At 40.7% G+C, this 72,089-nt stretch overlaps 3 protein-coding genes across 6 annotated transcripts; 2 read left to right on the forward strand and 1 right to left on the reverse strand.

The window, feature by feature from the left end:
• Window positions 1-340: 340 nt before the first annotated feature.
• On the reverse strand, window positions 341-18,964 carry zgc:64051 (leukocyte surface antigen CD53). 4 transcript variants are annotated; one of them, XM_054774628.1, is made up of 9 exons: window positions 18,947-18,964; window positions 9,014-9,195; window positions 8,398-8,482; window positions 6,476-6,664; window positions 4,865-4,939; window positions 4,690-4,791; window positions 4,499-4,609; window positions 2,766-2,849; window positions 350-647 (listed from the first exon to the last, which is right to left on the reverse strand). In XM_054774628.1, the coding sequence occupies exons 3-9, from the start codon at window positions 8,458-8,460 to the stop codon at window positions 576-578; spliced, it is 696 nt and encodes a 231-aa protein (XP_054630603.1). In that variant the 5' UTR covers window positions 8,461-8,482; window positions 9,014-9,195; window positions 18,947-18,964; the 3' UTR covers window positions 350-575. The 4 variants fall into 4 exon arrangements, with proteins under 4 accessions (XP_054630604.1, XP_054630603.1, XP_054630601.1 ...); XM_054774626.1 differs by lacking the exon at window positions 18,947-18,964 and adding an exon at window positions 14,571-14,685; XM_054774625.1 differs by lacking the exon at window positions 18,947-18,964 and adding an exon at window positions 9,445-9,591.
• A 154-nt stretch (window positions 18,965-19,118) lies between these two features.
• LOC129180104 (CCN family member 1-like) lies at window positions 19,119-26,217 on the forward strand. Its single transcript, XM_054774192.1, has 5 exons — window positions 19,119-19,282; window positions 19,409-19,622; window positions 22,902-23,261; window positions 24,631-24,827; window positions 25,606-26,217. The coding sequence occupies exons 1-5, from the start codon at window positions 19,175-19,177 to the stop codon at window positions 25,912-25,914; spliced, it is 1,188 nt and encodes a 395-aa protein (XP_054630167.1). The 5' UTR covers window positions 19,119-19,174; the 3' UTR covers window positions 25,915-26,217.
• Window positions 26,218-35,554: 9,337 nt separating this feature from the next.
• On the forward strand, window positions 35,555-47,379 carry LOC129180105 (LIM domain transcription factor LMO4-B-like). The gene is made up of 5 exons (XM_054774193.1): window positions 35,555-35,848; window positions 37,826-38,062; window positions 38,159-38,255; window positions 41,404-41,562; window positions 43,516-47,379. The coding sequence occupies exons 2-5, from the start codon at window positions 37,848-37,850 to the stop codon at window positions 43,522-43,524; spliced, it is 480 nt and encodes a 159-aa protein (XP_054630168.1). The 5' UTR covers window positions 35,555-35,848; window positions 37,826-37,847; the 3' UTR covers window positions 43,525-47,379.
• Window positions 47,380-72,089: the final 24,710 nt, after the last annotated feature.

The raw sequence follows: 72,089 nt of genomic DNA on the forward strand, positions 1-72,089 counted from the left end.
GTTTATACATTTAAAAAAACTACTACAGCACGTGACGTCGCAGAAGCGCTGTCGTAAAAAATAGCTAGAGAAAGAGACGTAGTCCTTGCGGATGCGCGGGACCGACTGCGTTCTAGGTACGTATTGCGGAGTGACAGAAGGTATGGAGCGTCTTCCTCGTCGTAGCCAAGATATCCGCTATTGCGGGTGCGTACATCCGTGTACTGCATTTTGTACCTCCTCAGTGTGAAGGCGAAGAGAAAGTATGGAAGTGCGCGAATTGGAACACAACCGACATTTTTTTTCTGTGTTCACCAAAATGAGTTCCTATTTACTCACGGTATAAAAAGGGGGAAGTCGTTTGAGTGACAACACACTAAATAAGCAATATGAAAAGACACCAAATGGAGGATATTTATTACACGTTGCATACACGTGAATGCATTGTAATTAAACCAGATAACCTTCAAGCTACATGTGACAAACTTTTCCTTAAACTTACTTCCAGTTTCACACAAGATTACAACCTCGGGCATATGGAACACTTGATGTTACACAATGTTAGGACACAGGTGTATAACAATGAACACGTTGCTCTACAACTTGTAGCCCAGTCCAGATCTGCTGATGTGGCAGAAGAGCGTCATGGCGAAGCACATCCCTAACACCTGGCAACAAAACACACGACAACTGTTAGTCTGGACAGACCTCAACATCTCAGGCAAATGGCACACTTGCATACTTAGAACTTTACACTGCAAAATGCGGTACACTGTCGGGACTCGGATACTGCACTCAAAGAGGCCAAAATGGTGAATGTGCAGTGATGGACCCTTACCATCGTCAATAGCTGCCATCTTGGCTACGCAGTGGAAGGGGAGGGACTAACTTGAAATAATGGCAGCTGAGGAGCAAACAGTGCACTGATGGAAGTGTACTGACGCACGTACAGTAATTCCTTGTCACTTCGCCCTTCTAATTTTGCAGCTTCACTCTATCACGGTTTTTCAAAAATATATTAATAAATCATGCTGTTTTGTGGTTGAATATGACCTATTTGTTATTGACACATTAGAAATTATTTAAAAAGCATAAAAATGGCTAAACGAAGTAAAATACAAATATAAGGCATTCAGAAGACTCATTCAAAGACGACGTGATCTCTACACTGGTCACTAGGTGTCCTCTGACGTCTCTTGCTGTCCGCCTCACCCACAGTTCCCCCCGGCACCAGAACACATTTAAAGCCACACACACAAGCGTGAGTCTTATTTGTCTTATTTTCTCTTTGTATGTTGACTATATTGGGTAATAGGAGTGTAAAGGTGACTATAGGGATGTTATTTCATGTCTAGAGGGCTTCAATAATGATAAAAGGTGTGTTTAGGTTTTAAACAGCTTTTCTATGCTTTTAACTACAAAAATATTCAATTTATAAATAAGAGAGCCTACTTCACGTAAATTCACGGGATTCAAGGGATTACTGTATACCATTAGAGACACAGCCTTACATGATCATCGACACTTTAGCTTTTAGTTTCAGTCTTTAGGCTTTTCTTTTTTTTTTATTTGCCTTTCCATTTTTTTACAAGTTGCGTCTGATGAATTTGTGGGCAGTTAAGCTTTGTCATTGTGTTGTGATGTGCTATTTCTTTCCAGTCGCTATATGAGGTAGAAAAACAGGAACGAGAACCAGTCAAGTTTGAAAAACACCAGAGCAGATGTTGCCTTAAGAGAAAACTCATCATGGGAGTGAATGTCTTATCATTTTTGGCCTTGTAACGATGTATTTTATTTATTTTGTAGCTATCGATAAGCTTGTGTGGATATTTGAACCACTCCATTATATTTCCTATATGCCACTTAGGGGAGTTGATGAGTTCAAGTCCAGCACTAAACTGTATAGGACACATTTAAAGTAGGGATGCGCTGATCGATCGGCCACCGATCAAAATCGTCCGATTTCAGTGAAAAAGCACATCATCGATCACCTCTGGCTTGTACTATTGCTGCATGCCTTCCTTTCCTTCACACTGCAAAGGCGTGCCAAACCCAAAACAATCATGTCTGCCGTGTGGGGCTTCCCTGCCGTTTGTGTGAGTCATATACATTTTGGACCCTGCAAAACATGCCACGAAAAATATCTGGCCGGGGTGTCACGTTATAAAGCTTTCATTTAATACGCCGCTTGAAGAACAAACACTTGTCGGAGGATGGTGAGTTTTCCAGGCTCACCACGTGATCAACAGTCAAAAGGCAGTAATGTAGCCAACGCTGGGCACTCGCCCGTGTGTGCTTGGCAGTCACAAGTCTAAAGCAAATAACCCTAAAAAAGAATTGAATTAACTGAACGAGATGACCATCCTTCGTCAGCGGCGGAAGACAACGTGTTCGCCGGCTGCCCTCTCACTTGGAACCCACCTACGTGCTACTGGAAGTCCTGCTAGACCTCCACCAACGCACTCGATCTCACGTCCAAACTCTCATCCTCTGTAAGTTTCACCAGCGATATGTTCTCTTGAAAAAATAAGTCAAATGTTTTTGTCTAAATGAAACTGATTCTATGGTTCCCTTTTTCATATATAACCAATAGAAAAAGTCAAAATTGACACTTTTATGTGATGGTATCAGGCGATTTCACTCGTGGATGACTGCTATTTGCGTCAGCAACATTAAACCCTGATTGGAGCATCCCGAAGTTCAAATCCTCTTGATGCTGGTTATGCTAGCTTTCCTTGTAGCTCTTTTGTGGTGTTCCTTTTGCGTTAAAAACAATGTTACTTTACCTCGATAATGCAAAGGACAATCACAGAAATCCCAGTGCTGAGGAAATTTTCTTCAAACCAGTTTTTCAGCGTGTCCAAACAGCCCTGCAAGCCAAAAGCAAAGTGTGTTTTACACTCGAACTGCTGCCATCCATCAGTACGTTTCCATGCACACAATATTCATGTATTCATCAGAGTGTAGCAAATATTGTGAAAACCTATGAGACTTCTTTTCAGATTGCCAATTCTGAATGAAGGTCCTTTTGCGGTGACCCGTTTATCGTGGTTAATTGGTTCCGTGATAAGCGCATTTCCCAAAAGTAGGATTCCTTATTTATAAATGGAATATTTTAGTAGTTATGCCAAAGAAATCATGTTTACATCCTTCTAAATATGTTTTTTAGCATGATTAGAGCCCTCTAAAGATGACATAACACTTATTGCCGCTTTTACACCCCTATTACCCAGTTTAGTAGACATAAATAAGACTTGTACTCGTGTGTGTGTTGCTATAAATGTGTTCCCTAGGGGAGCTGAGTGGGGGTGGACAGGAAGTGACGTTGGGGGATCAGAGTTAAGTTTTAGCCCAACGTGGGTTACGACCACAGCAGTAGCGCATGTTAGGGATTGTTGTGCCTGTTGTGAGATCATTCAAACCTGCAATAAAAGCCTGTTGTTTTGGCGATCAAGTCTGGTGCTTGTGTGTCTCAGCCAACATTACAGTAACATTACTGACACCTAGTGACCAGTGTAGAATACTACATATACGTATATATTGAGTTCATTTAGCCATTATGCTTGAAATGACCAGTCCAGGGTGTACCCCGCCTGTTGCCCGAAGTCAGCTGGGATAGGCTCCAGCATGCCCCCATGAGGGGAAGCGGTATAGAAGATGGATGGATGGATGGATGGATCCTTAATTGAGGCAAAAATATACATACAATTTGTTTGTGCATCTTTTTTGGCTCCGTATTCAACCGTGAAACAGCATGATTTATTCATTCATATCTTTGTGAAAAAACAAAGAGTGAAGCCACGACATTCGAAGCGCGAAGTGGCGAGGGATTACTGTACTTTCATTTTGACATTAAAATCACCTAAAAAGGGGTCACCATATTTACAATATTCTGCTTCATAGAGGAATATTGTGTGTTTTACTCATTCCATTTGTCAAAAGACAACCCCTTCAGTAGCGGCCATATTGATCATTTTGTTTTTTCAAGGCACACAGAATATTGTGTTCTATGGCTATATAAACATGGAACCTACCAAATGAAAGATAAGACTCGTCTTTCAGCAGGAAAAATTGTTAGTTTCTACCGTTTTCCATTATTTAGTAATCAGCAGTAGAACATATGTAAGTTTCAGTTTGATAACGCCAACAAATATTTACAATTTTCACATTTGCAACTAAACTGCGTGCGTATGTGTTAAAATGTCCCGACGATACGTAACTTTCTGCACGCTACACTCCTCCATGCTCTTCCACTTCCTCCTTGCTGTCGAGTGTGTTTTTACATGCAAACGAGCTTATCAAATGCACTTCTGCCACCTTGTGGCCGTTTTTATGGCTTAAAACTGCCTCTAAAAAGTGACATCTTTTACTGTGCAGTTGCGTGATCACCTCTTTTTGCCTCTCACGCAAAAAAACGCAAAAGACGTATAAATACGTCTTTGGGATCGGGCGTTAGGATTTATAAAAACGTATAAGTACGTCTTTGGTATTGAATGAGTTAAAGGTGGTGAGTGTGTACCTTGAGTCTGTACGTTTGACACTGTGAAGTACTCCGTACTTCGTTGAGGCAGCAGGATTTGGGGACATTGTCTCCCCAGTCTGACGCATTGTGAACCCCGCAGCAATCAAACTAGAAGAAGATTCAGGGAAAGACGTTCATCAGAGACTGCAATGACAAGAAGGGTTTGTTGGGAGTATTTCATGTCCCACCATTTCCTGAACCAGATCCCACTCGCTGAGGAACTCCTTGGGGTCTTCTCCTTTTGCCTTCTCCAAACCTTTGTTCAGGTCATTCTCCACCCACGCCGCGATCTAAACCATGAGGCCGCGTGCGAGTCATGTGCGCGTACGTGTTTGTGCATGTGCGCGCCGGGCGGGGCCTTACCTCGTGCTCATACATCAGAAGTAAGCATGCAGCTGTCAGCTCCACCAGCAGAAGGAAGAAGAGCATCAGGAAGAACTGACAACACACACAAGTTTACTCTTTCAGCTCTGCAGCTTTTAACCGTTTACAAGAAATGATACACCAGCTGCATGTATTGCTGTTATGATACACATGCATGTCACACTGACTCGCTATGATTGCTATCTGCTTGAGGCTAGAGGCCTCTTGCCTCCAAAAACAAGTCCTCCCCATGCTTATCACCTGATGCAAATAGTCTGGCGTCGAGGCATGTGAGTCTGCCCTTCATCGTCTCTGTTCCTCACGGGAGGAGATCTCCCCTCGAATATAGTCACTAATGTGAATTGTCAGGCATTTTCTCCAGAACCCGTCTGTTCAGGTTGTATTGATTTGTCTCCTTGCATGCAAGTTTTATTCAATTGTACCTCTCACTATTCTCAAAGAACTTGTCTCGTCTATTTTGGACTCAGCAGCAGATTTTCCCTTGACAATAGTGCATCATATCCCTGATCTGATTGGATCATTTTGAAGAAACGTAGTGGTTTCCAAACAACTTAAGATATATCAAATTTGATTGTTTTATTTGATGATGTTTGTATTACTGCGATTGGCTGGCGAGCAGTCCAGGGTGTACTCCGCCTCTTGCCCAAATTCAGCTGGGATAGGCTCCAGCATACCCGCGGCCCTAGTGAGGATAAGCGGCATAGAAAATGAATGAATGGATTATTTGTATTATTTTATTTAATATTATTTCTATGATGTCATACTGTATATTGGGCGTGTCCAAATGTTTTCCGGCGAGGGCTACATGGTGAAAAATCAAAGGATGCGAGGGCCACTTTAATATTTTGTAAATATGATGCTTTTTGTTTGTTGCTTTTTTCCCCCCCATTTATTTTCCAAATATTTCTTCTTAAATAATCCTAGTAAATTTTCTTTTCATAATATTATGACTGTGTATAGTTTCACTTTACTCGAATATTCTTCTTTCCACAACCAAATTTTCCAAAAATTCAAACTTCATTTTGATTACGACTTTTAAAAATAACATTTCTTGAATAGTTCAACTCTATGCTACTAAAAATGACATTATTTTTCCTCATAATATTACGTGTATTCTTGCAAAAAAAAAAAAAGTGACTTTCTCGTTGGATTACAATTTTTTTTCTTTTCATATTTTTATTTGATGCTTGTAAAATAGCTGCAATTTTTTTCCCCATTTTTGCTGTTTTTTTTATTTTAAATTTATATTTTTAGAATGTACTGCGGGCCAGTAAGAAAACACTGTATATTGCTGCGGGCTGCAAATAGCCCCCAGTCCGCACTTTGAACACCCCTGCTATATGTTATATGATATTTAAATGTATTTGATATTTAAATGTATTTCATAAACGAGTGCTCTAAAATACATATACGGTATATATTATATAATATAAACACATACTGTATATACATACATATTGGAAACATTTGTACGTTTTGGTTTTCACAAGACGTTTTGGAAAGAGTTACTAAGAAAAAGCAAGGTTCGACTTGACTGTTCACCAATAAAAGAGCATCTCTATGAAGATGTACTTCATATGCGTGCGGTACCGTCAACAACAGGCAGCGGTTTTCCTTCAGAGCGCCCAGGAAGCCCAGGAAGGAAACGCACGTGATGATGATGCCGCTGATCAGCAGCATGTTGGCCAGATTGAAGTTGGCCAGCGAAGGCGTGATAGCTGTCAGTTTGAAGTTTACCATCATGTAGACGCCGAAACCCAACACAGCCACGCCGGATATCTGAAAGGCACATCATGAAATATCAAACTTGTCCCTAAGCGGCGTACAGTCGGATCCCCGCACATTCGTGATTCATCATTCCCTCGCAAATTCTCCAATTTATAGTCCAAAGCTATTTTTTCAGAAAACAAACATGTCTCATTCACCGTGAGTAGTTTATAAAAAAGTGTACATCATACATGTATCACTGTTAAAGACACACATTTGTACATGTTTATGTCTTTATGCAGGCCAAAAGAAATAAATATGTAATGTGGCTGAGTAGTTAGCATGTTGGCCACACAGCCAGGAGATCGGGAAGACATGGGTTCGAATCCCCGTTGGTCATCTGTGTGGAGTTTGCATGTTCTCCCCGTGCATGCGTGGGTTTTCTCCGGGTACTCCCGTTTCCTCCCACATTCCAAAAACATGAATGTTAGGTTAATTCTGAATGTGAGTGTGAAAGGTTGTTTGTCTATATGTGCCCTGCGACCAGTCCAGTGTGTACCCCTCTCAACTGGGATAGGCTCCAGCATACCCTCGCGATGGATGGATGTCTTTATGCTTCTCTGAGAATGTTTTTTCATCAAACGCTGAGCACTTTGAACGCACCGTAGTTGATGTGAGACGCAAAAGAAGTAGAACCTTGGTTAGCGTCATGAACCCGTTGCAGAAGGTCTGACTGAAACCGAAACGTACTCTAAGTGAATACATTTTTCCCATAAGAAATCATGTAAATCCAATTCATCCGTTCTAGAAAGCCAAAAATGTTAACGCAAAACAAGTTTTTACAGTTTAAAATTACAGTTTTACATGCAGGAAACAATTCTAAATCCATATAAATGATGAATGAAAGGGATAAATGAACATTTCAGGTTACTTTTACCTTCATTAAAGACATGATTGTTGCCAAAGACACGATGTGGCAGCGAGATCAACACAGACACCACCTTTTGTGTTTTGTCATGAGTTATTTCTTGAATAGTGTTTCTCACCTCCAGTCTCCAAGTCTCCAGTCTCCTCAATAACCCGCAACAGAGCCAAAGAAAGTTGCAAGTGCCAGCATTTTAATAAAGAAGGAGAGAAACGCTACTGAATTCAAGAAATAACTCATAGCAAAACACCAAGATGGTGTCCGTGTTGATCCCTGTGCCACACCGTGTCTTTGCCAACGATCACATCTTCAATGAAGGTAAAAGCAACCTTAAATATTCATTTACCCTTTCGTTGGTCATTTCTATGCATTTAGAATTGCTTGATGCATGTAAAATTCTAGACTTGTGGCGTAACTGTGAGCAAAGATCTACAGACTCAACCACTGATGACATCATAGACGGGAAACGGTGCTGACTCACACTTCCTGTTTCCATGTATTAGCAAGCTGGTAACAAGGACGCTGGACTCATGCAGTGTATTTTAACACGACAAGACGCGCGTCATATTGTATGCTAACTGGAAAATGTACGGAAACATAGGCAAAATTTTGCCGTACATTTTTGATTTAAACCAAAACAAAAAAACCCGCTAACCGGGGCGTACGCTGACCGAGGTTCCACTGTAGGCATTTTCATGACTGCTTCAATTACTCACAGACTGCCTTACCCCCACGACAAGTTTTGTATCGTGTGTGTGCTACAGGAAATGGTTGAGGATTCTTTTCGGTTAAGGAAGTGAATCAGATATTTAGTAGTACTTCTCTTTACAATGAAGTATGCTTTGTATGTACTGATGAAAGTTGTAGTATTTGTACGTACAAAACAAAGGAAGTTGGCGACACACATGGTGTACTTTAAGCACTTTAGGCAGCCGTTGGTCATGGCGAGACGTTTCCGTGAAAACCTGAAACAAGATGACGACAAAGCAAAAAGAGAACATCGTTGTGACGATACAACGTGAATCGTATGCCACAACAGCTGTGACGATGCAACATTAACAGGCAAGATGCGAGGTCGGGCGTTCTGACTCATTTCCTGTCTGTCCTCCCTAGTTTACAAACAAACTCTTTAAAAATACATGTTTTACACGTCGTATGACCTTTTACTGCTGTTAACATTGCTCGGATGTGGAGATGTTGGAATTTCCACAAGTGTCAAATAAACTTCAAATCAAAACATGAACCTGAGACAAAAAAAATGAAAATCTAGTCTTAACTTTGGCTAATAATAATAATAATAACATACTTAGAGAAGAATCTAAAACATTATAGAGGACAATTTGCACAAGTACACTACTTAGTTGCGCAAATATGTGAAAATACAATGCTATTTTTCTTTAGAAGTCACATATATCATAAATATATCTCATTTATGATGATTAAAAAAACCTATCTATAATTTTTCTTCAAAGACTCCAAACAAAGGGAGACCTTACCCGTCCGTGAAGGAGATATTTATCGCGTTCGGGTGAACTCTGCTGCTGCTGCTGCTTTCCACTTCCCCTTCTTTTTGCCGACTGTGTCGTGCTTCACAGGGCTTTCAGCGTGACTTCCTCTTTCGTTATATCGGGTGTGAGCGAGAAAATAACACAGCAGCGCTTCCAGCTTCAGTGGCACCCTGTACAAAAAAAAACAAAACACAAAACAGCATTGCTGAAGCACTCCACTTAAGAAAGCAGGAGAACAATCAAGGCTAACTATCTACGGCTACATTGATTTCAATGGAGGAAGCCAAAGTACTTTGTTGTCAAAGACATCAAAGAACTGGACAAATATTAAAGATGATATCATCCTGTCCAAACACAAACACACAGAAACAGATGTTACTGCAAATGAATGAGAACAAATCAACGTGTTAGCAAATTACAGTAGCAGATGAACACCAACTTGTACTCCTGGCCAACTAGCAAAAAACCACTGTGCTGGTCCAGACACTCATGGAGTGGCAGCCAATCAAACGTTAGCATGAAAGCGCAGAGCCAATTGATGAGCTCTTAAGGGATACAGGCTTCAGTTTAAGTGTCTGTTTTCGGTGCTCGTGCTTGACCTATCTCCTTTTAATATAGCGCAACATTGTTTTTGGACAGTTAAAAACTGCACGGGACCTTTTGAAAAAGTGCAGAGGGCACGTTTGTCCCCCGCCATCATAAATGGCTCTGGATTCTTATGGGTTAATAGCAGTAGCTCGTTTTGTCCAGAAGAGGGAGGCAGTGACGCGTCACTATTTAGATTAAAATGTCCATCCATCTTCCTCCGCTTATCCAGGTTGTGGGGGCAGCAGCCTAAGCAGAAACAATGATAATACCCCACGACTTTCTACAGCCAGTGTAATGTCTTTAATGTAGGTGTGACATCATCTTGATAATCCCACAATAAAATACAGAGAAATGTCATAATGTATGCGGAGGCGCTTGCAGCGCTCACCTCATCCTAAAGAGGTGGGAGCACGTGTGAGCTGGAAGGTGCTCGTAAATCTGCCATCCTTCCTTTTTTTGTATGTTTTGACAGCAGCAGCACCAGCTGGAGAGACTTTTACACAAAGATAGGGTGCATGTACAGTCATCTCTTGCCGTTTTGTGCTTCCAATTTCGCGGCTTCATCCATCCATCCATTTTCTATACCGCTTCATCCTCATTAGGGTCGCGGGGGCATGCTGGAGCCTATCCCAGCTGACTTTGGGCGACATGTACACCCTGGACTGGTCGCCAGCCAATCAGGGCACATATAGACAAACAACCATTCACACTCACATTCATACCTATGGACAATTTAGAGTCTCCAATTAACCTCACCTGCATGTTTTTGGGAATGTGGGAGGAAGCCGGAGTGCCCGGAGAAAACCCACGCGCACACGGGGAGAACATGCAAACTCCACACAGAAATGCCCAAGGGAGAATCGAACCCAGGTCTTCCCGATCTCCAGGCTGTTCCTGTATTGGCCAACGTGCTAACCACTAGACCACCGTGCGGCCCCACGCGGCTTCACTATTTTAATATTACGATTATTAAAAACTATTTTAATTATTAAAATATGATGTTTCGTGGTTGAATACGCCCTATTATGAGTAAACAAATTGCATATTTAAGCAAATGTTATGGATTTTTTGCCTAAATTAAGCTTTTTCAAGCACAGAAATGACTAAATGACGTCAAATACAAATATAAGGCATACAGAAGACGCATTCAAAGATGTGATATGTAGTACTCTACGTTAACCACTAGGTGTCAGTAATGTTACTGTAATCTTGGGTGAGACACACAAGCGCCAGACTTGATCAGCAGAACAACAGGCTTTTATTGCAGGTTTGAGTGATCTCTCTGTTGTGGTTGACGTCGTTTGTCCGCCTGTCTTTTTGTACACAACCGTGTTTGCCCTCTCCCCTTACCTTATTGTCCAACAATGAGACAAAATGTATGTAAATAATGGCCATACATTTATAATATATTCATTTTTACCTATATGGTGTATCACTGCACAGTTGCAATTCAGTACAGTGTGTGGATTTTTGGTCTCATTCCCATCTTATTCGCCATAAGTGGGTTATCATTTTTAAATATGTGATAACACAGGTCAAATATACACCATCCATGTACCACTTTTGGAAAGCGAAGTTTATGTCATGAAACTTCACTGATTATGTTTTTTCCTCCACTGTTTTTTCTCTTTGTTCAGCGGTCCTTGAACGCACCACAGTTGTGTTCCGTGACAGGCAAAAGTTTGTTTGGCGAGGTTAGCACGAGCTTCCACAGTCCTTAGCGCTAGCCGAGTCAACAGAAAACGTGGACCAATGTCACGCTTTTAAATGTTTTTTTTTTTGATGACCGATGACCAAACGGTGTTGCAAGACAAGATTGGGTGTCAGGAAGCCATGGAGTTTTGTTTGCATGGAGTTCATGAAAACTCAAAAAAGTGTGTCCAATGGTCTCCAATTGGAACACCTTAAGAACATCTAATCCTAACTTTAGAAAAACCCTTGTAAAATACTCCATGTTTGTAGTAACATTGTAGCGCCAATGTGTTTTCCAGTCCATACATACAAATTAGTTATTTTGATGACGCTTGTCTTAAAAAAATATAGAAAACCCCCCAAAAATATCCTTGTTTTTCAGTTTATCCAAACCCCCAGTAGCACTTAGACCAGGGGTGTCCAAGTTTTTTTCCCCCCGTGGGCCACAGACTGGAAAATGAAAGGATCCAAGGGTCACTTTAATATTTTGTAAAGATATGCTAAAAAGATATGCAGTATGTTTCACGAAAAAAAACTGCATCTCAGCTTTGTGATATAGGTGAATGATAAATGAGCATATTATTAGTACGAATGTCCCCCCCCCCCCCCCCGCCCCCCATTTTTCCTGTTTTTAAATGTCCAAATATTGTAACTGTGTTCTTCAATAATCTTGGTAAATTGGATTTTCAGAACATCATGACTTTATTCCCATAATATTATAAGATTTTCCAAAAAGTTTTGTTTTTCATAATATTACAACTTTAAAAAAAAATAATATTTTTTCTATAATATTTCATTCAAATAATTTTTCCTCATAATATGACGAGTTTATTCAGGTAAAATTACAACATTTTTCCAACTTTTTTTTGCTTAATATTTTGACTTTATTCTTGTAAAATTACATCTTTTTTCCATTTCTGCTGTTTTTTTTTGTTTTCTTTTCCCCCCCAACTATTTTCTACTTTGTTCTTGTAAATGTTCTTTTCATAATTATGACTTTATTTTTCCTCATAGTGTTTGGACTTTATTCTCGTAACATTATCACTTTTTCCCGTAACTTAATTTTCCAAAAATGACAACTTTATTAGTTGCTTTGTTTTGTTTTTCATAAAATTACGACTTAAAAAAGCATTTTTTTCTTTAATAATTCAACTTTATGCTACTAAAATGATGTTACTTTTCCTCATAATACTAATATGATATTCTCGTTAAATTATGACTTTTCTTGTTAGATTAGAACATTTTTCTCTTAATATTTGACTGCTGATTTTTCCATTTTTGCTGGTTTTTTTTTGGTTGTTTTGTTAAATTTTATTTTTAGAATGTGCTGTGAGCAAATAAAAAATAAAAAACAGCCACAGGCCACAAATGGCCCCCTGGCCACACTGTGGACACACCTGACTTAGACAGACTGTCTGTTGGAGAGAAAAAATCAGCTTGCTTGCTTTCAAAAGAACCGTACCTCAACTCCAACTGTTTCAAGGACAGCTTTGAGAACGACTTGTGAGGCGAAATTAGAAAGGGTTAAAGTGGTGATGAAACCGTCACACTGCCATGCTAAAGGAAATGACGCCCATGCTGTCATTTCTCCATCAAATGTGACTTCATTTCTATTTGCTGCGTACTGCTTTCCAGTCACTTCGGGCACAGTAAGCTTTTATGCGTTTGTGTCCCAGTTCTCGAAGGGGAGACCTGGAACGTTTTCTGTTTACGCCTTGACTGTGATAACATTTTCCCCGCTGAATCACAGGCAGTGCTGTGTAGAGGTGCCACTTTTCCCCGCCGCTAACAGGACACTCTCTGTCGGTCGGCCATACCGGCAGCTCCCACACTAAAGTCCCTTTGAAATGTTTTGTTTGTTTATTCCACGGTAGTAAATAGGCAATATACAGTTTAGGAAACCTCAGATTCAGTGAGGAGAAAGCCAGCATCAGTGTGGATTGCTCTCCCTGCAACCTCATTTTTTGCTGTTGTTCTGTTTGTCAGATTGTGAGCAGCCAGAATAAGTTTGTGTGACATTTTGCAACCCTGTCGTGCTCTCTTGTGACCCCTATTTTCACTCTTGCTCTTCAAGACCTCTCAAAAAGCAAAGAACACAGTGGATTTGCAAAGCTAATTTGAAACTAGATGACGTGTGTGAAGCTGAAGATAAACTGAATGTTGAACTATTATAGAAATGTGTCGAAATCTATTCACCTAATGAGGATCAAACAAGCAACCATCGGGTTGGGAGACGCCCACACTACAACCTGCGCCAGCCACCGTGCACACAATAAACAGAATGTTACAATGTAAAATGAATTTCTACCAATAGGGCGTGTCATTGAAATTCATTTTCAATGGGAAAAATGTCACAGAAAACGTTGAATTATGAAAAATTCGGGGTCAGAATGAGGTTATAAAAGAGCGTCAGACTCGGTGTGACTGTGTGGGGATGCTCCACTGTTTCGAAGCACAGTAGAGAACGCCGCTACCGTCATAACAGAGGCGTGCTTGCTCTGGTGTGCATGCGGTAATTACACAAAAACATTTAACGTTATTAATGAAATAAATTAGTTACCGCCATTAACGTGTTATTTTTGACCGCCCCAAAAAAATCTATATTCCAGTTTATACGGATATTGATACAAAAACAAAGTCGGGGGGTTGTTTACGAAGGTTCCTGTGTGATAAAGACGAGACAGAGAAGCAAGCTTTATGCGACTAAGTTCTGCAGAAAAGTCGTATTTTACCGGACATTGGGGCGTTTGGTACCGTTAGGTTTCATATTTGGCTGTGTTGTCGCATTTTTCTGCCTTGTTTTTGTTTGATTGCAAACGTGTGGAGCAGGTTGATACAGAGCTGATGCCAGGATGGAGGAATGTCAACGCTTCATGAAGAAACATTAACAGTGAAGTATAAAGACATAAACATGCAACAGTGGGACATGTATGCTTGACATTTACAGCTATTAAGTATTTCTAAATCAACAACTTAGGGTGAATGATATGTCTTTTCTCTGGAAAAAACGGCTGGAGGAGAAAAAATCTAAACAATTTCTTTTCTTTTTTTTAAAAAAACAAATCCACAAATCTGTGCAGGGACTGTACTGTATATATATACAGTATACATATTAGTACACACAAACACATCATCCATCTACTCCATCTTGTGCGGACCCAGGCTAAATTTTAGCTATCCCATTTTGACCAAGTCAAAATTGTGCCCGTCCCTGCCATTGGGATTGAAATGAAAATATATCCACCATGATGTAATATACTCCTACCTATGAAATGTGATACTCTGCTGGTGATGATGGTTGAGGGGGGTTGTCTGTGCCTCCAGCATGAAGAGTATGTGCATAGAGGAAAAATGGAAGCCATCCAGGGTGGAAGGATGCGTGATGATGGCACCAACAGCTGTGTAAGGACACTAGTATGAGGAATGCAGCTGAAGCCTAAATTGCGTCTCTGGACAAGGCGCAGCCTTCACAGACATGTACAAGGACACAGCTCACACAGCCTACTACACCATACCACAAAGTTACCTTAATGTGTGCTTGCTGCCGACATGTAAAACATGAATACGTGTTCCAGTGTGCTGGAGGAAGCAACAGGACAACGCTGCAGTTCACAATGCTCGCTTGACCAAGGACTTCTTCACGGAGAGGAACATCACTCTGTCTCGCATCAAGCATGCCCAAAGCAATTTTTGAAGTGATTAACAAGAACGGTGGAGCTACTCATTACTGAGTCCTACTGAGAACATTTTTTGTTCTGTTTTGGAGAGTTTTTTGTTATTTTTTGAGCGATGGTCTTAAACTTTTGATCAACTGATAAACAGCCTATTTCAGTTTAATTGTTGTTTTCAATAAATTACTTTTTCAAAGTGCTTTTTGTCTCACTCCCCCTTCTTGTTTTTGCATATTGTAGCTCTACTTAAAACCTCATTAAGATCCAAATGTGCAAAATGCAAATTCGAGCAATTTTTCAACTGGTCTTAAGATTTTGATCAGGAGTGTATAATATTTTGTAGTTGGAGTATAGAAAACGTGTTTACAATCTTCTAAATCGGGGTTTTAACATTATTAGAGACCTATAGACATGAAATAACACACCTATAGTATAGTCACGTATATTACCCAATATAGTAGACACAATAAGAGAAAATAAGACATAATATAGACTCACACATTAGAAGAGATCATTGTTATTGTTCCTTGTTTACTTATGTTTTCTTGACAATACTTCCTGCGGTGGTTACTGTCTCATCAATGTAACATTACTGACACCTTGTGACCAGTGTAAAATACTACACATCACAACATCTTGGAATGTGTCTTCTGAATGCCTTATATTTGTATTTGACTTCATTTTGCCACTTTTATGCATACAAAATACATAACATGTGTTTCAATATGCATATTTTTTTTACTAATAATAGGCCATAATCAATCACAAAACAGAATGATTCATTCATTAATTCATATATTTTTGAAAAACTATGATAAAGTGAAGCCACAAAATCCGAAGCGGCGAGGAAACTGTTGAAATTGTTTACTGCAGATTGCACAAATGGTTCAAGACTGATGCAAGTTTAAAAATAGCTATGCAAATCCAGTCGGCAGAGAAAGCTGCAGTGATGAAGGGTTTTAACAAAATAATTAGGGCAGGTTGGGCGCCCACACCTGGTCAGGAACCAGCTGTATTTCTGTTCAGGTCAACTAACCTTTGCAGGATTCCACCTGCAGTATATTAACTTGACATGATAAATGTACTTCAGTGAATGAGTAAAAAGTGTAGAGGACATGTCTGAATATTGCAGACTTTTTAGACTTTTAAAGCACTGACCACAGGCACTACGGAGCGCTTATTCACGTTACTCACGTCTCTGTGCATTTTCTACCAAAGAATGGTTGGCACACGGCCAGGCTGGAAGCTACCGAAGTGGCACCCCCAACCCTCCTTTGACTATGATGCAGCATGGCCAGGACACACATCCTGCCTTTGTGGCAAAGGAATTTCAAGAATGTGGAATGTGGACCTTCTCTCTGCTGTTGCCCATCAAGGTGCTGACCACCACCACCCGCCTAAGACACGCCCACTCCAGAGCCCGGGTGGTTTCTCCAAAGCTGTCTGGGCGTTTGCTTATGTAAACGTTGTGGCGTGTGTCATGTACATGCACACAGAAACACAACCACTTTAGGCTTGACTGACAACACCTGCTCTTGGAAGGCAAGTGGTGTGCTGTCAGGCAACATCTAGCTAACTGGGCTTTTTTGTCTGAACTGAAGCCGACATCAAGAGCAAGAGGCAGGAAAGAGACTGTAAAGTCTGCACCACAGACATTTACACAGAACCAATGTCTATATTTAGACTGGAGTACCTTACCCAACCACCAGGTGGTGGGAGACAAAAACGACTAAATCTATAAGTCGGCCTCCTCCAAGGCATTTGAAACTTGCACCTGGAAGTTAAGTCGTACTTTTAACCCATATGAACCCATAACCATGCAGCAGAAATGACTATGAGGTCATTTAGTGAATTAAATAACAGTAATAGAAGCCTCAATTCTCAAGCCTGTTTTCTTTCCAGAACAGGTCAATGATAACATTCATGCATTTTCTATGCCACTTAATTCTCATTAGGGTTGCGGGGGTATGCTGGAGCCTATCCCAGCTGCTTTTGAGCGGGAGGCGGGCTACAACCTGGACTGGTCGCAGGGACATATAGACAAACAATCATTCGCACTCACATTCATACCTAAGGACAATTTAGCGTTGCCAATTAACCTAACATGCATGTTTTTGGAATGTGGGAGGAAGGTGGAGTACCCGGAGAAAACGCAAGCACGGGGAGAACGTGCAAACTCCACGCAGAGATGTACAACAGAGATATGTGGCTACCCATACCCAAGGTTTCAATATGTGAACATCCTTTTTTGAACACAGGAACAACATACGCTTACATATAAAGTAATCCCTCATTTATCGCTGTTAATTGGTTCCGGACTCGACTGTGTGTGAGAAGCAAATTTCCTACTTTCAGCATAGAAAACCTGTTTACGACAATTATACCGTTTTAACATTATTAGAAACCTCTAGCCATAAAATAACACTCCTATAGTCACACTGACAGTCCTACTACTCAATAAGCATACCCTATTAGCGTAAATAAGCCATTTAAGACATAAATAAGTCTCATACTAGTGCGTGTCGATGTAAATGTGCTAGGGGAGTTGCGTGGGGGGTAGGACAGGGTGAGTGAGTCGTTCTACAAGTTACAAGATTGAAATCAAAACAAAATGTCCCCATCTAACAGTGCTGGTGACTGCCCCACTACAAACACTTGGGATGAAAGTCCTGCCAGTCATGAGAAACCGACGCTTAGGCCAGTATTTCCTGGAATGTGGCCCGTTCGGAAAAAGGATGGGGGAACACAGGATGTCCTGAGCTGCATGTCCCACAAGCACACTGCGGTGTTGTTTCTCCATTTCAACACGCCGGCTGTGAAACGTGGTCACAATGATGGAGTATATTTCCTGCTCAGCATTTCCATCACACCTGTTGTTTTTCCAACCTGGATGACTTCAGTCAAACACGAGCATGAGGGTTACCCCATTCAACTGCCACATTTGACAGCAACATCCCCTGGACCATTTCATTACAACAAGACATAAATAAACATATAAAGGATCTTTGACAACTGTTTTTGCAGTACATCCAAGTGTTTTTTTTTTTTGTTTTTTTTTTGCAGTAGATCCTCAAAAACAGCCCAGTGCTCCTGTCATATTGAGGATCTTTGACTAACAATTTTGCACTACTGTGCGTCCTTAAAAACATCAGATTGCTCCTGCCATATAGCAGATCTTTGACTACCGTTTTTGCAGTACAGTACGTCCTTAAAAATGTCACATTGCTCCTGTCATATTGAGGAACTCTGACCAGCATACTTGCAGTATATCCTTAAAACAGCAGTGTGCTCCTGTCATATAGAAGATCTTTGACTAGCACTTTTGCAGTACATCCTGAAAAACAGCCAACTGCTCCTGTCATATAGAGCACTTTTGAATAGTGCAAGCGCAGTTTTTGCCATTTATCTGTTTGTTTGCGTTCAAAATAAATTGAAAAGTTCTGAATAAATTTGGATGAAATTTTCAGGAATTATCGATTATTGATCACCCCCAAAATTTTCAATACATTTTTGGGGTGATCTGTATCACCGTCTGGATGCAGGAATTTTTTAAAGGATTCTTTAACATTGCAAAATAGGACCATTTTGGGATTTGTGCATATAACTTCACAAAAAATGGTCAGAGCAAAAAGTACAGGACAAGTTTCCAATAGGTTCTACAAAATAAAAAAATGTAGGACTATTATCTCGGTGTGAATCACAATACGGGGGGAACTATGGTGCTTGGCGGAGGTTTGCGCTGTCTGAGCGCTACTCTAGTTTTTTTTTGCAGTAGTTACTTAAAAACACAGAAGCTCTCTTGTTATTGGAGGATCTTTGACTCATTTTTTTTTCCAGTATGTCCTTTGAAACAGCGCTCCTGTCATATAGAGGAGCTTTGACAAGCGCAAACATGTTGCTCATGTCTTTTTTTTAGCAAGCCTCCCTAGCCTTAACACTATAGAATGTATATACAACATACTGTACATACCTGCAAGTGTAACCTAGATATACAATTGATTGCAGACATCTGTGTGAATGCCACCTTCAGGACACTTTCTAGTTGCATCCCAGAGGGGGCGGAGTTGTGGGTGTCTATAAGTACAGGCCCTGTTGAGAGAAACTTCTTCGTGAGGTCCAGCTCAGCCACAGCAGCAGAGCTGACTACTGTGTACAGTGTGTACTTCAATGCAAGTATCCTGAACTGTGGATTTATCTCATGAGCAAGAGTTTGGACGCAACCTTTTTCCAGACGTCAGCAAGGATGCTTCACTTGACGCTGCACCACATCTTCTCCACGCTTGTGCTCTGCAGTGCTGCGGTGATGGTGAGTTGTCCCCACCTGGGGGTTTCTAAACATATACACACACATTCATTAAATGTTCTTTTTTTTTTTTGATTACACTCATCCATCGTCACAGATTGTGGTCTGACCTCTGACCCTGCCCCCCAGGCTGATGGAGAATGCCCACCAGTGTGCTCCTGCGCCGCCTCGTCCCAAGCGTGTCCGGCGGGCGTCAGCTGGGTGAGCGACCACTGTGGTTGCTGTAAAATATGCGCACGGCAGTTCAATGAAGACTGCAGCGCCACGCAGCCCTGCGACCACATCAAAGGGCTACGCTGCCACCTGGGGGCTGGAGGAGACCCCGAGAGAGGACTGTGCCGGGGTGAGCGGAAATATCAGAATTCATCTCACACATTTAAAACTGCAATTATATCATGCATCCAAATGGGATGTACTTGGGATGGACTGAAAGCAATTCACATTTTAGTATAGACCGCCACCAAGGTCAGGGATGTCCAAACTAAACATGTTTTTTTAAAACACGGCCCGCATTAGAACTGGAAATTACTCAAATGCTCTCCAAAAGACCACCTGCAAACCAAAATGGTGTTAAAGTACAGGCTCGGATGTTTGATTCCTAATTACAAATCAATGTCTTTTTTGGATACAAAAAAAACAAGTATGTATTTGGGGAGTGCTGAGAGACCAGATGCCATTACAGTGATGTAAAATAAGTACGATAGACCCCCACACTCTTGGGGATTATTCTCAGACCACCAGCGACTGACAAAAAACATGAGTAATTGATATGCAAATTGTACAAATGTTTGACACATGGCTCGCTTCTCCCCTTATAAACACCCTGCTTGGTTGACTTTGACATTCTCCTCTGATTTTGGATCAACGCTTGCAATAAAAGTGTTGTAATTATTAGATTATATTCAGCTCCGGAACCCTTCCCTTCTTTCAACTGCCATTCACTCGCGCCGCAATCCAGGTTTAAGCCCTAAATATGCATACACATATAAAGTATAAAATGTACCTACTCACCATAAACGAATGAAATGTAAGCAGACCCATAAACAGATGGAATCTGAGTCACAGTGTAGCCTTCAGCCTCGTCATCAGCTAGAGACTAGCAAGCTAGAGAAGCCGTGTCTACCTAATCCACACTGCTTGCCTGTTGTGATTCCAGCAACGACTTACCATCATACACAAGTAATCCCTTACGATAAGTGACCATGATAAATGAATTTCCGCAAATAGGATTCCATAAACATATAAATAGAATATTTTCGTAGTTAGAGCATAGTAAACCTCTTTACGACCTTCTAAATACGTTCTTTAACATTATTAGAGCCCTGTAGTCTTCTTTACACTCCCATTACCTAGTATAAGTAGACTTATTAGAGAAAATAGGACACATAAGACATAAATTAGACTTGTGCTCGTGTGTGTTGCTGTAAATGTGTTCCAGTGCTAGGGAAGCTGAGTGGGGGGTGGACAGAAAGTGACGTTGTTTTAGCTTGGCATGGGTTACGGCTGCAATAGTAGCCCACGTTAGGGATTATTGTGCTTGTCGTGTGATCATTCAAACCTGCAATAAAAGCATGTTGTTCCGGCAATCAAGTCTGCTGGTTGTGTGTCTCACCCAACATTACAGTAACATTAATGACACCTAGTGACCAGTGTAGAATACTACATACTAGGGATGGGAGAAATAATCAATTCTTAGACGCATCATGATACGGACATTGACGATTATTAATCAATTCATAAATGTCAGTAATTGATGGAACGGAACGGAACAGAACCAAAAAACACAACAAAAAGACGAAAAGCAGAAGTGCTGCTCGGACAGTTTATGGTGGTGCACCAAGATGCTACCAGAATGGCGTAATGAGCGTAAAATCCGACTCGGACCCGCTGGATTTAAAGTGAGCGTCTGGAAGCACTTTGGCTTTCATGTAGTTGAAGGTAAAAATGAGCTGGACAAGAGCCAGACAATTTGCAAGCTTTGTCATACGGGCTTAAAATATTTTGGAAACACGACAAATATGAGAAACCACATAACACATTTCCACCCAAAACAGGAGGAAAAACAACCAGTTGCTGCCAACCAGAGAACAATCGAGCAGTCGATAACTAATTTTCCACCCAACTTTGAAAAGTTCATTACTTGAAAACACTTCATTACTGATGACTAGAGGCTAGCGTCTCATGTGCTGCAAACGAGAGGAATGAATGAGAGCCATACGGTTACGAACATGGCTGAGCTGTTCAATAATGTTGCAGAGGCATGTTGATTTCTTGTGGCCAACTCATTTGTATTTTTTGTATTATTTGTTAATAAGGGCAGCCTAGTGTTTTTGGCTATTCATAATATACTGATGTCTGCAAGCATTATTCTTGTATGAGAGCTGCTGGTACAGTAATCTATATTTTGCATGAAAGCTGTTTTTGACTTTGCTATACAGCAAAAACCTTATTTTTGTCAGATATTCGATGTAATTTACTTTTCCCGCTGGTTCTGTACGATGGGAAACATGTTGGTAGATGCAACCTTCCAATTATTAAGATAATGGAAGTAAATGAATCTGTTTCATGTTTATTTTAATTGTGGATCATTACAAATATGATTTGTTTTAGTAGTGCACAGTGAGTAAAAATAAATTATATAGAGAAAAAAATTACGCATAAAAAAGTGTCAAACTATTGATCACAAAAAAGATGCATGGAGATGCAATGATAATCGTTTTATCATCGCATCGCAGGCCTCTGAATCGTAATCGCATGGAATCGTGAGGTGGCCAGAGATTCCCACCCGTACTACATACCATATCCATTTTTATGCTTGAAAATGGCAAAATGGCAAATGGTATTTAGGTAAAAATGTGTAAAATTTGCTTCAATATACATATGTTTTATTAATAATAAGCTGTATTCAGCCACAATAATTTATTAATTAATATATTTTCGACAAACCATGATAGAGTGAAGCCGCAAAATTCAAAGCGCAAAGTGGCATGTTCACCTTGTGTTCCCCTCGCTGTAGGTTTTGAAGCCGAATTGACTGTGGAAGCTAGTGCTAACATAACATAGCCAAATAAACTGGTGCATGTCACAGGACACAACTATGGTGAAGAACCGCTTAACAAAGTGCAAAATCGCAACACTTGATGAAAAAACAGTATCAGTGCTGCAAGAAGACATAAACATGTAAAAATCGTGGCCGTGAATGCTGAAATGTGCACCCGGTGTTGTGCATTTTCGGTTCATCCTGAAATTTCACCCGGACGACCCATATTTCCCTAACTTTTTGTGATTAGCGTACATATCTGTCCATTTTTTTTCAATTTCACCATAAGTCATACTTGTGACGTTGCACAAAAATGGGACGCTCAGACCATCGTCTTGCGTGACATCACTTCCTATTCCTACATCAAAGTATTTGCTTTTTCTTTGGCTTTTCTTCACTTCTTGTGCCTCACTCAATGTGTACTGCGTTGGAAATCGGTACAGCACTGTACTGGAAATTCGGATTCGGAATACAAGTCAAGTATAGTCTTTTTTATAAGCATATTATGTTTTTTATGTATTCAGAAAACATACTGTGTCCTCATAATTCTTTGTTGTGTGTTTCTTGCGTGCATGATGATAGCTGAGACGTTCGGTCTGCCATGTGAGTTCAACGGCCAGTTGTACCAACACAGTGAGAACTTCCAGCCCAGCTGTCAGCATCTGTGCACCTGTATGAACGGAGTGGTGGGCTGCATGCCCCTTTGTCCTCACCAAGTGCCTCTGCCCAACTGGCAATGCCCGCAGCCCCGGCTGGCGAGGCCTGAAGACGGCTGCTGTGAGGAGTGGTTTTGTGATGATGACAACCGCATCAGAGAGGAGCCAGAGGAGCTGTCACGCATCCCTCTGTCGGACGGTCAGCATCATCAAAACCACATCAGTGCCTTGCTGCCACTCAAGCCACGACCTCGCCAGCCACCCACCGGAGGAGCCATGTTCAGAGGTAATGTTTACAGTCTTCCCCTTGATGCCTTACTTGGCCATTAACCTCTTAAACCCTTGAGAGACTTGCTCGAAAAAGACATATCCAAAATAAATAGCCTTTTTTCTCTGCATGGATGATCTTGATATCAAAGTAAATCTTACTTGCTACTGGATAAGAGCAAATAAAGCTGTTTGTTCAGAGTTTTAGTGGTGTAGGACTCGTAGCATTGGAAGGGCAAAGTGCTTCAAATGCTTTCAAACGCTGCTAAGTTTGTTACATAAGTGTTTTGTTTTATAAAATTATTTATGGCATATGCCGCTTGCTTGTTTTCCACATTTGTCCATTTACGTGCGTATGGTTTGAATTGTCTTCTGTTTTTCTATAATTGTTTTGATACAGGTGGCATGTAGCACTTTACCATAGGAACACAAATGCAACCGTGTTGCCACCTGTACTGGCGGGTTTAAAAATTGAACATGGTCTACAGACAGTATTTTCAGCTTGATGAACATAAGTTGTAACAAATTCGGCATGGAGACATGTACAATACCAGTATACTGTATGGGAAAGAGTACTGGGACACATGTCTTGATTGGTGATATTATTATTACACCTTTATATCCAGTAGTCCATTAGATGAGTGCATTTTCAGTCTCATAGCTTCTCATAGAAGGCCTTCTTGACACACACACTCACATAGTACAATCAGAGTTGCCTGACGGAAAAATACTGGGAGACACACAATAAGTGCATTGTTCACTCACACAAGCTGAACTCAAGATTAACTTTCACTCTGTAGAGGGGGCGGCAACTGCTAAATAGACGTTGTCTACTTTCAATCTGGGTTCTATCCTCAATCTTCCTCACTGAGTCCAGTGCTGTAACTAAATATATTGTTCTTATTTGTTATACAATTTGAAAAAAATTGTGTGATCACTGACTACTTTGCCAAAAGCAACACGGTCCAAAGAACCAGGAAGAATTGCGAAAGAGAAGGAATGGCCTTTACAGTCCCCTACATTTGAATTTCCCAGCTATCCAGATGTTTTGGACAATCAAGCTTCTAGCTTTGAGGGAACAGTTTGGAGAAGGCCTTTTTCTAAATGCTAAATACACAAAGCAAAGTCCATAAAGGCATGTTAGATAGCCTTGATTTCATTTTCATTAAATATTATGGGGGGAATAAATCAAATCACCCTCGCTCTGGAGCTCCATGCAAGATTCCACCTGGTCAGGTAAGGATGATTGTGAGAGAGGTGAGGCAGAATGACAAGGGAGGAGCTGGTTGTTGATGTCAAGGGAGCTGGAAGCACAGTCAGCAACAAAAAAACAGTATATACAGTATGGTTGCCTGATGTTGAATATATGTAATCTTTTGCTTTGACAGATTCATTCCTCACATCTGACATGTTGCTGGAGACCAGCTGTTTCTCACAAACCACTGAGTGGACAGAATGCTCTACCTCATGTGGGATGGGTCTATCAAGTCGTGTTACCAATGACAACCCAGACTGTCAGCTGATCAGAGAAACCAGGCTGTGCCAGATTCGACAGTGCGACCAGGAGCTGCTTCTTGCTATTTGGGTATGCAAAGAAGTTTCGATGACATGAAAGATTAGTGAGTAGCGACAGTCTCATAGGGGTGGAACAGTACATGTACAGTGGAACCTTGGCCGGCGTCATTAATCTGTTCCAGAACGTCCAACTCTAACCGAAATGTGCGCTAACTGAATCCATTTTTAATTTTTTTACATTTTTGTGTGATTTGTGGCATAATTAGGTTAGCAAAGAAATACAGAGTAAACCGCTGATTACATCATAGACAGGTGGCGGAGCAGACTTCCGCTTCCTTTTTCCATGTATTAGCAGGCAGCTAAGAAGTACGTTCTGTGATAAAAATACATTAAGAACACAGATGCACTCAGTGTATATATATACTGTACACTAACTGGAAAATGTACACCAACTGAGGCAAGATTTTGGAGTAAATTTTCACAGTTAACCGACAAACACTCTAACCGGAATGTACGCTAACCGTAGTCCACTGTATTCTGAATCAGATATTTCGCTACGGAGCTTTTGGCTCAGCACAGAGGCGTATGGGAAGTGTCACACATCTACTATCGGGGAATTACCTGCCAGGAGATTGCATTTTTTATGTTTATTTTCAAAAATCATAAAAACTGTTTAGGCAAACAATAAGCAGGTTTATGTTTAGCATTTTGTTCCCTTACTGTACTAAAAATGAAGGAACCATGACCTTAAAACCGAGGCACACACTGAAACTTGATTACGGTGAACCGTTACACCCCAAAAGTCTTGTACCGATGATGCCTGTAACCCTTGTGTCAATGTATTTCAGGAAAAGCAGGGTAAGAAGTGTCAGAGAACTGTACGGCCACAGGAACCAGTCAAAATGACCTTTGCCGGATGCTCTACCATACAACGATACCGCCCTCGCACCTGTGGATCTTGCACGGATGGGCGCTGTTGCAGACCGTCTGTTTCTCGCACCGTGCGGCTGCGCTTCCTTTGCCCGGACGGTGAAAGCTTCTACAGAAATGTCATGTGGATCCAACGCTGCAGCTGCAGTACCAGCTGCCATGCACACAGCAGGCCCTCAGGCCCTTCACTCAGCCTCCACAATGACATTCACACCTTCAGGCACTGACTCATCAGGCCAGAAAGACTCTTCATCTACCCCTTCTACCCCTTTAACTCCACCCTTGGCAATATACTCGCTTGCACTTGAAGCTTCCTGCCACAATGACATCAGTTTCATTAGAGGTGTGTTCCCTCCTTGTCGCACAGGAGAACACACTGTGCAGCTCTGTGAGACTATCGGCATAAAGCTTGTACTGAAAACTGATTTTATTATTTATTTGTACATGTTTGTTCACTTCATCTGTTTCTACAGAGACCAGTAAAGACCAGTAAAAATGTAAAGACATGATGCTTTTTGTCATGCATTTGCAATTAAACATTAAATGTTGTTTTGTATGAAAGCCTGAATGAAGGGTCTGTCTGTGTATCGTGGCCCCTTCCATCATAAAGCATTATTTCTGACATACAGTGGGCAAATTAGTATTTGATCCCCTGCTCATTTAGTACAAAAATGGAAGGCCATCATTTTTATGGTAGGTTCAGCGAGGGACAAAATAAAAAAAAAAAAAGTTAAATTGTTATTAATTTTTATTTGATTGTAGTGGGAAGTAAGTATTTGGTTAATCTGACACCAACAGACCAGTTTTTATTCCAGTCCTGTCCCTTTAAGAAAGTCTCCTAATCTCAAATCATTACTCACCTGTCACACAAACACTCTCTTCCGTTCAGACCTCTCTACCGCTGACCTCAGGGACAAGATTGTAGACCTGTAACTACTCTCACATTTCTCAATGGTTTCAAACCATTCCAACATGAAAAATCTGCTCATTCAGGACACAGGCTATCAGGACTTTTCAAAAAATTTCCAAATTTTCCATAATTCATTATTTTCTGTGACCATTGAAATATAGGCCTCTATTGGTGGAATTCATTTTACATTTAAAAAAGATAGTTCAGATTTTTTGCAAAAAATCCGAACTATCCCTTTAACATTATATCTAACATTCTACTCATTCTGTGCACGGCAGCATGGCTCAGGTCGTAGACCTGGTTGTCTACAATCTAATGGTTTCAGATGCAATTTCTACTAAAATTGCTTCATTTAGATATATATAATCCAATATATGGCATAATATATCAAGTTGGGAAATGCACCTTTGATATTGTTGGTAAAGCACTAATTGAAAGATTTTTTTCATAAGATAATTGACAGAGGGACACTAGAATATATCTAAAACATTTGTTGTGAGTGTCAATATCCTGTTGACACTGATACCTCTCGACATGATGCATGCTGGATGTGTCAAGGAATGAAAACTTCAGCGTTCTGCTTAGTGGACTTACACAATGTGCCGACTGGCTGTGGAGCTCAAACATAACGTTGCACCAGTAAATTCCTCACCCTCACCTTTGGCTTCTCCTGTGATGGCAGAGGAACTCCCTGACCTCCTTAATCTCAAGAGCCACTGATGATGCCGTCACTTCCACCACACCAACCTCTCCTGTCACACTCAGTCCTATTTGAATGCATGAATTATATGATTATATAAAATATAAGACCTAAGTCATATAATAGCGGAAATGAGCTCATGCGGGGGTGGGCAAACCTTTTGACTCGCTGGCCATAATGGTTCTAAAATGTAGCCAAGGGGCCGGCCCAGAAGCAGATGGATGCAGGTGTGTTATACTAGGGTATGACACAACAACTCACAAAACTGAATTAACATCAATGAACATCAAAAAGTATATCTGAACTTTGGGACAGTATTTCTTTTTCGGAGGAGTCTTTCCTACTCACCGGGATTCAGATGATACCCTCCCTCGTTAAATCACCAAGATATTGTTTACCTGCCTGACGACATGTTTGAAAACTAACAAAAACATGGCAAAAATGTGACAAACGCAGAAACCAACCGTAAGAAACACCCAAATGTCAGATAAAAAAAAAAATTCTGTGGACATTTGTCATCTGAAGCTTGTTTGTCCGTCGCTCTTCATCCTCCAAGGCCTTGTTACCTTTGCAAACCAAACCCCCACTTTGCTTTGTATCAAATCTCAGATCTGTTGTGACACGTCCCCTGGATTACCGTAATGCCATGTATATCATTAGAAAGCACAGAGATTAATTAGGAAACATTACAGAAAAAAATAGAAATGTTTGGTCAAAGATGACATCATTGTATCCCACCAGGCGTTCCTTTATATCAGTATCGTCATTGGAAAGCGCAGAGCCTCTATTTTCACAACCCATAAAAGTTAAAAGCATAATTTTGATACATTTTGTATATGCAGAGAAAAACTGTTTATTCAAGTTAATATGTCTTTCTGGACCATGGAAATGGCCCAAGAGGTTTATGTTAAAGAAAATGATTTTCTTTGAGTATACAATATGTCTTGTGTGCATATAAAGATCTCTGAAAATGGCTTTGCTTGGGGTTGTGTGTGTAGAACAAGTGACATCAAAGTATTTTACAACCCTCTGTGCACAACTTTGGACATTCTTGTACCGTCCAACCAATGGACAGAATCCACAAAGGTTGCATACCATGGAGGCAGATTTAACATTCGCTATCGTCACCAACCGTCACTTTGCACTTGCCTAATGTTCCCTGATGACGATGTTTGTACACACACATTGTTTGGTTGGTGTAAACTCACAAAAATTATCCCCTCACCAGAGTTTAAGTACACGGAAACTGGTGTCCCGTGGCAACGTTTGGCCTATTCGGTTGTTTATCAGACTTATTCTGGTATTTTAGTGAACTTTACAGGACCATGTCGACAGGAAATATACATATTGGAATGGTTTTAGTCGTAGCTCGTCATTTAGGTTATAAACAAATACATGTGTTTGGTCAACCTGTTGAAACTTGGATCAACTGAAAGTCGAAAAGGAGCCCTTTTAAATCTTAGGGACACCAGTACAGGGGCAATGTGGTTGCATTTGTGTTACTACGCTAACTGCTTCATGACGCTTATATCAATACACACATGCTATACATCCACGTAGCCGGAAGAAGGTCAGCTCAAAGCTCAAACAAACCAGTTTTAACAAAACAGAAGATATTTCAAAGCACAGGCACTTAAATGGGGCAAATGTCAAAAACAAGCCAATGGTCAGAGAGGAGTATATGTCATGAATAATTGAATCAAACAAAACAAACTTAGTAGTGTTTGAAAACTAACACTTAGCCCTTACGACGGCCCAATTATCATTCCTCTACCACAAAATCTCACAGAGGAACATACTACCGTAAAACTATCAGTCCACATGACAGGCAGATTGGTGCGGTGTCTGCAGTGATGGGGACTTTCCATTGGTCCGTTGTGGTGAAGAGGGAGCTGAGCCTAAAGGTAAGGTTCTCAATTTAGCCGTTGATCCAAGTTCCAACCCTCTAGCTTTGGGTAGTGACCAAAACGACAAGACCGTGGGTACAAACAGACAAATGAGTTTCCTCCATATGGTGGCTGGGCTCTCCCTTCGAGATAGGGTGAAGAGCACTGTCATCTGGGAGAAACTTGGAGTAGAACTGTTGCTCCTCCACATTGAGAGGAACAAGATGAGGTGGCTGCGGCATCTGGCAACAATGACTCCTGGACGCCTCTCCTGGGAGGTGTTCTGGGCACGTCCGACTGGTAAGAGACCCAGAACACGTTGGAGAGACTATGTCTCTCAACTAGCCTGAAAATGGCTCAGGATCTGCCAGAAGGAGCTGAACGAAGCAGCAGGGAAGTCTGGGCTGGTTGTCTTAGGCTGCTGCCCCTGCGACCTGACCCCAGATAAGCAGAAGAAGATCAATGGATGAATGGAGGTCCTGGAATGGAGGGAGTTTTCCAAAGACAACAGGATGGTTGATGTCTTTACTTTATATCTACATCTTTCATATCTACATTGTCCATGCAAAACTTGCAATTGCACACTAAAATATAATACATTTTTTACTGTTTCTAGCAAGCCTCTCAAGCCCAGGGCTTAGCAGGTTACGAAAACACTTAAATGACAGTTAAGAAATCCTGAACTTATCAGATCTCAAGAACTGATGTGTCATTTTGTAACTGTACTACCGCAAACGTCATGTAATACAGTCACGAGTCAGGATAGAAAGCTTCAGCTTAAAGCATCTCTCCACATCCCAGTGTGCTAGATTCATGGATGTGAATCTGCGAGGCTCTGCAGACAGTTTGCATTGGCTGAGAAGCCAGACGGGAAGTTACAGGTGTCGTCCAGCCTCACAGTGAACTGTGACTTTCAGCACGGCTTCGACAGAAGAACAGGAAATATGTCGGAAATCAATGTAGCCTTAGAGAGTGGTGGAAGTGGGCTTGGCATGCTACACAACCCACAGCAGAGGAACAAACTGCTCTCATTTTAGAGACGATGAGAACAAGAACCGCATCGATGCACAGTCTCCACTGAGTAGAATTGTGTGTATGGAGGACCTAAGTCAAGGACGAGAAAGGTGTATTTGTTCATGTTGTTCTCCACTAGGTAGTGCAAATACTTTCACATGCAAATGCTGAGCTCTGTTTCCAATATTTCCCCCTCTCCCATGAAGCTAAATGAGGTACCCAACATATGAGAAACATCTCTGAGTGGACTGCATTTTCTTATATTATAGTTATTTTTCTGTGAAATAAATACCCTAAGTCAGTAATAATTTATAAATAGGTGATAATACAGGTCAAAATGTGGAGCACACATGTACATATATGCCCACAATTTGTACCAAATTTTACAATTTGTACTTTATGCTTCAGTGATAATGTTTTTCCATACGGCATTGATATTTCGTACTTTGTTATGCAGTCCTTGAATGCACCATAATTGCATGCTGTGACTGGCTACACCATAACGCTGATTCCATGTGTTGATTGACTCATCTTACATTATCATCACTTTAATGTGTTTAATAAGTGTGTGAAGCATATTTCGTGATTACACCTGGTCTGTGTGGCACGTGAATAATGGCAATTGAAGAGCGTAGCGGAGGGCTGGCGCTGAATCTAATCAAACACTCACTTTTATTGTCAATGGTGGTCGAAAATCAGATAAAAAAGTCAATGTCAAGCAGAGAGGGTATAGGGAGGGAGGGAGTGTCAAAAATAGACATTTTTATGGACGTCTCAATTACTCACTCGATGTTAGCCATTTGCTGGTGGTCCAGAACATAAAATACTACTAATTCATGTAAAAAACGTGTGACGTAACATATGTATAACATTATGTATTACATTGTTCATGCTAAATACAGTATATTCCTTATTTGTAAAGAACTCAACTTGGCTCTTTTTTGTGTAACACAAATATACTGTGAATTGAAACAAAAGAAAATATATTTAGTCAAAGTCATTGAAACATTGAAAGTAAAAATTCATTAATTAAGGTTTTTTGTATAATGTAAGTACAACGTGCCCTGAAAGTCTGGCCACATAATATACAGTACATACAGTATATAATATATAGCATCAATCCATCCATTTTCTATTCCAGCTGACCTCGGGCGACAGGCGGGGTACACCCTGGACTGGTTGCCAGCCAATCACAGGGCACATATAGACAAACACTCACATTCATACCTATGAACAAAAAGGCAATGAGATGAGAGCGTGGGCGGTGCGCGGATAATCAGCCAATGAGATGAGAGCGTAGGCGGTGCGTGGACAATCAGCCAATGAGATGAGAGCGTAGGCGGTGCGCGGATAATCAGCCAATGAGATGAGAGTGTAGGCGGTGCGTGGACAATCAGCCAATGAGACCGTGAAGCGTCAGAAGGCGTCACCAAGTGTACTCTGTTAGTCATGGAAAAAGTTTCCCTCTCCCTGTCGCGCGAGCTATTCAAATCGAATTTCTGAACTTGCACCGACTTGACGCTTTACGTTATATGGAATTTCTGACGTAATACGATGCAAAAACTTCTGTTTATTCCATAAATTCTTTACGTTCAGTGGAATTCACGTAAAAGGAGGTTTACGTTGTGCGAGGTGCTACTGTACTTATATATATGCACATTATACAAAACACGCTTTTACAAATTATTGAATTAAAAAAAATCTAATAAAATATTTAAAAACCATTAAATACATACAATTTGTATTAAAATATACAACAATACGTCACGTTTGGCTTTCCATAGCAACTGACTTCCACATGATGACTGACACATGACAACCACTCCAAAATTGTTGCTGACACGGTTTAAATCTGTGTGAATAATTCTGACACTGTGTCAATTTGAGCATGTTCAAAATAAATTATTACATACCGAATTCTTGTTTATTTAAAAAAAATGATGATGTACCACATATAATTATAACAACTCATTACAGGAGGCAAATTAATAAGATATCCATGCCAATGATGAGTGTATGCAAACGTCTGACTTCTACTGGAAGTCAACAGTGTACCATTAAGTATTATTAGTGGTTGCAGGGTGTATACCTAAAACACGAGTCTATTCTGCTCTCTAGTGGCTGCCTCTTTATACTGCAACTATCTGAAACTACACAAACGCAGTACTTCCTGTATAAATCTAAACATGACACATCCTAGAAGTGTGAAAAATGCAATTAAACTATGAAAACTATGTGAAAAACAAAAATGAAGAAAAATAAGCACACACTTCAAATGCAATACTATACAAGTCAAACTTGTATCACCATTTTGATAAGTAGACTGTAGAGCTATTAAAAATGTTTTTATTTGTTAAATATGTTTTTACTCAACTGCTGCCCTCACTGTTCAGAAGTATGAATGACTGCTTTGAACAGCCATATTACATGTACGGTATTAGATATTTTATAGACCACAAAATACACCAAAGCAGAAAAGAACATTCATGTAGATTTGCAAAATGCATTAAGATGCCAACACAGCACAGTGGATGATAGGAGAGCTTCCACAGCTAATTCATGTGGCATAAAAATAAGCATATTTATACACGTGGAGAAGGCCTACATATTTTTATATGTATTTCTTATATCACATTTGATTAAATACCGTATATAATATCTGTATACAGGGTGTCCCTAAAGGCTGGACATAAAATATACACAATCATATATACTGCTCAAAAAAATTAGAGGAACACTTCAAAAACACATCAGATCTAAACTGAGGGGAAACTTATCTTGAATATCTGTCCTGATAATAAGTGGGTGATGTATTAGTAACAAAATGATGCCACATAATTTGATAGAAATGAAAATGATCACCCTATAGAGGGGGGAAATCAAAGACACCCCAAAAATGAAAGTGAAAAAAATGATGCAGCACACTGGTCCATTTTGCCAAAATGTCATTGTAGCAACTCAAAATGATTCTCAGTAGTTTGTGTGGCCCCCACGTGCTTGTACGCATGCCTGACAACGTCGGGGCATGCTCCTAATGAGTCTACGGATGGTGTCCTGGGGGATCTCCTCCCAGATCTGGACCAGGGCATCAATGAGCTCCTGGACAGTCTGAGGAGCAACCTGGCGGCGCCGGATGGACCTAAACATAATGTCCCAGAGGTGTTCTATAGGGTTTAGGTCAAGTGAACGTGGGTCTAGTCAATGGTATCAATTCCTTCATCCTCCAGGAACTACCTGCATAAACTAGCCACATGAGGTCGGGCATTGTGGTGGACCAGGAGGAACCCAGGTCCCACTGCACCAGCGTAGGTTCTGACAATGGGTCCAAGGATTTCATCCCGATACCTAATAGCAGTCAGGGTGCCGTTATCTAACCTGTAGAGGTCTGTGCATCCTTCCAGGGATATGCCTCCCCAGACCATCACTGACCCACCACCAAACCGGTCATGCTGAATGATGTTGCAGGCAGCATAACGTTCTCCACGGCATCTCCAGACCCTTTCACGTCTGTCGCATGTGCTCAGGTTGAACTTCCTCTCATCAGGGAAGAGCACAGGGCACCAGTGGTGTAGTTGCCAATTCTGGTGGTCTATGGCAAATGCCAATCGAGCTCTATGGTGCTGGGCAGGGAGCACAGGGCCCACTACAGGACGTCGGGCCCTCAGGCCACCCTCATGGAGCTTGTTTCTGATTGTTTGGTCAGAAACATTCACACCAGTGGCCTGCTGGAGGTCATTTTGTAGGGCTCTGGCAGTGCTCATCCTGTTCCTCCTTGCACAAAGGAGCCTATACCGATCCTGAGGGTTGAAGGACCTTCTATAGCCCTGTCCAGCTCTCCTGGAGTAACTACCTGTCTCCTGGAACCTCCTCCATGCGTCCAGGTACCGCAGCGATGCCCTGGTCCAGATCTGGGAGGAGATCCCCCAGGACATCATCCGTAGTCTCATTCGGAGCATGCCCCGACGTTGTCAGGCATGCGTACAAGCACGTGGGGGCCACACAAACTACTGAGAATCATTTTGAGTTGCTACAATGACATTTTGGCAAAATGGACCAGTGTGCTGCATCATTTTTTCACTTTCATTTTTGGGGTGTCTTTGATTTCCCCCCTCTATAGGGTGATCATTTTCATTTCTATCAAATAATGTGGCATCATTTTGTTCCTAATACGTCACCCACTTATTATCAGGAAAGATATTCAAGATCACTTTTCCCCCAGTTTAGATCTGATGTGTTTTCGAAGTGTTCCTTTAATTTTTTTGAGCAGTGTATATATACACACACACACACACACACACACACATATATGTATATATATATATATATATATATATACACACACACAGTAATTCCTTGTTTATTTCTTTTTATCCAGATCAGACCATGGTAGGTGGATTTCCCTAAAGCAGGATCCTTATTAAGAAATAGAATATTTTCATAGTTAAATATACATAAATCAAAAATATAAATCCCGTTTACAACCTTCTAAATACGGGTTTTAACATTATTAGAGTCCTCCAGACATTAACTAACACCCCTCTAGTGACCTTTAAGCTCCTATTACCCAGTATAGTAGACATAATAAGAGGAAATAAGAAATATAAGATAAAAAATAAGACATAACATAAACTCACGTTTAGCATTCCTTGTTGTTTTTTGGGACAGCGTACTTCCTGCGTTGGCTGTGGTCTCATCAATGTAACATTACATAGTGACCAATGTAGAACACAACATATCACGTCATTGGGTGCGTCTTCTGAATGCATTATATTTGTGTTTTCATTCATTTAGTCATTTTTATGCTTGGAAATGCTTAATTTAGGCCAGGAATAGGTAAAATTTGCTTACATATGCATATTATTTGACCCTTGACGGACAAGACTGTATATACACACACACACACAAACATAATATAAATACACACACACACACATTACATTCAATAGAAAATAAGAAAATATTTTATTTAATATTTATATAGGGTTAGGATTACTTTTTTTTAAATATTTATATATGTTATATGCACGTAACAACGTATAACATATCATTTGTCTCTGTTTTCAGACATTGGAGACTCCTTGTATTATACCTGAGTTATGAGGGTTATTATTAATATAGGTGTTTTAAAATAAATGTATATTATATGCATTTTTCCTATGTGTCCAGACTTTAGGCACATCCTGTATTTTTTACATGCCCTTGACAGTGCAAAGCTCCTCCGTCTGAGCAGAAAGATGAGAACCTCATAAATCATTGTAACTAAAGCCACGCCCACTGCTCTCTTATTGGCTGCCTCCTGCCTTGACGTCTGTACGTCAGCTCTCTGTAATTTAAATACGCTCCTTGCGCAATTTGATGAATAGCGTCGCTGTCACAAGCGTTCGAAACCGTCGAGGAAGGCATTTTTAATGACACACTGGAAGAGTAAGAAGGAAAGGAGGCAGCTTCCTCTCATTCGTATTATGAATCCGTGGAGCTCCAAAGTGAGATCAAACTACTGAAGGCGGGATTACTTTTCTCTTGATGCGATCTTGTTGAAAGTCATGGAGGTGTCAAAGTGTCATTTTTGACTTTTAAACTTTGTGAGATTTTGTGAGATTCTTCTTTTGTTTAAACTTCAGCTGCAGGATCCTAAGCGCGACTCCACAGAGGTAACATGTCCGTTTCCTTCCTTCCTTCCTTCCTCTCTCGTGTATTGAACACTTAAACGCTGTAAAAAGTGCTGAAGAAGAAAAGCTTTGCCCTCAATACTTCCACAAAAAAGAAGCAACAACATCATGTGAGCAGAATGTGCTTGTACTTCAATGCAACATGACTTATTTTTACGACTACTAGATGCAAGGCTACATTACCACAAAATATAAGATATGCATGTCATAGGCTACATCATGGGTTCAATATATGCACGTATTAGTACATGTGACCATTATCAATGTCGCATCAAATATAAATAAGAATAATCCATACAAATACTAGTTAAACCGAGTGTTATGTTACTTACGTTACTTTGTTAGTCAGGCTTTCCATCGCAATTTGAAGGCTAAAAGCCCCACAGCGATATTTTCTTAGCCTGTTTTCTATGAATTCATTGAAGAACTACAGTAAGAAGCCCTATTATACCCTATTAAAGCATTCCCATTGTTAAATGGATTTAAAATGAGCTTTTTATGCCAAAGAAATAAGCTTTTGGACATGAGCTAGCTTACCTGACACACTGCCATTTTGGGGAAGCCATGTCCTGGGATAGTCACATGATTGTCACATGACAACCACTCCTACATAGTTCCTATATGTCACTTAGGGGCTTGATGAGTTCAAGCCAAGCACAAAGCTGTATGGGACACACATTAACACATTTAAAGTGTTCTTATTAGGGGTGGGTGCATGGATGCACATATCGATAGTATCAATATCAAAGGTAGCAGTGTTCCCACCGTGGCTGTGTTGTTCTGTCATTTCCTAAAATGTCACAAACAAGAGAGAGCCGCCTGTGAGTGCTTTTGCAATGGGAGGGGCCCACAGCACACCTGCTGCTCGTCAAAAAGAACGATACGTGCTTTCAAGTCTCTTCGCTAGATTTGTCGATAGTTGCTTTCTAGAGGGGTCTGCATCCTCGCTCAATATAGTTGCTAAGTTGGCAATACTGATCTCTGCTCCGTCTTCTTATTCTCTGGCAGAACAGGTGCATCATAATGTGTTCACGAATGAAGACCAACAGGTAGAGCCAAATCTATTTGTGGCGGCTTTCCACAAATGAGAAACACCGGGTATTATCAGTATCGGATGGATACTAGCGTCATATTCTTCAGTTTATTTCACAAATATGATTTTTTTTGGTGTTAATGTTTGTTACATTGTTGATATTGCTATATTTATATATTGCTTACAAAGTCAGAGAATAAGTTCTTAGACACAGAAGGGCCTTGAGGGCATAAAGCCAAAAGGATTTGAATCAGAGCCAATGCTGTTTTTTGCTTTTCTTAACCTATTTTGCACTACAGACATTATTTTTTGCTTTAGTTACATGTACTGTACAGTAAAAAGGGGAAAAATTGTATTATTTTGTTGATATTGCTATATTGTTCATATGTATATTATTATTATTATTATATTATAATATATCATATTATTCATTAATTTCCTGTGCCGCTTAATCCTCACTAAGGTCGCGGGGGTATGCTGGAGCCTATCCCAGCTGACTTCAGGCGAGAGACAGGGTACCCCCTGGGCTGTTATATTATATTATACTGCAATTGGCCGGCGACCAGTCCAGTGTGTACCCCGCCTCTCACCCGAAGTCAGCTGGGATAGGCTCCAGCATACCCCTGCGACCCTAGTGAGGATAAGCGGTATATAAAATGGATATATATTATATTATATTATATTATATTATATTATATTATATTATATTATATTATATTATATTATATTATATTATATTATAAATGTAATTATAATCATGATCATCAAATGAAAATCACAAATTAATTCAATGATCTTGATATTGAAGTACAAGTACAGTATCTCTATTTACTGGCCCTGTATTGACTTGGTATACATACTAAAATGTGTAGTATCGCACATTTGCCGTAAATGTGGAGATCATGTGTTGTGTTTTGTGTGTACAGGACCGGCTGAGGGCAGGTCAGGATGGTGAACAGTCAAGTGTCAGGCGTACCGCCGGCCCCGAGGTCATGCGCAGGATGTGGGGGGAAGATTGCTGACCGCTTCCTGCTCTTCTCCATGGAGCGTTACTGGCACACTCGCTGCCTGAAGTGCTCTTGCTGCCAAGCCCAGCTGGGTGACATTGGCACCAGCTGCTACAGCAAAGGCGGCATGATTCTGTGTCGCAGCGACTACATCAGGTGAGCTCCTGTGTGGGGGGGAGGAAGCGGAAAGACAAGCTTTTAGAATTTGGAGTCTGGATCAAATGAGCAATGTGTCTTTTTTTTCATTTGCAGGCTGTTTGGGCACAGCGGGGCGTGCAATGCCTGTGGGCAGTCCATCCCAGCCAATGAGATGGTGATGAGGGCACAGGGAAATGTTTACCACCTCAAGGTAAATCCCAAACTCCCACGTCAGCCTGCTGCTTGTTTGACAGAAACATCTGGGATTTTGTCCCCTCAGTGTGAGGAAGGAAATTAATTGTGTTTTCCCCGCCCTCAACGATCCAGATGAGGGACAGCTGCATCAAGAATACTACCGTTACAAAGATAATACTGCTTTGAGGTATTCAGTTAACAATATCCTCAGTGGCTAGTGCAGGTGTAGTTTTTGGGAGGGGTGTACCACTTCACTTTTTTCAGGATGCTTTGAAGACATTTAGATTAGATTAGATTACATATAAGATTATTGATCCCTTGAGCATTTGCCCTCAAGGAAATTAGGGTTCCAATAGCAGCAATACTGTATGCAGTCGTGTACATACCCACCCCAGTGAATGGCGAAAGAATGGCAAAAAAATGCAAGTTATCAAGAAAAATGTCTATTTTGAGACCCCTGGCCTCCTAAAACCTTCTTGATAGCTTGACGTTCACTTTGTCCTCCAATTTCAGATGAAGATTTGCAATAAGTGACTGTTGTAATTATTAGGTTAGAGTCAGCACCCCTTCTCTCTTCATTTGCCATTGTTCACAAGCGCCACAATCCAGGTTTAATCCCTAAACGTGACTTGCACACTTAGACACATTTTAAGTATAAAATGTATAGCTACTCACCAATAATGATAATGTCAGATGATCCATGAACACATGGAATCGGAATCACAGTGTAGAAGTTGTGTACAGTAATCCCTCGTTTATCGCGGTTAATTGTTTCCAGACCCGACCATGTGAATTTCCGCGAAGTAGGATTCCTTATTTATAAATGGAATATTTTCATAGGTAGAGCATAGAAAAAGTGTTTATGACTTTCTAAATATGGTTTTTAACATTACTAGAACCCTCTAGACATGAAATAACACCCCTATAGTCAGCTTTAAACTCCTATTACCCATTATAGTAGACATAATAAGGGGAAATAAGCCATTTAAGACATAAAAAGACTTGTGCTTGTGTGTTGCTGTAAATGTGTGCCGGTGCTTAGGGAGCTCAGTGGGCGGGAGGACAAGAAGTGACTTCAGCCGCAACAGTAGCCCCAGTTATTGTGCCTCTTGTGAGATCATTCAAACCTGCAATAAAAGCCTGTTGTTCCAGCGATCAAGTTTGGCACTTGTGTGTCTCACCAAACATTACAGTAACATTACTGACACCTAGTGATCGTTGTAGAATACTACATATCATCACAACATCTTTGAACGTGTCTTCTGAATGCCTTATATTTGTATTTTACTTCATTTAGTCATTTTTATGCTTGAACATGCTTCATTTTGACAAAATACACAATATATAAAACCCGCCTAAATAGAGATATTTTCTGACTAATAATAGGCCGTATTCAACCATGAAACAACATAATTTATTTATTAATATTTTTGGAAAAAAACGTGTTTGAGTGAAGCTGGTGTGGCGAGGGACTACGGTAATCCTCTCCTGTAATTTAAAATGGGCATATTTCAGACATAGTTGAAAAATGGTGATTAATTGTGATGAATTAATTTGAAAACTGATTAGTGTGATTAAAAAAAAATGTTATCATTTGACAATCCTATAAAAATAAAACCATTCATACGCTTAAAAGTATTACGTTGCACTTGTCTGCATCCATGTTTATTGGAGAATCACCTGCTCAGAGTTTGCAGTATTTTGTGTTCATTTTTTAAAAAATCATTTAAGTTGTTGACCGAACCATGACTTTCAAACTAAGGTACAGTAATACCCTACTACATGATTGGCTGACACAAAATGACATGAAAGGCTGACTTTAATGCAGTTTTGTACTTATGAAGGCAGTGGTCTTGTGATTTGTACTTTAGAAGACATTTTCAATAAATTGCAGACTCTCTAGTTTTCTCTCTTCTCAAACCTCTTCTACTTGTCCATCAAGCTCTACAAAATCTGATTATAGTGGAACCTTGGTTAGCATACACCCGGTTTGCTTGTTTCTAACGTCGATAATTTACGCCAAAATGTTGCCTCTGTTTGCGTACACTTTTCAGTAAGTGCAACTGCTATTTTTATCACAAAACATCCTTGTTAGCAGCTTGCTAAGACATGCAAGCAGGAAGCGGAAGTCAGCTCTGTCGACGTCTGTGATGTAGTCAGCGGTTGACTCTGTCATTTTTCTAACTTCTAACTAAACACAGTTACGCCACAAGTCTCTAAAATGTTAACACAAAACACGTTTTTATAGTTCTACAATTGTAGTTTTACATGCATAAAACAATTCTAAATACATATAAATGATGAATGAAAGAGACAAATGAACATTTAAGGTTACTTTTACCTTCATTGAAGATGTGACGATGTGTTGACAAAGACACTATGTGGTAGCGAGAGCAACATGGATACCATCTTAGTGTTTTGCTATGAGTTATTTTTTTAAGTCAATAGTGTTTCTCATCTTATTTATCAAAATGATGGCACTTGCAACTTTCCTTGCCTCCATTTTGGCTTATTTGGCAACCGTGATCGAAAGAAAAGCAGAGACTTGAGGTGAGAAACACTATTGAAACCAAGAAATAACTCATGGCAAAACAGGAAGGTTGTGTCTGTGTTGATCTCGCTGCCATATCATGTCTTTGGCAACAATCACGTCTTCAGTGGAGTTAAAAGTAACCTTAAATGTTCATTTATCCTTTTCAGTCATCATTTGTATTTATTTATATGCATTTAGAATTGTGTATACTGTATATGTAAAACTACTATTGTAAAACTATAAAAACATGTTTTGTGTTAACATTTTTGGTTTTCTGGAACGGATTAATTCCATTTGCATTATTTCTTACGAGAAAAATGTATTTGGTTAGAGTATATTTCTGCTCAAGTCAGACATTCGGGAGCAGATTCATGACACTAACCATGGTTCCACTGTACTAATAATGTTATAAACTTTATTTAATGTTTTTGGGTTGTTTTTTTTTTCTCTGTTAAATAAAACTACCAGGGTGTGTAATATTTTTCTTATTTCTCCTTATTTTCCCCGCTCACTATCAAGTAACCCTGGAGTGTCTTCAAGTACGAGACGGCAGTAGAAATGGAAGCTGCTATGTTGTCGTAGTGGCGGTTTGATCTATTTCCTGACCCTTTGTTGTTTCTGAACCCGGCAGTGTTTCAGCTGTGCCACGTGCAGAAACAGACTCATGCCCGGAGATCGCTTCCATTACATGAATGGTACAATCTTCTGTGAGCACGACAGACCCGCTGCTGCCCTGCTCAGCAGCCACCTGCCTCCTCTTCCAAGTAATTCTGTCTTGACAGACCAAAAGGTAAATTACTGTAGGTGTGTAGAAAATACTCGGGTTAACTTTTGTACTTCATGTTGTACTAAATACAGTGGAACCACGGTTAGTGTCCTCCCCGGTTAGTTTTTCAGTTAAAATCAAAAATTTGCACCACAATTTTGTCTTGGTTTTCGTGCATTTCTGTGTTAGCGTACAATATGGCTGTCATCTTGTCGTGTTGTTAATATACTTTGTGAGTCCAACTTGCTGCATGTAAAACTATAAACTTTTGTGTTAACATTTTTGGCTTTCTGGAACAGATTAATTGGATTTACATTATTCCTTATGGGAAGACTTGATTTGTTAACGTCCATTTCGGTTAGAGTCGAACCTTCTGGAAGGAATTAATGATGCTAACCAAGATTCCACTGTACTCTTGAACTCAGTATTAAGTATTTATTTTGTACTTAAAAATGTCCATAACTGGTGAAGGAAAAGTATATGATACAGATTAAAATGATATTACAATAATACAGATAGAAAATACAATCCGGACATCAGTCAGATATCAGCAAAAAAATGTGTCCAGTCATCCCTCTCTATTGCGGTTAAGTGGTTCCAGACACAACTGCAGTAAGTGAATTTCCGCAAAGCAGGATTCAATATTAATAAATAGAATATTTTCATAGAGCATAGAAAACCTGTTTATGACTGTTGAAATACGTTGTTTAACCATTATTAGAGCTCTGTAGACATGAAAAAACATGCCTATAGTCACCTTTACACTCCTATTATCCTTTGTTTACACCATATTGCTAATGCGCAGACTACGGGATCACTGCAGGGACACAAGACTGGCTTTAAGCATAGCAGACTTGTGAGCTAACTAGTTAAGCCTCTGATGTATTTATTCTAAACTGAAGAAAGGGTTTCAAACAGAGTGAGGAAGAAGGACAAAGGACGAAGTCAAAAATGTACCACTTCCAAACGGAATGTGAGAAGAATCATGTTGGACATGCCATGGCTGACTCTATGCAGGATTCCGGTAGTGTAATGTAATGTCATGTCTCAACAATGTTTTGTGTCATTACTGACGCCTAGTGACCACAATACTACATATGACTTGTCTTTCAATATTTCTGACTAATAATTGGCTATAGTCAACCACGAAACAGTCATTTAATTAATTAATTTTTGAAAAAACGCGATAGAGTGACACAAAGAGATGTTCGAACCGTGACGTAGCGAGGCACGACTGTATAGAATTATATCGGCCTGCATTTAACATCACCCGTATCAGCACGGCGATACAAGCAGTCCATTCCAGATGCTGCTCCAGCCCACATGACCACAACAACAGCGTGTGCTGACAAAGTAGCAAGGAGTAGGAGTGATGTCGCAGCTGAGTGCAAAACTTGTCATGCACAAGTTTCCTGTGGTGGAACAGAATCGGGGAAGTTTAACACGACCAACCGTTTGAGGCAGCCTCACACAGGAAACTCCCATGAAGATAGCAAAAAGTCATTAGTTGGAACAGAAAAGAACGAGCCCCTTGTCGGTGGTGAGTAATGTCGGGTTTAAACGCTTCATTGAGCACCTCAAGCCTTGCTGCCTTTTCCGGTGCCTACATTGTTCATGAAACTTTTCCCTACATGCATAAAACTATGTATGAGTCAGGGTGATATCATATTGGATCGATGTCTGGCTGCAATATCAGTATTGCATCGGAAGTGAAAAAGTTGTATCGGGACCATATCATGTTATGTGTTTGCCAACACACAGTGTCACTATTAGGGGGTTAGGTTTAGGGGCTGATGGGTTGGGTTTACGGTTAGAGGTTAAGGGTTTGAGTTGACCTATAATTGAATGGACATGAAATGAAGGTCAAACAGTCATCACGAAGGAGTGAGATGTTTCTTGGGTGCAATGAGACTGTGTTCGTAAGTTAAAAGATGACCATATGTGTAAATGCAGTCGTGTCCTGTCGTCTCTCTGCAGGTATGCTGAGTGGTGTGTGTGTGCCGACACTTTACTTCCTCTCTCCTGCTATCGTCGCCATTGTTGTGGATTCTGCTCACCACCACGCATCCCTGTCCTGAAATGCGTTCTTACAAAAACATCCCATTCCGTCGTCCCATCACAGAGTCTATGCACCGCATCCAAGGTTTATTGTGCTCGGTATAAGATTGCTCTGTCATTCCGTGTGGACTGCATTTGCAGAGGCTTCTTTGGACTTCGGACTACAAGCACGGTGATGATGGTTGGCCTTGTCATCGTTCTGAGGAAGGAACAAAAGATGCTTCATGGAGAGTTTGATGGACTGCTGGAAAATGACGACGTGTTTTGCCCTAAAGCGTCATTGTTTGGAATGAACTCTGATTTGTCTCTTGTATGTTTGTCGGACATCTTATACAGTACTGTTGAATATACAGTCAAATAAGAAGTGAATCAGTGAAATATGATTTAGCTGTTTGAAGGCTCAGAATGATGCTACAAACTTTTTTAACCCAAAAGAAGCCTGGTCCGTTTCAAGTCAGTTGATGTTGGATATACCACAGAGCAAGCGGAACACCATCCATCCATCTTCTATACCGCTTATCCTCACGAGGGTTGCGGGTATGCTGGAGCCTATCCCAGATAACTATGGGTCGAGAGGCGGGGTATACCCTGGACTGGTCGCCAGCCAATCGCAGGGCACATATAGACAAGCAACTAAACAACCGATTTCGAGTCTCTCATTAACCACACAGAGATGCCCAATGGAGATTCGAACCCAGATCTTCCCGATCTCCTGACTGTGTGGCCAACATGCTAACCACTAGGCCACTGTGCTGCCCCAAGCAGAATTCATTCATCCATAAAGTACCCTAACCCAGTCAATTTTTCCCATAAGAAATAAGGCGAATCCAGTTCATCCGTACCAGACAGCCAAAAATGTTCACTCAAAACACGTTTTTATAGTTTTACAAATATAGTTTTACATTCAGAGAACAACTGAAATGCATATAAATGATGAATGAAAGGGATAAATGAACATTTAAGGTGACTTTTACCTTCACTGAAGACGTGATTGTGTTGTTGCCCAAAGACACGATGTGACAGCGAGATCAACACAGACACCACCATCCCACCTTCCTTGCCCTGCCATGAGTTATTTCTACAATTCAATAGTCTTTCACATCTCAAAGTCTTAGCTTTTCTTTTGATCATAGCAAAACTAGAAAAGCACTCGGACCTCTGGTGAGCACCATAGTTCCCCCCCATATTTAGTTTATCTACATACACTAAGTCCCCAACCAACGAACACAATTGGTTCCAGACGACCGTTTGCAAGTTGATTTGTTCGTAAGTCGAACAAAAGGTAATATTACCAATGATATAGGTACTACATGTACGTGTATACATATACAGTATATGTGTATGTATGTAAATATGAGTTTGGATGCAGTAGTAATATTAAACCAGGATAATTAATGAAAAAAACAATAATAAAAATGATATAATAATACATATTGATAAATGTTATTTACCTTTGAAGAGGAGTGGTCAAGCATACGTCGTTGTGGAGGAGGAGGAGGAGTTATTGAAAAAAAGGACAAACGGTCGTCGTCGTTAGACTCTTCTAAAAGAGGTAGTGTTCTGTGAGGGGTGTAGAATTAAGCAGGTCTATTAACTCTTCATAAACTTTAATCACACGCTCTGTCCGGGTTGTATCATACAGCTACAATTTAGCTTTCTCTCCCCAGCGTCTTACTCGACCTGTTGGTCCCATCACCAGTGTCACAGTGCCCTCTACTGGTCAAGCATGTAGCAGTATAAATATGGAGTTCCAAAAGGCAAAATACATGAAAATATAGACCAGTCAGCTTGTGTTCGTATCTCCGAATGTTCGCATGTCGGATGTTCGTAAGTTGGGGACTCAGTGTATTTAGATTCCTTGACCATGAAAACATAACATTAGCAATGGATTCATAATGATATCAATATTAATTCAGTAGTTATTCTCAAAAATTGCATTTTCCGTAGTGGTGGTTTTCTTCTGGATGTAGCTCCTAGCTTTTGAAGATACAACAAATGTGTTGGCTCTATATAATTGTCTTTCTATGATAAAATTCCAAAGGTCCCCTATTTTTTCTTATTCTGGATCGTAGTATCCGGAATTATTTCATTATTTGGATCAGTCTTTGGTATTTTGTAGAACCTGTTGGAAACGTGTCCTGTATTTTTTTCCAAGTGCTCTGACCATTTTTCGTGGAGTTCTATGCACAAATACAGAAAATTTTCCTCTCTCGGCATGTTAAAGAATCCTTTAAAAAATTTTGGATCCAAACGGTCACCCCCAAAATTTAACCAGTTCTTCCATATCACACTTCCGACAATTCCTGAAGATTTCATCCAAATCCATTCAGAACTTTTCAAGTTATTTTGAACACAAACAAACAAACATAAAAAATAAAATCCTTGGCGGAGGTAATAAGCCAAAATGGAGCCAAAGCTGCTACATTGTGTCTTTGAAAGTTAAAGTATCCTTAAATGTTGATTTGCAGTGGCTCATGAGATAGAGCAGGTAGTTCGATCCCTGCTTCCTCCATCCCAGTCACTGTTGCTGTGTCCTTGAGCAAGGCACTTCACCCACCTTGCCTCCAGTGCTGCCCACACTGGTGTATGGATGTGAATGGTGGTGGTCGGAGAGGCCGTAGGTGCAAATGGGCAGCTTAGTTTCTGCCAGGCTACCCCAGGGCAGCTGTGGCGCAGAGATGCAACATTTTGGAGTACATTTGACGCTAACCGGGGCATACACTAACCGAGGTTCCACTGTACTATTAACTGAAGTCAAAGATGTGTTATGTCACATGTGTTGCATTGTCCATGCTAAATCTAAATCTAAATCCTTGTTTGAAAAGAAGTCAACCTGACCCTTTTTTATGTAACACAAATGTACTTTCACTTGATGCAAAGAGCATATATTCATTTAAAATCATTGTATTGGGTGTCTTATTAGCATTTTTTGCTATTGTGACAAATAAATCACAGCAGGCTCTCCGCAGCAATTTCAAGGGTAAAACCCCAATAGCGATATTTACCCAGCTTGTTTCAATTAATTCACTGAAGAAATATAGTAAGCAGAGTTAAACTGTAATCTCTGACACCCTGTTAAAGCATTAAAATTGTTAAATTGAGTTCAAATGAGCTTTAATGGCAAAAAACTTACTTTTAGAAACAGGCTAGCTTACCTGACATACTGCCATGTTGGGGAAGCTATATCCTGAGACAGTCACATGACAACCACCTCTAAATGTATCAAATACAGTCAAACCTCGGTTTTCGTACACCCCACTTTTTGTAGGAGTCGGCTAAAATGTCGGGTTGCAATATTGCACATAACAAAGTAGTCTTTCCCCAGTTTTCCCTGTACTGTAAAATCAGGTACCCAAACAAAGCACCTAAAGCGTTGCTAGTTCCATCCTATCGTCATTGATACTTGCTTCACATTGTTTTCCACATGTAAAACTATATTCTCTATCAAATGTATTTTGTGTTCATATTTTTGAGTGTCTGGAACGGATTCATTGGAATGTAGATTACTTTCTATAGGTAACATTGCCTCTTTGTCTTTTGTCAGATTTATCAGAACGAATTATTGACGCAAACCAAGGTTCCACTGTACGCCAGGGTTAGGGATAGGGTTAACCCTGTACATTTAAAGTGTCACCATGGCTTCTTTTGGGTTACACGCTGTCAAAAAACACCCATTGTTTTTGCCTGTGATTGTTGAAATGAATTGTATTTCTTCACAAGCTTCCTGGTCAATGTGAGGAAACAAACAATGGTTTGAAGTCATATTAAAATGATTTTCCTGTATGAGTTGACGTCAGTGAGGGTGGTACCTCTTAGCTAGCACGGTGGCTCAAGTTAGCCCTGCATGGTTAAAACATGGCTGATTACCCCGAGGAATGGAATTAGCGGGCTTGAGCTTTGGCCATTTACAGAAGCAATTAAACATGAGCCGTGTATCTGTGCTGCTGGAGCTCCTGGGAGGCTGAACTTGGGGCGTATCCTGTGGCAGACTGGCCCTAATGAAGCCTAATCTGAAAGCAGTCTAATTAAAAGGGAGTCGTCCCCTCTTCGTCCGCGTCATTCGAAAGAGTTGTTTTCTGTTTATTGTACGCTTTGTCCTACGCAATTATCCCCAGCTTCTTGAAAAACAATCATTCTAATTAGCTTTAACTCGGGGTGCCTTTATAATGCTGAACTTTTCCGGGGCATCATCCCATCAGAGGTTTAACGCTAATCTGGGTCCGATAGCAGCTAGCGGAAGATAGCATCTGCTCCAGTTTTGCACCTTGCCTGGCAGCCATCAAAGTTTGCACCTTAATGCGCTTAGCTACTCCAAAATGTCCCACTTGTCACGGTAGCTGCTGATACTGCATCAATTATTTATTCCACGTATGATCAAGGGGCGTCACGCAAATTCATTAACGTATGCAAATGCCCACAATTACAATTATCTTGGCATGGTGATAGTGAAGAGCTAAAACCTCGGCACATCCCCGACTCCCACCTCGACACAAGTTACACTTTGCATTCAAACTAATCAAGCCTCGTCTGCCTTTTCCTAATTAGCCGGAACGTTTTCAGATGCCAATTAGCAGGTCTGAAGAAAAGGCTCCGTGCCACGAGGCGTTGTCTTTAATCAGAGCTTCGGCAGGTGTGTGGCTCACCATGCAGCCTGTGTCATAGGAAAGTGTTTATTCCTGCTAATTAATCATATTAACACATGGAGATGAGAGTAATCGCACACAGAGTGTGAAGGCACAAGATGATGCCAGGATATTTTTACATGTCGTCTTCTTACCCGGATACTCTGGCAACACCGAGCCAACATAGTTTGATGCCTTCCTCATACCGAGGAGGCCTCGCTCCAAATAAACCACAAAATCAAAACCCATTAGATCAACTAATGCAGTCGCTCTGTCTGCAAGTTATAAGCCGTCGATAAGGGAATCAATCACATGGTAGTTAAAGGTTATAAATTAATTTGTACAGTGGAACCTTGGTTAGCGTCATTAATCCAATCCAGACTCTAACCAAATCAACTTCTCCCATAACAAATAATGTTAATCCAATTAATCCATGCGAGAAAGCAGAGAACAATTCAAAATGCAGATAAATGATGAATGAAAGGGACAAATGAACATCACATCACTTTTACCTTGACCGAAGTCTTGATTGTTGACAAAGACTGCTATGACGCGGCAAGATCACGGCGTTATTCTTAAATTAGTTACTTCTTGAATTCCTCACCTCAAGTCTCTGCTTTTCTTTGGATCACTGCTGCGAAATAAGCCAAAATGGAGCCAGAGAAAGGTTGCAGGTGCCATCATTTTGATAAAGAGGGTGAGAAGAAACCTATGGAATTCAAGAAATAACCAGTGATGTGCAGTGAGGTTCATGGCTTATGTTAAAAATGGCTGCTCTTTAAGAGGATAACTAAAGAAAGAATAATTCACTTAAGTTAAAACAATGTTTTCAGATACTTCTTAGACCCATTTATTTATTTTGCTTTATTATCTGAAAAAACATTTGTGTTCTTACCTTTTATCTGTATATGAAGTACATGCAGCCTTTTCTTCTCTAGGAAAGGTCCTGATACTTTGTTGTAAAAGTCTGATAACCTACTGGTGAGTTTGGCTATATAAACCTCCATCATTTATCCCTTTCAACTGGCATTCGGATGCATTTAGAATTGTTTTCTACGTGTAAAATTATACAGTCGTCATTTATCGCGGTTAATTGGTTCCAGACCTGACTGCGATAAATGTATTTCCGAAGTAAGATTCCTTATTTACAAATGGAATATTTTCATACTTAGAGCATAGAAAACCTGCTTAAGACCTTCTAAAAAAAATTGTAAATTATTATTAGAGCCCTCAAGACACGAAATAACACTCCTATAGTCACCTTTACATTTGTATTACCCAGTATAGGGGACATATTAGAAAATAAGACGTCTTAGACGTAAATAATATAATATGTCTAAGACATTACGTAGCCTCACACATTAGCATTGACAGCATACTTGGTGGCTATTGTCTCATCAATGTAACATTCCTGACACCTAGTGACCAGTGTAGTAGAATACTACCGTAATGGCACAGAGAACACATATGCAGTGAACATTCACACAGGAGCTGCTGTCAGCCACAACTCACGCCGATATGCATATGTTTTAATAGGCTATAGTCAACCACAAAACAGTGATCATTTCTTAATAAATTTTGGAAAAAACGCAATAGATTGAGGGAACGATGTTCGAACCGCGATGTAGCGAGGGACGACTGAAACTGACCGGGATGACTGGGCGATAAAAGAGGGAGACAAAAGGGGAGACCGGGCGGGGTGTACAGTGATAGGGGAGGGTGTGTGTGTGCGTATGTGTATGAGAGTGTCCTTGGTTGCCTGAAGAATTTGGCCTTGCCTAGTGCCCAAACTTGGAGCCACAGTCCGCGGGATGTCATTGCGATAACACATCAGTTGAGCGGGCCCAGCCAGAGACAACAAACAGCAGGTGTCCATGAAGAAGAGAAGGAGGGTCAGAGCTGCCCAACGCAGCAATCTCCTGTAGGAGATGATGTTCGCAGCGACCTTGGAAAGGCAGAGGGGGAGGCCGAAATGCAGATTGTTTGGGTTTTGTGCGAGTAGCCACATTCCAATAGACCTGGCTTACTCTTACTTACTTGTCCATTCTGGTCTCTCCATCGATCCATCTGCCTTTCGAAAGCCGAAAACTTCTCCAAGATCGCCAAGACGTTTCATTTTCCTCATTGTGATTCACAGTCACAGTCAGAGTGCTAACAGTTTTACCCACCATATCAGTCATGACGGGCAGCACAAGAAACTACAGCATAACCTCGGTTTTCGGACACCCTCGGTTTTGTGGGATTCAAATTACTACCAAAAACATGTCTCGGTTAACAGTGCCCAAAAAAAAAAGAATCCATGCGTTTGATCATCTTTATGATGTGTGTGTGTGGTTTATTTGTTCGTAGAGCCCACACAGAACAATGAACAACTCTGTTTCTGTCTCCTGTCTTCCCCCTTCCTTTATTTAAATGAAGGTCAAACAGAGTACATTGTTTTTAGCCCTGATTCCCCTCACTGTGCACCCAATTTTAAAACTCTTACCCCTCTATTCTCTCTTCGGTGTCATATTCGACAGCAGTCTTAAGTTTGATAAAAAAAAAAAATAGTTCTGTGGTCAGAGCAGTTGTTTTCCGCCCTTTTTGTCAAGAGCAGACCTTGAAAAAGCAATTTGTATGTTCATTAGCTCGAGGCTTGATTATTGTAATGCCCTCTATACTGGAGTAAACCAGTCAAGTAAGTCGGTAAATCAGAATAAATACTTCGGATCCGACACACTTCCCCTCAGACTAGAGCTGTCCTATCTAGTCATTGAGCATAAACTCTTGAAGATGAGAGGTGAAACGTCTTCTAAAATAGTCTGAACAGTCCTGTTATGCTTACGGGCGTTGTGAGAAAGGTGAGGGAGCAGCCCAGAATGACAAGGGACGAGCTGGTTGATGATGTCAAGGGAGTTGGGAGCAGTCAGCAAGAAAAGCATTAGTAAGACACTTTGCTTGCCTGCAAAGTCCCCCTGCTCAAGGAGACACATGTACAGAACCGTCTGAACGTTTGAATTGAAAACACCTGAAGGACTCACACAAGGCTTGCGATAATGCGATGTGGTCGCACGGACACCAAAATGGAGCTCTTTGCATGCATCAACTCAAATATTTATACAGTAGTACCTCGCATAACGTAAACCTCCTTTTAGGTAAATTCCACAGAACGTAAAGAATTTATGTAAAGTTTTTGCTTCGTATTACGTAAGAAATTCCATATAACGTAAAGCGTCTTTTTTTTTTCAATCAACTTTATGAATGCCTTACAAATTACACTAACAGTGCATCAAACCATGGGCATTGAAAAATAACAGTTGGATAACAAAAACACATAAAATAAATCACACAGAAATCGAGATTAAAGAAATAAAAACGTAACAGAAAAGTAATAAATAAATAAATAAATAAATAAAGATAATAATAATAATAATAATAATAATAATAATAATAATAATAATAATAATAAATAAAGTAAGTTACACCAGAGGACATGAGCAATGAAAATTAAATTGAATTAAGGATATTGAAGTGGGAGCACAGATTTATAGTCTTGATATCTTTCTTGTTATTAGCAGAGATTATTGATTTGAAGTACAGCTTCAGTTCTTTCATGAAAACATGAAAAAGGGGTTTCACTTTGGCAAATTTAAAGTCGGTGCAATTTTTTTATTTTTTTTTTAAGTCACTGTAAGTTCAGACTAACAGAGTACTGTACACTTGGTGACGCCGTTCAGTTTTATTAATTTACAGTCATCTTATTTATTAACTTATTTTGTATTGGAATGTTACTCTACTATGTTTATGATAACATTTTCTTATGTTTTCCCACCATATTTGGTGGACTTTGAATATTTTGAAGGGCAAAAGGTGTGATTTTGGGAAGATCTTGGAACGGATTAGGCTATTTACATGTATTTTACGCTTTGTATAACATAAAAACCCTATAACATAAAGGTTCTCGGAACGGATTATTTACGTTTTAGGGGCGTCTACTGTATATAAAAATAGTCATGTTTTGTTTGTTTCTTTGTTTTTTGCAGCACTTAAAAATGTAAATTGGTTAAATACACTGGATTAAAGCTCTTTTGTCCAAAAGAGCAGTATGCGAGTGTATGTAAACAGTTGTGGATCATTTAGGTAAACTTTGAAAACACCTCAACATCACGACATCAAGATTATCTTAGAAGTGCACGGCAGGAATGCCACGTGCGTTATCATAAAAAATGTTTTCTTCTCTGCAATGTTGATGGATGGTGTTGATATGTCTGTAATTCTACCATGAATCATGAATCTTGTCTCGACACGTTTGTCTCCTGAAAACATGAACTTGCAACTGCTCTGCTGAGTCAAATCCATTGCAAATTTTTAATAGAAACGTCATCTGTGCAATTTGTTACATTTGTTTTACATTTCGGCCAAAATTTTGCCTCTTTTTTGCGTAAATTTTCCGGTTAGCCTGCAATATGGCACGTGTCTTGTCGTGTTATTAATACATTGCGTGTTCTTTATGCATTTCTTCATGTATTTTTCACCAAATCACAAAATGCAATGTATTAGCAGCTTGCTAATACATGGAAACAAGACGTGGAAGTCTGCTCTGTCGCCCGCCTATGATATCATCAGCGCTTGATTGTGTAGTTACACCACAACTCTCAAAAATGTTAACACAAAACACGTTTTTATTAACTCCTGATCAAGATTTTAAGATCGAGTGAGACAAAAAAAAATTGAGTAAGCAATTTATTGCAAACAACCATGAAAGTGAAATAGGCCCATCCATCAGCTGATCATAGACCATAGTTACGATAAAAAAAAACCCTGAACCCCCCCTAAAAGAGAAATACAATTTCCAATAAAGGACTCGGTAATGAGTCGCTGCTCCATTCTTGTCACCTCAAAAATTGGGTTGGGCATGTTTGATGCCAGAATGTTGCTCCAGGTGGTGAAGATGGCTTCATGGAGGGCATCCAATGTCTGGAACTGATGTTCATTTTGTACACTTCCCTTGCCATCCATCCTGAAATGTTCTCAATTGGATTTAGATGAGGGGAGCACGCAGGATGATTCAAAAGAGTGAGATTATTCCTCTGGAAGAAGTGCTTTGGCATTGTGAACTGCAGCGTTGTCCTGTTGAAAAAGTCAGTCATTACCATACAGATGAGGGCCTTCAGTCATGAGGGATGCCCCCTGCAACATCTCCACGTAGCCAGCTGCCGTTCCACCCCAGATCATGATGGCGCCCCCTCCACTGTGCCGTGTGGAAAACATCTCAGGTGGGATCTTCTTTGTCATGCCAGTAACGTTGGAAGCCATCAGGACCGTCAAGGTTACATTTTTTTCTCATCAGGGAATAAAACTTTTTTCCACTTTTCAATGTCCCATGTTTGGTGCTCTTGTGCAAATTCCAAACCGGCAATTTTGTGGCTTTGAAGGAGACGAGACCTTTGTGATGTTTTTTGTTCATAGCACCCTTCTCTCACAGATGCCGTCTGATGGTTATTGGACTACACTCGGCACCAGCAACAACCTTCATTTGGGCCGAGGATGGTCCCGTGTCTTGACGGACAGCCAGTCGGATCCTCATCTTTTTGGGTCTACCACTTAACGTTTTTGTTCCATAACCCTCAGGATCTTTTAAGAAGTTTCAAATGACTGTCTTACTGTGTCCAGCCTCTTAAGCAATGGTGCGCTGTATGCGGCCTTGCTTACGCAGCTCACTGCATTCAAAGAAAGCTTTGCCATCAAGACGTCATGACAGTGTGAATGCCTGACAGAAAATGACATTGAATCCAAATTTTTGCCAAGATTTTGGCTTTTAAAGACTGTGGTCACAGCCTATTTCACTTTAATGGTTTTTTGCAATAAATTGCTTCCTCAAAACATTTTATGTCTCACTCCCATTTCGTCTTTTTGCATTTTGAAGCGCTATTTAGATCTTAAGATCGCGCTACTTTAGTCTGTCAAGACTGTCAACATAAGGACACGCCTCTTTGTGGTTTACTTTTAGGTGTTGCCACAAATTTGTAGTGTTCTTTGCTTTGCTGGTGCTGGAACCCTGGCTAACTTGCACACTGCAGACGCTGCATCTAGCGTAACGCCTCTTGAGTCTTTGGTGAAGTGGCTCCACACCTTACTCTTCCCCTCTGCCTATCAAATTAAAATACATTTAGTCCATTTTGGTCATTAGAATTTGATAGAATTTTATACTATAGTTGAGAATTTTTAATAAAAACAAGTGGCTGCATTGGGCTGAAAGATACATCAGCTAATGTGAGGTGTTTTTCAACTAATACATTGTGTGTTTATAAAAGGCTTATTCACCAAAACATCTTACCAAAATCATTAAGTCACATTTACTAGCTAGTGAAAAGTTCCATCTGCAGTTAATGAGTATTTGCCAACAGCTCAAAAACAAATCCTGAAGCAAAGTGAAAAAAAAGCTCACTACAAACAAAATAAGAAATAATCAAATCATGCATCACGTTACCAGACTTATACAAGAGACTTAACTACATTTTATGTAACAATGTAGCTGCTTTCAAAACATGCAATATATAAAATGACAACTAAATACGTGACTTGGAACATTTTTACAATCATTTGAATGAAGACATTAACTTGTGAATGTATGAGCACCAGGAAATCCTGCATGGAAGTATTAAGTGAAGTGAGACGCTGTGTATATTTGCATATTTCACTTTAAAACGCTGAATAATAATCTTAGATAATGGTGGACATGTAAATTAACAATTGCATCTATGTTTATCTCACAGAGATGCATCTTACGCGACATTACAACACTGTAATCCGCTCTCCTTGACAGGCCCTGACAGCGTGGCACCAAAGTGTAGCGTTATATTGTTTTACAAAGGCACAGTTTACCATAGTGTAAAAAAATGCAGTTTCTTTAGGCATTTTTCAGTCAGCTCCTCTACTGCAGCCGGGTGAGTGAGGCAGCAAGAGCAGCACCTCCCTGCTCTGTGTGTCTGTGGGGGGCAGGGGCCAGGTACTCGGGCAGGGAGCGGCACAAAGGAAGGAGGCAACAGAATTTCCGCGCAGCAAAAAAAAGTTAATATATCGGTTAGATATTCACCAATATTGCTTCATCGGTCATACGTCATAATCTGCCCGCCAGTACATCGGTCAGGCTCTACTACAGTACGTACAGTCATGGAAAACATGATCGGACCACCCTTGTTTCTTCAGTTTATTGAGCCATTTTAATGCCTGGTACAACTAAAGGTACATTTTTTTGGACAAATATGATGATGATAACAAATATAGCTCATAATTTAAGAGCTGATATCTTGCAACTTCCATGGTTTTCTTGATGATAACCAAAATCACTTACATGAATAGCTATAGCATTGTTATGAGCTATTTTTGTTTGTCATTGTTGTATTTGTCCAAACAAAGGTACCTTTAGTTGTATCAGGCATTAAAATGGATCACTAAACCGAAGAAACAAGTGTGGTCTGATCATTTTTTCCATGACCGTATCATCACAACGTCTTTGAATGCGTCTTCTGAATGCCTTATATTTGTATCTAACTTCATTTAGCGATTTTTGTGCTTCATTTTGTCAAAAAAATGTGCTTAAATATGCTTTTTTTTTTTTTTTTTACTGATAATAGGCCATATTCAACCACAAAACAGCATGATTTATTAATTGGTATATTAAAAAAAATTGAAAGCATGAATTGGCAAGGGATTACTGTATATGTTTCTTTATCTGCATTTAAAGCCTAAAACGGGTCTGTGCCGACCCCAAGCCCAGAAGAAGATAAAAAGGTAAAAAGTGAGTAAACTACAAAACACCAACCTGATGAGATAAGACACTTCAACGTTGTATGCGCTCATTGTGGAGCAGTTGGGCTAGAAGTTCAACAAAAGTAGCTTTGCAGTAAAAGCACCATCTGGTTCTCATCATTTCTGAAAAAAAAAACAAAAAAAAAAACATGTCATGCAACGGTGTGCTGTTTCACCATCCTTGTGAAATCAGACGACTTCCACTGCTCAAACTTTCCAATCCACAGCACCTTGTTTGTCATAACCTTGGAGTAGCAGACTAGGCTAGTATGTTGCTGAAGCCGGACACGAGATGTTGAGATGCATGCTGGAGCCATAACTCACTGACGTCTTCCGCTTGGGAGCATAGGAGCGCGACGACAAAGAGTCCACAACTCCCAGGAATGTCAGTAATGGTGGAAGGAGAGAAGTTCTGCGGGCCAATCGCAACGCTTTGAATAATTAAACTGATCGGCTTAATTAGCTCAATTACGTTAATTTGACCAGCGAACACGGGCATATGGTGAAAGGAAACAAAAGAGGGGGGGAACTAATTAAAAGTAAAATAATGAGGATTTTAATTAACTGGCTCCCTAGACGGAGGAGCGCAGGGATCAGGAGCCTCCTAGCATAATTAAAGTGCTGTAACGCTGGCAACATCTCTCCTCCCTTTCTTCTATCTGTGAGGGCTCTATCCATCTAATTAAATCTGTAAATAAATTAGCAACATCGAGGGTTCCTGCTTGACTTAACACTGACTAGAAACCAGCGCCCCCGCCTCCCCAATAACATGTTCACCTCAGGTCCATGCAGACCATGACACGAAGGCTGGCCATGAACAGGTTTGGGAATGTGGCGACCATTGCATCTCTTCTAATGCTATGTATTCTACTCTTTGCGTTTGAGCACCTGAAGGCAACACAGGTGCACAGAAGTTACAGTATAACAGAGTGGATTCCTGTGTGTACACAATTCAGCCATGTCCCCGCAAATTTGCAGATTTTCTTTTCTTTTTTTTACATAGCCGAGTACCGCCGCTAGCCGCTTTAGAGTGAGGTGGAGGCGGCCCCAAAGCCAAAAGAGGCACAGTTGTAGCTGTAGCCTGACAACCAGGGTAAAGGTTAAACCAGGAGTTTCCAAAGTTTTTCCAACGAGGGCCACAATACTGAATAATGAAAGGGTGCAAGGGCCACTTTGATATTTTGTAAAATATGCTTAGAAGTTATATATATTTCAATAATAATACGGCATATCAGCTTTGTGATATAGGTGAAAAAGCCCATTATTGCTATAAACTTTGATCTTTGCTCTATTTTTCCCAAATATTTCAACTTTCTTCTTGAATAATCTTCAGGTTTTTTTTAATAATATTATTACGTAACTCCCACAATATTCTAACTTTATCCCCAATGTCATTTTTCAAAAATTACAACTTTATATTGTTTAGTTTTTTTTTCTCAAAATATTGTTACTTTTTAAAAAATGAAATATATTTTTTTAAATATTTCAACTCTATGCTACTAAAATGACGATACGAGTCTATTCTCGTAAATTTTTTTCTCGTTAGAATATGACTTTTTTCTCTTAATATTTTGACGTAATTCGCTTAAAATTACAGCTATTTTTTCATTTCTGCTGTTGTTTAAAAAAATTCTCTTGCAAATTTCCTCGTAATTATGAGATTATTCCGGAAATATTTTGACTTTATTTTCATAACATAACTTTTTCCGCAACCATATTTTCAATTGGTTGTTTTCTTTGGTTCTCATAATATTACAATATTATTTTTTTCCTTAATACTTCAATTTTATGCAACTAAAATGACTTTATTTTTCTTCATAATATTAAATTATTCCCGTAAAAATTACGACTTTTGCTTGTTAGATTACAACTTTTTTCTCTTAATATTTTGACACTATTGTTTATTATTTTTGTTGTTGATTTTTTTTGTTTTCTTGTTATATTTTTAGAATGTGCCGTGGGCCAATAAAAAAACAGTTCATTCATCTTCTACCGCTTATCCGAGGTCGGGTTGCAGGGGCAGCAGCCTTAGCAGGAAAGACTTCCCTCTCCCTGGCCACTTCGTCCAGCTCCTCCCGGCGGATCCGAGGCGTTCCCAGGCCAGCTGAGTGACATAGTCTCACCAGCATGTCCTAGGTCTTCCTCAAGGCCTTTTGCCGGCTGGACGTGCCCACAACACCGCCCCCGGGAGGTGTCTGGGAGGCATCCTGACCAGATGCCCAAGCCATCTCATCTGGCTCCTCTCAATGCAGAGGAGCAGCAGTTCTACTCTGAGTTTATCTGAGTGGCCCAGCCACCCTACGAAGGAAACTCATTTCGGCCGCTTGTACCGGCGATCTTGTCCTTTCGGTCACTACCCAAAGCTCAAGACCATAGGTGAGGGTAGGAACGGAGATTGACTGCAGGATCTCATCCCCCACCCGGAGATGGCATTCCATACTTTTCAGGGTGAGAACCATGGACTCGGACTTGGAGGTGCTGATGCTCATCCCAGCTGCTTCACACTCGGCTGCAAACCGATCCAGTGAGAGCTGAAGATCACGGCCCAATGAAGCCAGCAGGACCACCTCATCTGCAAAAACCAGAGACCCAATCCTGCAGCCAACCAAACTGGATCCCCTCAATGCCCTGGCTGCGCCTAGAAATTCTGTCCATAAAAGTAATGAACAGAATCGGTGACAAAGGGCAGCCCTGGTGGAGTCCAACCCTCACTGGAAACGAGTCTGACTTACCTGTATTGCCGGCAATGCAGACCAAGCTCACACCGGTCTTAGAGGGAGCCAGCCACCTGAATTAGGTGGTCTGGTACCCCATACTCCTGGTGTACTCCCCATAGGGTTCCTCGAGGTACCCGGTCTAAGGCCTTTTCCAAGTAGACAAAACACATTTAGACTGGTAGGGCAAACTCCAGGCACCCTCAAGGACCCTGCCGAGGGTGCAGAGTTGGTCCACAGTCCCACGACCAGGATGAACTGCACCGCTTCTCCTGAATCCTAGATTCCTCCTCTCCAGAACCCTTGAATAGACCTTACCAGGAAGGCTGAGGCGTGTGATCCCACGATAGTTGGAACACACCCTCCGGTCTCCCTTCTAAAAACGGGGACCACCACCCCGGTCTGCCACTCCTGAGGCACTGCCCCCAATGCCCATGTGATGCTGCAGAGTCGTGTCAACTGGGACAATCACCGGCCGCAAATAGCCCCCGACCCGCACTTTGTACACCCCTGATCTATTCTAATAATTACAGCAGACACAAATCACAAATATTGATCCGAAATCGGAGGAGAAAGGGGTAAGGTTATAAGAATGATCAAGATGGTTCCTTTGTCATCTATACCACAAAGCTGAAAATGACTTTTTTTACACGCTATACATTTATTTAATAGCTTAGCATATCTTCACCGAAACTGGATTGATTGGTTGTGCCTCGCCACAACCTTCGATTTTTCAGTATGCGTCCCTCAGTGGAAAAAGTTTGGACTGTCTCCGTGTCTTCAGGACATTCGCATAGACAGCAAAAGTTTCTCGTCCCCCGTGAAAGCAGGTGTTTTATTTTTCATTAAAACTCCCTCTGATTGACAAGAGACTTATTTGCATATTAAATGAACAAGCACTTCCAATTTGTGAGGGAACTGTTACACTGTCACCTCAAAGTGAACAAGCAAGCGCTTAACTGTTATTAACCGCTGCCGTCACTGCAGGAAATTGCAACAAAACGAATGCCGACGTGTCAAATTTTTCACTTGCTCCACCGAGATTTGAGCATCCCAGAGCGACCGTGTGGAAAATAAGTATGTGATCCCCTGCTGATTTTGTAAATTTAAAGATATAAGATAAGCTAAAGATACAAACATCACGTTTATTCTATATTTATTGTAACAAAGAGAGACAGAACATGTTGAAATCTATTCACTGAGTGAGGATTGAACCAGCAACCATCAGGTTGGGAGGCACCCACTCTAGGACCCGAGCCATGCTACCATGCACTGTGTCACATGTAATGCTAAATGTAAAATGAATGCCCGCCACTAGGGGGCCACGTTGAAATTCTCCATTCATTTTCACTTTTTTAGAAAAGTCCTGACAGATACATTCAGCCTACATGTCCTGAATGAGCTGAACATTTAAATGTTGGAATGGTTTGAAGCGGTTGAGAAATGTGGGAGGAGTTAGCAGACAAAACAATGGCAGAATTTGAATCCGCAAAAAGGTTGAATCGAGGCAACTGGACTCTTCTTGTTGGTTGAAGACATTTCACCTTTAGTCCAAAAGGCTTCTTCAATTCTGAATTTAGATGGTGTGTCACTAGCTGTGTCCCCTGGGATGGCAGAATTTGAAATGTTGCAGTGTAAAAATGGAGAATGATTGGTCAAATGCATAAAGCAATCCCTTGTCATTTTGCACTTCCAATTTCGGGGCTTCACTCTATCATGGTTTTCCAAAAATATATTAATTAATGAATCATAATGTTTCGTGGCTGAAGACGGCTTGTCACAAATTACGCATATTTAAGCAAATTTTACATACCTTTTTCCAAAATAAAAAATGTTGAAGCATAAAAAAAGTTTAAAGTAAAAATCCAAAATAAAATACAAATACAAGGCATTCAGAAGACGCATTCAAAGACGTTGTGACAGCCTGTAGTATTCTACACTAGTATTGTAACTAGGTGTCAATAATGTGACACTGATGAGACAATAGCCACTGCAGGAAGTACTTTCCAGAACAGGAATTTAAAAAACGAACAAGAAGAAACTCTCCGAATGTTTACGTGTGAGTCTATATTATGCGTTATTTCTGTATATTTCTTGTTTTCTCTTTTCATTGGCTAATAGGATGGTAAAGGTAACTATAGGGGTGTTATATCATGTCCAGAGGGCTCTAATAATGTTAGAAACTGTATTTAGAAGGTCATAAACAGGTTGTTTTTGCTTTAACTATAAAAATATTTCATTTATAAATAAGGAATCCTACTTTTTGGAAATGTATTTAGCACATTTGGGTGTGGAACTAATTAACCGCAACAAACGAGGGATTATTGTAACTATGTTGAACAATGTTGAACACAAGGACTGAGGATCGATCCAGCAACCATCGAGTTTGGAGACTACCAGTTTGGTGTCAGGTGACCACCACAATAGTGCTCTCTTTCTCACCAAGCTTCATCTTGATCTTCTTGTAGCTCATTCTTAAAAATGATAAGATGATGATAAAAATGATGCACTGGTCATACCTTTGTAAGGGTGTAAACTTACTAAATCAGCAGAAGATGAAATACTTACCTTTCCTACTGCATTTCCTCTGGTTGAATCAGTCCAATCAGTCACATTAGTCTGGGAAAATCTTCTTCTTCTTTACATTTCCTGGAGAGTTTGCTTGACAAGCAAGTAGCCAGTAATGCATTCAAGTCATTCAAATTCTGCTGCCAGTTATTAGACGGTGTTTCTGAAATCCACCCACTTAAAGTTATTTGCATCTTGCATGATTTATTTCAACAAATTAATAGAATCCACCTTGCGCATGTAGCTTAAGGCAGGAGCTGGCACACCTACTGGTAAGTTAACGTCATGAATTCAGATGTAAATTTATTTTTAAGACAGGATTGATAGGGCCATGGCCTGGCACACGTGTCTATTCAATTGGTGGATTATTTCTGTTTTTTTTTTTGTGTCATTCAGATTATTTCTACTGTGGAAGGTGTCGGCTGTCGTCAATTACTTGCAAGAGGAACAAACGCATTCATTAAATGACATCTTTGTTACGCACAGAGATGTAGTCACTGGTGAGCAAGTGTGTCACAGGATTTGACTCGTGGATTATTGGATTATTTTGTGTCATTGTATTTTTTTTTTATTACATGCCGGGGATCATGAAGAACTTGCAAAGCACGATCGCCTATGTGACACAACACAACATTAGAGGTGTCCATGCTAAAGCAAATGCAAATACTTCATACAAGCCAGTCTACCATCCAAAACTTGCTTTAAGGCGTAGGAGTATATAGGGACGTTTCAAAGGTTGGATGTTTACACTTGGTGTTGTATGAATGTCAATCCTGGCAGGGTGCGGGAGAAGCCCGAGGGACGCCTCCTCACCACACAGCTGCAGTGTAATGACATCACACATTTGAAAATAATGACTGACGCAATGATTTTTCACAAAATGCAATCGGGGGTTAGGAGCATCTGTCATGTGGGCCAGTTCCCGTTTTCTGTCTGGCGTTTCCTGTGCTGGAAAGGAGCAGAACAACTAGGCGGGTAGACGCAATAGGCAATTAACATCATTCATAAATCCTGCTCCCACACCAGGAAGACAGCGGATTATTCCTCATGTTGACCTTTTCTCTCTGTTCTATGCCACTACTCCCATGTTCTTGTTTGCTTGTCACTAGCTTACATGCTACAGTATGTCTTGTTTCTTGTTTTTGTATGTTCAGTCATTTTTTTTCACCCTTCCTTACGAGTAAGTGTTGGCTGCCACTTTTTACTGTTATTTCTCCGGCCTCTTCCTGGACTACCTTGTGGCTCCATTCCTTATAAGTGTTGTTTATCCAGCCTTAAACTGGCGTCTTCCTGCACTACCTTGTTGCTCCATTCCTTATAAGTGTTGTTTATCCAGCTTTAAACTGGTGTCTTCCTGGACTACCTTGTTGCTCCATTCCTTATAAGTGTTGTTTATCCAGCCTTAAACTGGCGTCTTCCTGGACTACCTTGTTGCTCCATTCCTTATAAGTGTTGTTTATCCAGCCTTAAACTGGCGTCTTCCTGCACTACCTTGTTGCTCCATTCCTTATAAGTGTTGTTTATCCAGCTTTAAACTGGTGTCTTCCTGGACTACCTTGTGGCTCCATTCCTTATAAGTGTTGTTTATCCAGCTTTAAACTGGTGTCTTCCTGCACTACCTTGTTGCGCCATTCCTTATAAGTGTTGTTTATTCAGCTTTAAACTGGTGTCTTCCTGGACTACCTTGTGGCTCCATTCCTTATAAGTGTTGTTTATCCAGCTTTAAACTGGCGTCTTCCTGGACTACCTTGTTGCTTCATTCCTTATAAGTGTTATAAGGATCCAACCTTAAACTGAAGTATGTGGTATTTTGGACACTTGACTGTGATAAGTGCATTTCCACAAAGTAGGATTTATAAATTGAAAATTTTCATTCTTAGAGCATAGAAAACCTGTTTATGACCATCTAAATATGGGTTTTTAACATAATTGGAGCCCTCTAGATGTGAAATAACACCCCTATAGTCACCTTTACACTCCTATGACCTAATAAAGTAGACATAATAAGAGAAACAAAAATATGTTTTGTTTGCAGTTTGTTTTCGGAATGTCTTATATTGCCGTAAACTTTCATAGTTTTGTATAGCTTTCAAATAAACTGTGTTGTACAACATTTGATGCCTCTCGTGTCTGCGTCAGGGTCCAAAACTTATCCGGGCCGTCACAACGTGACCTTAAAAGACTTCCTTGTGACCAGCCGCCATTTTCAGTCGTTTCTTTGTGTCACAGCTTGGCGAAAACAGTAAAGCATTCCGCATCAACAGCACAACTCTTGTGGAAATAAGAGCTTGTAGAGCACCCTTGTATAGCATTTATATCATATGCCAAGTGTTTGAAAAACAATATTAAAGCTGCGACCAGCGCCCTTGCACGCCCACGCGACTTGGGTTCCACGCAAATCGGTGGGCATGTGGGACACAGGACTCCTTGCAAGTACTGTATCGTGTTGCTTAGCAAGTCATCGCAGGCTCTGACACTTTGACAAAGAAAGAAACTTTACACACTTGCCCACGTGTGCTTTATATGCATATGGTTTGCACGTTAAGCTTGTCAGTCTGTCTTTCATACTTGCCCTAATTTTGAAGTCGACCTGCAAAATCGACTAGGAGGAGTAGGCTAATGTACACAGCAAACTTTTTTGTACGACATTTCCTGAGTGAGTTTTAGTGGTAGAGGAATGACACTTGTGCCCTTGGAAGGCATTAGTGGTTTGTTTTTATGCACCTTATAACTCGCACGTGCGATTTAAAAAAAATAATGTGTCCTGGGCTCCATGTAAGTGTGCGCTGATTTTAAAGATAACGTACACATCGCTGGACATCTAATATATCACTATTAAAGTGTCGCGGCCCTGTGGGCACTATGTAACTAACAGTTAAAGTTACGTGTTTGTTGTTAGCATTTAGTCGTTGTTACCCACATAAAACAGCAGTTCATTGTTGTTGTGTGTTAACTTGCCTGTTGTGCTGTTTATATTTTGGTTGGTACTGTGAATCAGACTGTTTTTGTGTTTCATGGCCTTCTGTCCACTTGCACTGTGCTGTCAAGCTAGTTGTTGGCTATCCCTTGCAAATAGAAAAGCACGTTCCATAAGCAAGGTATGCAGAGCCACAATGCCATCTACTGTACGGAATTTAAACAACAGGCTACAGACAGTGCTATTATATTGTGTTTGCGAGCGACGACAAATCTTCATGTGGCGGTCCAAATGTCTCTGTGGCAGGCCACCACAAATAAATGGATGTATGGGAAAACACTGACATTGTTTGCTTGTTTCAACATTTTCCCATTTAAGTGTCTTCTGTTTTCCGAAAATCAGCAACGTTTAGGTTTTAGCTGACGTTTTTCTAGTTACATGGACATGGCTTTTTTGATATTGAACAGTTACCGTAGCAACCCAGACACAAACCAGCAGACCCAGTACCGGGGAGAGCGAAAACCTGTGTACATTTTTATGGCTCTGTACTTCTTTTATAGCTTCTTGTCTTGCTGAGCGGCTGCTGGTGAGCGTCACCTTCATCATTAGAGGAGCGCCTGACAAACTGCTGTCAGATGAGCATCTGGGGATGGAGCTGCCCTGTTTGTCTTGGGACCTTTTTTGTGAGAGCTGGGAAAGACCAGGCCCTCGTCAACCCCCCACTCCATCAAACCAGGTGGAACACACGTGCGTTCATTAGCGCCCTTTAATGAGGAGCAGATGCAACAATGTGCACTTCTCACGCTCCCCTCGCTCTCTCTCTCTTTTTGGCACACAAACGCACACTAAATGCACATGAAAATACTTTCCCAGACACACACACACATTGTGAAATGACACAGATAATCCCTCTAACGCTTTTGAGAGTCATAACTGCAATAATAACGTGTATTTAAATTCATGCACATGCAGACTCGAGCATTTTTACTGAATGTGGGACAGCGACACACACACGCACACGCACACGCACACACACACACAGACACACACAGCTAGCCACATTTTGGCCCAATTATTTGGTGCTATTGGGGGTCTTTCACAGCTCAGATGTGTGGGCCTCATTGGTCTAATTTAGATGAATGACTCAAATCATATATCATTCCTCTTGTGTCAAACTATATTTGTCTGAGAGGAAGTGGAAGCAAGCAAGCAGCAGGCGTCACCAAAATGTACAAGGTTTAATCAATGTGATTAGCTCGTCTTTGACAACAAACTTTTCTCGTAACATCTGGACGAGAAGGCTGCGCCTTTAAAGGAGCTTTAGATATTATGTTATCCACAATAATTACATCTCTGTGCTAATCAAGGCCAAACACATTATGCAAAGGCTATACAGACCTGATCAAAATCTTAAGACCAGTGGAAAAATTGCTAGAATTTGCATTTTGCACATTTGGATCTTAATGTGGTTTTAAGTAGAACTAAAATATGCAAAAACAAGAAGGGGGAGTGAGACAAAAAGCATTTTGAAAAAGTAATTTATTGAGAACAACAATTAAACTGAAATAGGCTGTTTATCAGCTGATCAATAGTTTAAGACCATCGCTCAAAAAATAACAAAAAACTCTCCAAACCAGGACAAAAAAAATTCTCAGTAGGACTCAGTAATGGACCAGTCAAGGGTGTACCCCGCATGTCGCCCAAAGTCAGCTGGGATAGGCTCCAGCATACCCCCACGACCCTAATGAGGAGAAGCAGCAAAGAAAATGGATGGATGGACTCAGTAATGAGTAGCTCCAGCGTTCTTGTTAATCACTTCAAAAATGTGTTTGGGCATGCTTGATGTGAGTGTTTCCAGGAGGCTAGTGGGAACATTGCTCCAAGTGGTGAAGATGGCTTCACCAAGGGCATCAACTGTCTGGAACTGATGGCCATTTTTATAAACTTCCCTTGCCATCCATCCCCAAATGTTCTCTATGGGATTTAAATGAGGGGAACATGCAGGATGGTCCAAAAGAGTGATGTTATTCTCCCTGAAGAAGTCCTTGGTCAAGCCAGCATTGTGAACTGCAGCGTTGTCCTGTTGAAAAACCCAGCTGTTACCACACAGACGAGGGCCCTCAGTCATGAGGGATGCCCGCTGCAACATCTGCACTAAAGCAATCACCGTTTGACGACCCTGCACCACCTGAAGCTCTCGTTGTCATGCCAGTAACGTTGGAAGCCATCTGGACCGTCAAGGTTACATTTACTTTACTTTACTTTTTTCCACCTTTCAATGTCCCATGTTTGATGCTCCCTGGCAAAGTGGAAATGGGCAATTTTGTGGCGTTGAAGGAGACAAGGTCTTTGAATTAGTTTTTTAAACCCTTTTCCCGCAGATGCCTTCTGATGGTTATTGCGCTGCAGTTGGCACCAGTAAGTAATGTGGGTGGAAGACCGCCCTGTGTCTTTGAAAGCTGTGTCTTGATGGACAGCCAATCGGATCCTCCGGCTGAGCGCAGGTGTGATTTTTGGGTCTACCACTTGACTTTTTTGTTCCATAATGTTCAGGATCTTTCAAAAAATGTAGAATGACTGTCTTACTGCACCCAACCTCAGCAGCAATGGCACGCTGCGAGAGGCCTCGCTTATGCAGCTCCACAATCCAACCACGTTCAAAAAGAGAAAGCTTCTTAGCTTTAGCCATCAGGTGGGCATGACAGTGTGAATGCCTGACAGAAAATGAAATTTTTCAGCAGATTTTGGCTTTTGGCTTTGGTCTGTGGTCTTGAACATTTGATCAGGTGATAAACAACCTATTTCAGTTTTTTTTTCAAGCTCCAAATATGTTTTGTCTCACTCCCCCTTCTTGTTTTGCATATTGTAGCTCTACTTAAAACCTCATTAAGACCCAAATGTGCAAATTCTAGCAATTTTTCAACTGGTCTTAAGATTTTAATCAGGTCTGTATATACAATATTAGGCGTGTAATGATACATGTCCACTAATCCCTTGCCACTTCACACTTCAAATTTCATGGCTTTACTTCAGTTTTTCCAAATTATTGTAATTAATAAATCATGCTGTTTCATGGTGAATACAGCCTATTCAAAAATATGCATACCTTACGCATTTTTTACCTAAGGCAAGTAATTTCAAGCATAAAAATGGCTTAATGAGGTCAAATTCAAAGACGATGTGATTATATGTAGAATTCTACTCTGGTCACTGGGTGTTAGTAAAGTTCGGTGAGACACACAAGCACACAAGAACAACAGGCTTTTATTGCAGGTTTGAATGATCTCACGACAGGCACAATAATCCTCAACATGAACGACTCCTGTGGCAACTCTTTACAGCAGGGGTCTCAAACTCAATTTCACTGGGGGCCAGTGGAGGTAGAGTCTGGGTGAGGCTGGGCCCCATCAAGTATTGGGAGTCGGGCTGGGAATATCAGGGTACCTCACGATACGATACAATTCACAATACATCCATGTGATAACACCACTGTTAGTTCAGTGTTGGTGTTTACTTGCCCCTGTAAGTATGGAAGTAACACTGAGCTTGCCCGGATGTTGCAGGCTGCAGTTACACTACTCTTTGATGTCCAGTCGCGGGCCGCAAGATACAATTTGGTGGGCCGCAAATGGCCCGCGGGCCGCGAGTTTGAAACCCCTGCTTTACAGCAACACGCACGAGTATGAGTCTTATTTATGTCTTATTTTCTCTTATTACATATACTATATTGGGTAATATGAGTGTAAAGGTGATTATAGGGGCTCTAATAATGGTAAAAATATATTTAGAAGGTTGTAAACAGGTTTTCTATGCTCTAACTATAAAAATATTCCATTTATAAATTGTGGAAATTCACTTAGTCCCTCGCAATATTGCAATTTTTCAGAAAAATGTATTAACAAATGATCACTGTTTCGTGGTAGTCTATGGTCTACTATTAGCCAAAACCTATGGAAATACAGGCCATATATAGTATTCTGGTCATTACCTTACGTTACCTTACCCTAACAATGTATGAAGTCAGCCATGGCATGTCCGACATGATAGAGTCAAAAAAAGTTCTCCTCCCATCCCGTGTGGAAGTGGTATGTTTTTGGCCTCTTTGGTTTAGGGTAACTGGTTAGCTCACTGGCCTATTACCTCACTACAGAGCGGCCGCCTCAAGTTCCTGCAGCACAAGAGTTGCAATGTGGCGTAAACAATGAATAATAGGAGTGTAAAGGTGACTATTGTGGTCTTATTTCATGTCTACAGGACTCTAATAATGTTAACAAATGTATTTAGAAAGTCATAAACAGTTTTTCAATGCTCTAACTATGAAAACATTCCATTTATTAACATTGATTCCTAGCAGCAGAAGCTCATTTAACGCGGTCGGGTCTGGAACCAATTAACTGCGACAAACGACGGATTACTGCATTTCAGTACGGAACAATCGGTTTGGTGTATTGGTGTACTGAGTTCCCACACGGGTCATATCAAAGTGAGGGACAGGAAGTGTTTATGCCATCACGCACCTACTCAGTACACAAATAGTTGTTCACTTTTCCACCTCCAAGGCACCCAAAGCGCTTTGACACTGTTAGAACATTTACCTCCTAGCATCAGGAGCAACTGGGGGTTCAGTATCTTGCCCAAGGACACTTCAACACAATAACGGGAGGACGGAAGATGGAACCTGCAACTTTCAGGTTGGGAGACGACCACTCTACCACCTGAGCCATGCCACCCTTGGTGCACAAGGGTGTTTAGTGGGGTGTCATGGCTAGCGATAGTGCCAAAGAGAATCCACAGCTCAAAAGCCCTCTTCCGTGTTTGGGAACTCTTGGCCTTCCCGGTGAAATACGTAAACAGACGAAGGGTGAAGTTTTTTATGTTTCTTTGTAAAAATCATTAAAGCTCTTTCATAATAGGCCCATTGAACACCATCAACGTCACAAAATGGAAAGCTGGAAGAACTGGTTCATGACATGAGCAGATACCAATGGAACCTTATAGGCCTTTGCGAAAAGAGGTGGAAAGACACAGATGAAACAACTACAGTGGGTAGTCCCAAGATTTACTGCAGAGGAAAGAACAACAGGCACAAAGACGGCAAAGGTTTCCCTCATTTATAAGGACATTGTTACATGTTGTGTGATTAACATGCTCTTAGACCAGACATGGGCAAACTACAGCCCATGTGAAGCTTTTTAGTTAATCCAGCCACACCGTAAGTATTGAACCATTCGCGCAATCCAAATAATTCCAGTGGTTTCTGAAGCTTAGAGGTTCTGTGCGTTCCAGTGCCATACATTTCATTGCGGTAATCCAAGGGACTGCGTCACAGCAGCTCCGAGAAGACGAGGCTTTGACACAAAGCAGAGCGGAGGTTTGTTTACAAAAGGAGTGTCGCCTGCATGACGAAGGCGGACGAAGACAATTTTATCAGACGTTTGGGTGTTTCTTACCATTTATGTTCATGTTTTGCCGTGTTGTTCGACACATTTTTGCCATGTTTTTGTTTGACTGCAAACATGTTCAGAAGGTCGATACGCAGCTGATTCCATGAGAGAGGAAGTCACCTGAATCCCACACCTGATTGTTTTCAACTCTTCGGAGTGCAGACACGGAAAATGCATGCACAGCATAATAGGTGGCGCAGCCACACAGATGCTCCCTTTCAACTCAAATGAAGTCGAAGGTAACTAATTATTATGAGAACTATTACGCTACATTTATCTTTGCTTGTCATTGTTCTTCATCATATTCTTGTACGATGAAGAATATGGTGGACATACTTTGTGCGAGGACCCATTCAACGCTGCTTGCAGCTTTAAGCAATGTCCACAAGGGACAAATATAGCCCCATTATGGAGGTAAAATTCCATAAAGGACGGATATGTCCATCGAGAGTTTAGATGCCTGCGGGCTGGGCGAGCATGACTTTTTTAAATTTACATTTTACATTTGCATTGTAACCCTTTAAGAGAATGGCTCATTCAAACATTTCCCGACTCGGATTTCAGTTTTTCGGGTGATTTTAGCCCCAGTGTGTTAATCCACTATGTCAAAAATAACTTCACAGTCACTCACGTCAGGTTGCACTGAAAAAACGGAAGCCAACTGAGGCAAGATAACCACTTTTGAAGGTGAGCGCTAAAGGTAAACACAAAAGTACGTAAAAAGTAAAAAATAGCCTGGACTCCAATGGGTTACGGTGTAACGGATCACTTACTACTCTTCGTGCAACCTAAAAACAACTGACACGTCTACAACTTGAAAAAGGTTCAAGTGCACAAGGAGGACTGTGCTGAAATGTCAGCTGGTGTGTGTGTGTGTGTGTGTGTGTATGTGTGTGTGTGTGTGTGAGAGACGATTGACATTTCAGAGCGAGATATCAGCGCAGAGCAGGGTGAGAGGTGTGCCGTGCACGTTCACAGAGTGTCCTTCAAACTGTGGCATCTTGTGGTTTTCCTGCACCCTGCCACCACACAATGTTGGATAGTGGGGGTGGGGGGCATTGTGGCTCCGCCAGGTGTCTGGTCCTGGGTCCCTGGCTCGATAGTAAAACTTACGCCTGCTGGAAATGCCAGTGCGGGGCTGGGGGGCAGATGGCGCCCAATGTGGGCTCACCTCAGTGAACCACAGGGGCGCCGGCGCTTCTTATCAGCACCCATGCACCTGCGCCATCAACACAATAGGAGGCCACGGATGTGTTTTTGCGAGGTGGTAGTGGAGTTGGTGGGAGACAGACGTAGCGCCCTTTTACCCCAGTAGCCATGTTGATTGCATTTTGGTGCGTGAATGTTAGCATAAACGTTTGGAGGGGTCGTGTGACGTTGACTTTGTCTGTTGTTGAACTTTCTATTTGTCATTGAGGCTAGCAAAGGCGCAGCGAGATAAGAGATCACCCTGTGAACCGCCACCTCTAATCTTTGGTTCCATCTTTTGCGCTGAAGCAGAGCATCTAGTATGGGCTTCAGGGTGAACGTTGTGAAGGGTTTTGTAGTAAGAAAGCTTGTAGTTGTCATTGTCTGGAAGATCACTTAAAGTCTTCAAACTTGCGGCCTCTCAGATGCTAACCTCTTAAACCCTCAGCTCTTTTTGCTTGAAAAAGACATACTTAAAATAAACAAGATAAAGCAATTTCGGTACAAACTGCATGTGAAGCTAAACAGAAATGTAGAATGAATGCTGTAATACGGGTGATTCTCCTGAAAGTGGTACTACACTCCTAATCAAAATCTTAAGACCAGTTGAAAAATTGCTAGAATTTGCATTTTGCACATTTGGATCTTAATGAGGTTTTAAGTAGAGCTACAATATGCAAAAACAAGAAGGGGGAGTGTAGTATGGCTGTAGTGATGTATTCACCGGAAAGAGACAGAGAGTGACTCGGATTAACAATGAGCAGCACAACAATTTTGACAATAAACGATGCAAACTAAACACACGTGTCTTGATTGAATAACAACATTTAGCATTTGAATACAACAATAAACATTTCTCTGACTGGGCAGTTTTCTCCGTGAGAGTGGTGACAAACAAGATTGCTGTTCATGCCTGTCATGCCGCCCGTGTGTCCTATTTTTGTCAGACACTTCTTCAGCGTTGTCTAGTCCATGCTATAAAAGCCAAGGTGAGTCCGTACTTTGGATTTTAAATATGCTACCTGATCTTTCCGTTTAAGTTCACCGGCCGAGTCTGCTATTACTCGCGTTTTTAAAAAAATTGTTGTTGTCTTTCACTTCTTCTTCTGTGGTTTCTGCCCAATTTCTGGCGAGGAGCTCCTCCTAGATGACATGTAAAATGGTCACTGAGTTTGCATGTTCCCGCCTTACTCACAAACCAACAGGAGCTGACCAACCCAAATGCCTACCTTAATCACTGTGCAACCAA

This window comes from Dunckerocampus dactyliophorus, chromosome 4 (assembly GCF_027744805.1).
Source record: "Dunckerocampus dactyliophorus isolate RoL2022-P2 chromosome 4, RoL_Ddac_1.1, whole genome shotgun sequence".
NCBI classification, from domain to species: domain Eukaryota; kingdom Metazoa; phylum Chordata; class Actinopteri; order Syngnathiformes; family Syngnathidae; genus Dunckerocampus; species Dunckerocampus dactyliophorus.

Coding starts and splice junctions, on each gene's coding strand:
- zgc:64051 (XM_054774628.1), bottom strand. CDS start 8,460: ATGACCAACGGCTGCCTAAAGTGCTTAAAGTACACCATGTGTGTCGCC. Junction 6,665..8,397: donor TCGCCAACTTCCTTTGTTTT/GTACGTACAAAT, acceptor TGTGCCTTTCAG/ATATCCGGCGTGGCTGTGTT. Junction 648..2,765: donor TTGTCCTTTGCATTATCGAG/GTAAAGTAACAT, acceptor TTTTGTTGCCAG/GTGTTAGGGATGTGCTTCGC.
- LOC129180104 (XM_054774192.1), top strand. CDS start 19,175: ATGAGCAAGAGTTTGGACGCAACCTTTTTCCAGACGTCAGCAAGGATG. Junction 19,623..22,901: donor CGAGAGAGGACTGTGCCGGG/GTGAGCGGAAAT, acceptor GCATGATGATAG/CTGAGACGTTCGGTCTGCCA. Junction 23,262..24,630: donor CGGAGGAGCCATGTTCAGAG/GTAATGTTTACA, acceptor TTGCTTTGACAG/ATTCATTCCTCACATCTGAC.
- LOC129180105 (XM_054774193.1), top strand. CDS start 37,848: ATGGTGAACAGTCAAGTGTCAGGCGTACCGCCGGCCCCGAGGTCATGC. Junction 38,063..38,158: donor TGTCGCAGCGACTACATCAG/GTGAGCTCCTGT, acceptor TTTCATTTGCAG/GCTGTTTGGGCACAGCGGGG. Junction 38,256..41,403: donor GAAATGTTTACCACCTCAAG/GTAAATCCCAAA, acceptor TGAACCCGGCAG/TGTTTCAGCTGTGCCACGTG.